The 71,569-nt window shown below is 45.8% G+C and overlaps 2 protein-coding genes across 2 annotated transcripts in view; both read left to right on the forward strand.

Annotated features, from left to right (window-relative positions):
* Nucleotides 1-214, forward strand: part of KBTBD8 (kelch repeat and BTB domain containing 8) — a 7,457-nt gene extending 7,243 nt beyond the window's left edge. The window contains exon 4 of the mRNA XM_082487662.1: nt 1-214. This exon is cut by the window's left edge and continues 361 nt beyond it. Coding sequence (XP_082343788.1) covers nt 1-103 — 103 coding nt within the window. The 3' untranslated portion in view covers nt 104-214.
* Nucleotides 215-26,981: 26,767 nt separating this feature from the next.
* On the forward strand, nt 26,982-53,313 carry LOC309675514 (monocarboxylate transporter 2-like; the record flags this gene model as incomplete). Its single annotated transcript, XM_082487845.1, has 4 exons — nt 26,982-27,198; nt 44,342-44,485; nt 49,303-50,178; nt 53,021-53,313. 4 exons carry the CDS (start codon nt 26,982-26,984, stop codon nt 53,311-53,313), a joined length of 1,530 nt encoding a protein of 509 aa, XP_082343971.1.
* Between the last annotated feature and the right edge of the window lie 18,256 nt (nt 53,314-71,569).

A 71,569-nucleotide genomic window follows, 5' to 3' on the forward strand; every position in this document is an offset into this window, starting at 1 on the left:
GCAAAAAGTATACGAGACTCCAGATAGGCTCTGGGATTTAGGCCGGCATTTTGAATGTGTTGTTGCTAAATTGTATCCGCAGTGTCTTCAGAAAGTTATTTAATTTTTATTTTCAGTAACAGGCCTTAGTGATTTCAGTGGTAATTTGATGCTAGAGAAAACATGTCTTAAAAGAAAACAAAGAAATTCTGTCAGTATTTATTGTAAGCTGAAACAGACAGTTTTTTGTATATGGGGATGGGTGCTCTTTAAAGGTTGCAGTCTAGGGAGGGAATTACTGGTTCAGTTTCATATTTACTGATATTTTCCTGGGAAATGAGAAGGAGGTTACAAAGTGCAATTATCAGCATTTTTTTTCTGGTAAACACTTAATCATGTCATACTAGAGGGGTGTTTCTGTGGTAAGAGCAAATTAAGTGGAAGAGCCAGGATAACTATGCACTACAGTGAAAGAAAATCTAGCATTAATAGCTAAGGATGTCCAAGATGTTTTGAAGTGACTTTACTTTTTTTCTCTTTTTTTTTTAAATACGGGTAAAATTTGAGGCAATATCACTAAGTGTGTTTTTTTTTTTTTTTATTTTGATTGAAAGTACATAGAGGAATGGTAGATCCTGATTCATGATGATCTTACGCTGTTTTTCAAGTATAAGATGTTTGTGATGTTGTTTGTGCACTACAATTTGGGAGAAAAACTCAAGTCAGAATTGGAACATGGAGTACCTTTGCCTCGGACGGAGGCCTGTTCAGATTACTGTACCACTTCCTGTCTGTGGATTTTTGTTAAAATTGAGCTTAATGATATGGGGAGGGAAAAAATCCCAACACCTGTTTTCTGCCACATAGATGTAGTGCTGTAAAAACATATGTTTTTTTAAACACTGCTTAAAACCTTTTTTTTTCATCCCATAAAGGGCTTTAATCCAAAAGTTGATGGTGCTAGTACGTTTTTAATACTTGTTTGTCTGAAATGGGCTAGCCTTATGCTACTGTTTAAGACAGCCTGTTATTTTTCATGGAGTGTGTGTCTGTCTTCAGGCCCTGTCCTGTCATCATATTGTCTTTTTTAACATAACATTTTTACTGCAGTGGTATTCTTGCACAGAATGGTGACAGGATATGGCCTTAATAATATTGATTTTATTTTTTTTCTTTTTCTGTGGAGAGTTCATTCTGTCTCCACTAAAGTACAGCGCTATGTGCAGAGTTGGCATGTGCTCCAGTAATTTGGAAAAGTGTGGCTTAACTTTACAAGTTGTTTTTCTTTTCTCCCCACATTTAAGCCCTCAAATACCTTCTATTTCATTCTGATCTATAATGTGAAAATTTGCACTACTGAGCTGTCTTCATTATCCAGTGTATTAAAGCAAAATTGACAATAAGTGTCCGTGGCTTAAATAATCTTAAATGCAAATATAGTATAGGGATCCAATATATTGCAACACTTTTCTCTATGTATTTAACATTTAGCTTATTTTTAAGAAGTAAGTAAGTTCAAAGTTCAGCCTCTACTTCAGTAGTGAAAACTGGATTTAAAAGGGAAAAAGATGAATCCTAAAACTCCTATCAGCTGTAATTTGCCAGATTTAATTTGTTACAGCTCTAATTTTTGCAGAGCTGCGAGTATGTCGTCTTACTCTTCCCTGTTTTCTCAAATTCACCTAAGTAAACTTGAAATGGCAGTGGCCATCACTGGCTGTAAGTGCTTACCATTATCTGGCTTAACAGCTGATATTTCAGTAAGCCAAATATTTAGCTCATTGTTTATCCCCCTGGCATGGCTGAGGATTTGGATAACGTTTGTTTACTATGTGGTCTTACTGTTCCCAAATGGAATCTTTCTAATACGTGAAAATACTTGCCTGGTTCTATTTCTTAATTCTTGCACAAAATGTTTAAAAGGCAAAAACAAACAAAAAACTGTGAAATTAAAAGGAAAAAAAAAATGCCTCTTTGCATTACATACCTCATCTTCCAGAGATTCACCAAACCGCTTCTTTCAAATGCGAGCGCCTGATTATTTTTTCTTTTTTCTGAAGTTGAAGTTGACAATTCTTGCTGAGACTGCATTTTCCAACGGTGTTGAGGTGTGTTGTTTCTTTGTTTAGTTTTCTTCTGGATACTGTTTTTTTTTTTATATATCCATAGCCAGGAATAAGGTTTTTTTAAAAGTACACCTAATATCATTTTAAAAATTATCCTTGGTCCTTGGCTAGCTCTTTTTGCGCTGTTGTAGGCCTCTAGCTGCAAGCTTTCTGAAGCACCCTCCCTAACAGTGTTGCATTTGTGTGTAAAACCATTTTTTTTTTTCAAAGTGTTATGTAACTTTTTTCTTGGTTTTTTTTTTTTGTTTCTGTTTGTTTTGGTTTTTTTTTAAGCTTGGTTGAATATTTACAAGACTTCTTGCTGCTTTTTGACAATCTTCTATATTTATTTAGTAGAACAAATTTCAATATATTACTTGAAACTATGAAATAGAATTGAGTTAGCAATTGACTGGTCATGTGATGTATAGAAGTACAATATGCTGTGGTTAATTCTGCAGTAGGTTTGTTAATTTTGTTTATCTGCACTAAAGTACGAAGATCTCCATTCTGTTTAACCATTCAAACTGAGGGTGTGATCCAAGTCTGTAACGTGTTTAAAAGCTAAATCCTGGAACTTGCCGTGGGAGTAGAATATACTAATTCTTGTGCATGAGGAGTTTGTTGAGACAGTAATGTAGCTGTGACATTTTGCCAATTCTTAAATGCTTCTACATTTTGCTGAAAGTCAGATTCCTGGTAAAGTTTTGCTTTAGAGTCAGGCTTAAGTAAACTTGCACAGCACAAAAAAAAAAAAAAAAAGCACCAAAGGTACTGGTAATATTTAAACAGTAATCTGTACATTTTCCCCACTTCGTATTTTTTCTGCATTCATTTGTTTCTCTTTATTAAATGAATTTCTAGCATTGTAAGGACTTACGTGAGTGTAAATCTCTTTTCCAAAATTATTAGTTACTTTAGAAGGAAATGTTTTGTAATTTCCACTTGATTCCATCAGTAAAATTTAGAATAACTAAAAGCAGTTTTGGTGCACCAAACATGCAGTGTGTGTATGTTCTACAAGAAATCGAAGAGCTCCCTGTTCGTAAGGCTGTTTAGAAATGGCATCCAACATTCAGTGCTCAGGTATGTTAGTAAGAAGTACTGTAGTCCTCTGAGGGCAAATGTGTGGATTTTTAAACATTTTGCCATAATTGCACAATTTTGCATTTTTACTTAATGTCATGTTATGTTTCTTAAAATAAACCTATCGTTGAAATACAGTGGAGTTCAACTGGTTTTGTGATGAATCTCTTGTGTGCATTTTAGTAAAGTAAATTTCTGAAAATTAACCCAATGATGTAACTTTTTGATGCTTGTTCAGTTTTTCTGGATCTGCACTTGTGTGTCTCAACTGTATGTGATGTCACATGTGTATGTTTATTTTTTAAGGCAGCACTACATTGTTGCTTGAGGTGGAAGGTGCTTTCTTCTGCTTTTTTTTGTCTCTCTTCAGGTCTAACTTCTCATTTGCTTACACACAGGTGACATTGTCTTTCCCCATCCCTTCCTCCCCGCTTTTGGCTGGAGCTGACATCCCAGCAGGAAAGTCAAGTAGGGCTTTCTAGTCTGATAATACTATATATTGGAAAACTATATATTGGAAAACCTTGAAAGGCTTCATACTGAATTTCCCAGCATCCTTACTTAGTAGGGAAGTTAGTTCCCAGGTGGTAAAAGGGATGGCGAGAGCACAGTGATGTTGGTTGCAAAGGAATCTGCTGCAGAGCTGAGAACGAGGCCTCCTCTCCCCTAGCTGTTTAAGCAAAACTCCAGCATTATGTGTGGCTTCTGATGTAGTGATGGTACTTAGTGCATCTGCTTGTAAATTATACTTCTTAGTCTGTGACATGGAACAAAGGTTCTCTAATGTCTACCAACTTTAGCAGTGATGCTAAGTCATCACAGCCGAGGAAAGCAACATGAAGTTCTCTTGTTTGGGAAGGCACTCCTATTGTCAGGTTCTCGCAGGCATTATTTCCACCCTCCCACCCCCTCAGCCCCTCACCCTCAGCCTGTAGACTTGCCTGGGTGTGATGTGAAGACTGTTCACCTGGCAGTTTGGTTACAGCAGAAACTGTTCAGGAGTCTGGGCTAGTGGTGGTTGTGTATGTTCATGTTATGTGTGCCACGTGTGATCAGTAAGGCAGACTGGGTTGGCTGCCTAGGCTGTCGGTGCAGCAGGCTGACGTGGCAGACTGCTTGTGAGCTGTGCAGTGTGGTACCCACCCCTCTGGAGACTGCTGCACGATGATACTAACCTTGGGTGAGTTTGTGCTGACTGATCCACGCTCCTGGTCACCAGTTCAGAATGGTACACTCCCTCCAGTCAGACTGAATAGCAGCCTGCAGCTGTCCAGTTACAGCGCCCCAGAGTCCTGGCTGCTTTGTATAATCACTGGTTTATTCTGCGTGATCACGGCATTGTTCCTCATATAGTTGAGCTCCGTTCCTCCAACTATGACAACACGTACTGGACAATCCTGGTATCTTTTCTGTTTGCAGCCTTCATGGGAAGACTTCTCCAGAGATACTAGCCAGCAGAGCAAAGGCACTGTGTGCCTTCCTGCGTTCCTGTCTGGATCTGCAGTTGCTCTGTTAAAAGCCAGGGACAAGTCTCTTGAAGACGTAGCAGAAAAAGTGATGAAGCCGGCACAGAGGAGGTAGGCTTGCTGTTTAACTTATTTTAGTGGACTGAATAAATCAACACCACACAGTAAACTATATGCAATTCTCTACTTGCTTCCACATCTGAGGACTCAGCTGGGGCCATGAAATGCTAATGGCAGCTGTTAGGCAGACAGGTCTAACTAGATTTGGCCGTATTTCACACTGTCTCTGCAGTTTCCTAAATAAAATAGTGACTGAGAGTCCAAATTGTCCATCCCCAGCATGGAGTTTGCAGTTGTAGTTACCAAATACTTGAATGGTAAAAGCATCCAAACCTGAGTTTCCCTGTCTGCTGTCTCCTTTGTTTGGAGCACCTTTGCTTTGTCCGAAGCTCTGAGAACTTATAAAGGAAGATCCTCTAGTGCCATGTTATGGTTTTGCAACATGCTAGTATGTAATGAACTGTTGGGGCTTAAAGAAATCAAGAAAGCTGACAAGAACAAAAGAGAGAGACCTCCCTCTGTGATCCCCAAGGGCAAAAAGTTATATCAAAGCAAAGTAGCAAGAGACTGCAAGAAAAAGATAACCAAATTGCATTGGCTTCCCGGGGACAAATCAAATTAATTCAGGATCCACGGTTTGGACAAAACTGAAGCTTCAGAAGCTAACTGGAATTATCTCCTCATAAGGGTTGGTTTGGTTTTGTTTTGTTTTTAACCAGAGGGGAAAAGAAACTGAACTGAGCAGTCGTAGCAGAAGCCTCAGTGAGTGCTTCACTCTTCAGATACATCTGAACGGTCCTTGTGCTTTGCTGCAGTGCTCGTGGCTCCTTCAAAAAGATACCGGTGTATCTGAGTTCAGTAGTAGCTGTTATCTGGTTTATAAAAGGTGTTTATGGAGATGTCTGCAGACTTCCTGCTAAGTCATCGAAGTCCCATCTGGAAGGCAGTCTGGGTTTGTAACGGCCTGGGAGAGGCACCGGAGCCGCGACTGGGGCAGCAGTAGTTCAACTGCATCCTTTGATTCTCTTTTGCTTTCATGGCAAAAAATAATTGGCCCCCACTTTCCTAGTAGTTCTGGAGAAATACTCTTAATGAAATCCTTGCATTATAATGTGAAATAATGCACAGCAACGGATGAGGTAACTTTGCATGGTCAAGTTACCCTGTTTGAGTAGGAGGAGGGCTAACAGCTAACTGAGGGAGCAATGTTGTCACAGTCTTGCAAATGATTATACCATCTAAGTGTCAGAGAGGATTTTCCTTCTTTGGATACTAAAGTAAATTTTGATGTATATTTTGATGAGAGAAATAGATGGGCACTTGAGAGACTGTTTCTCTCCTGGGGGCAGGGGTGGTGGAATTCTTTTCTGGCCATGTTGTTTTTCCTTTCAGATGTCCTTTTGGAAGCAAGGCATGTTATTTTGGAAGCATTTGCTGGAGGAACAGAACGTACCCACACACCCCCGTCCCTCCCACCCCCAAAACAAAGTAGCATTACTTAAATGAAATAATTCACTAGGTTTGTTCCATAGGAGTCCGCTTCCATGAGTCCCTGCTCTGGCTCATCGTAGCCCCAAAGCTACGAAGAAGTAGACTCACGTATGCTGCGTGTGGGGGAATATTGCACAGTTGGGCTCTTGTGCAGTCAATTGGTGGAGAAATAACCACCCAGCCATTGCTTTCTCCTTCTTTCTTTGCAACAAATACTCCCCTCTCTGCCTCTCGAAGGGGAAGAGTTAGAGCAACAAAGCTTGTACCTCTCCCCTTTCTTCACGTCTAGTTAAGGTCCCATGTGCCTCACTGCCGAGTTATGTGTTTCTGTACTTCACACAAACAATAGCACAAATATGCACTGTAAGAGAAGTATTAATCAACTTTAGCTAAGTTTACGTGACTGAGCTATGGTTTAACAAGCTATTTCAAAACTAACTGATTTCTAATGTATCTCTCCACAATGGATTTTGTGAAGCATGAGAAAGGTTGTATATGTCAGCGTTCCCTTACGGGAGGCAGCAGTGGGATCTCTGTCCTCTTTAGCCACCTAATTGCACACAAAACTTGTACAGACTCTTTACGTCTTTGAAAACTTTGGCCCTTCACAAAATGTAATTTAAACCAGACGCTATCTCAGAAGTTGAGGTGTGTGTGGTAGCAGACACTGATAGTGATCGAGCACCTCTACAAAACCCTAAATACTGCATTTCCTTATGAGAAATATGCTACAAGTCCCCACCTGGAGAACATTTGACTGAGTTTGGCTGTTTTTTAATGGCTGGGCAGCAGAAGCTTTGAGTAAAGAAGGCATAGGTCTGCCTGAAGAGGAACAAAAGGGAAATCGGTAAAGTATGATGTCCTACTCTTTAGAGTACCTGAGTGATGGTGAGGCTTTCCCAGCATGGAAAGACCATTACTGCACGCAATTCCATGAAAGCGGGTCACAGGTTTCTCCTATGCCCTACTGCTTTCTGCGGCTGTGGACCAGGACACCGCCTGGCCCCGCAGCAGGTTATGGGGACAGGAGGCTGTGTGCCGCAACAGCCTCAGTTATGTCTTTAAAGTGCGGAGTCTGACCTGTTAGAATACAGTATGTGCTTATTTAGATCTTTAAGTGTCACTGAGTACTAGCGATGATAACATACCTGTAAAACATCAACCAAAATAGTACCAAATAAATCCATTTAAAGGAATGCTCTCTGTGCCCCCGTGTCTCCTCAGACCTGCATGTGACCTCTGTTCTGCAGCTCCTACTGTCTCAGCAAGCTGGCAACGGCGACGTCCAGGCAAATGTAAGCAGTACGAGCCGTGTGCTTGGTTTGTGCCCACAGTTGATCGTCTTTTTATGATGCATATATGATTTTTGATTATCTGTAAACTCAATTTTAAATTTCATTAGACTAATTAATTTGAAGTCAAGATGGTATGTGATACAACAGCTGCAGGAAAATATTTGCAGATAAATTTGAATTACTTTATTAACTTCCAGTTTGATTCTGTTCACATTCCTTCAGTAACAGATTTCTTCAAACATTCTGAAAAATACTTACTGGGCAGGAATATTTGGTGAACATCAAATTCATCTTCTCCCACAGCCAACAAATGAAGTGAAGCACTTAAATTGTATTTACTCTGCAAATTTGCATTTTGCTTTCATTTAAACAAAAGAAATAAAAGATATACTACATTTTACATGAAAGCTAGTAAATAGAGAGCAAGCCTTAAGAAAAAAGAGCAATCTAATTCACCATTCAAATTTCAGTTTTTTGTAGGCCAGTGAAATAGTAAAGGAGAGTTTCTGCTGCTCTTGTCACTCTTAACCACCAACGGAGGTGACCAAGGCTTTCCAAACTGATTTTGAAAAGCAGTCTCAATAGTTTGAATTGCTATTGCATCTGCAGTGCATACAAATGGTCACAGCCCAATAGCTATCAGTGCAAAACCTTTATAATTTAGGCAATTGCTATTAACACAAAAGTGGAAGGAAGGACGGTATAACAAAGTCTAAAATGGCTCAGAGCCAAGGGAACTGTCAAGTGTCTGCAAGAAAAGGAGAAAGCACATTTTTGGAAGAAAAAGACCAGCAGTGTAGAAGCTACTTAATTCTAAAAGTCTAAAGGAATTTCACCTTTTGCAATGTCATTAAGTTTTTACAATAACGTTATTCCTAAAGGTGTAGTTTTGAAAGAAATGACCCCGTGAACTCTAGGTCTGGTGTGATTGCAGCCTCTTCAACAGGCGGCTTCTGATGACCTCCTATGGGACAGAGCGCAGAGGACCATGTGCATCTCGAAAAATCTGTAATGAATTCTCACAGCACCGATAACTGCATTTAAGGATTTCTTTCTTTTAGAAGACAGAAAAGCACCAGATACGCTTGTTATATTTCTCATTGTAAAACGTTTTTAGAAAGAATAACCAGTAGAAGCTATGACTGGTGATGTAGAAAGAGCCGGACCATAAGATTGATTGGACCGAGGTATGTCCAATTGGTATTCTCTTCCTGACAATGAATTAATGGTGGATACCTGGGGAGAGAAGAACGGAGCTAGCTGTCAATATTCCCCAGTTTCCAGCAACTTGCAACCTGCAATGCCAGAGCTGGCATCTTTGTATTTAATAGCCCTCGATGGATTTCTCCCAAGAATTTATCTTACTGTCTTTTGACCATCGGAGGCTTTTTATCATGCTGTAACTATTGGCTGGTGGAAAACCCTTTTAAACGGGAGGTGTGCATTGTGTGTCCTGTGTGTGTGAGAAAAACATCTGAGTTGGCTGTGATAGCACTGGCAGCAGCCTTTCTTGTTAATGTAGACTGGGAGCTAATGCACGGTTTTAAGCATTCGTCATCTCCTTGCGAGGAAGATATTTTTGCTGGGGCAGTATGAAATAGCGTGGATGACTGCATGTGAGTAAAAGGCAGGAAATATGGGCTACAGTAGGTGCGGACTTGCAAAGTTAGCTTGGATGAATCACTTTTCTCTCTGTTTACCTTTCTGCTGAGTTTTCTACTCAGATTGGATAAGAACATTACCCTGGTCTGCCTAGGGTCAGGCTTTTTTTTTTTTTTTTCTCCTGTTTTTTCTTGTGCTTAAGTAGTGCGTTGCAGCGTCTGGATTATAAACACGGCAGGGGAATGTTTTAAATCCCCCAAATGAGGATTTGCAACATAAGCCTTGTGGAAACATTCCTACTGAAATTGGGTTATATAAACCTCCGCAGGGCGCGGACTCGTGTTGTGGACATTGCTCACTCCCTGGTCCAAGTCAACCACTTGATTACTGGCAAGAAATTCAGGAACTTTTTGTACCCCCTCCCCTCACTCCCGGGTGAAATTTACCCCTTGATAAGTGTTACCGTGACCTGTGAATCCCTTCATTTGTTCTTGAGTGGTCAAAATAAGCGTGACGTGGGATTTTAGGTGACCCAGAGATCATGCAAGAGAACTTGAGCCAGAAGGTTAAAATTGCTATAGCAGGATGGACTGTAGCAGATCGGGGCTCTCCGTATGCAAATTCCCCCGTTGGAGAGCGGGAGCAGAGCCTGCAGAAATGTGTTGTGAAGAAAGAATAAGTTAATATGTACAGGGAAAAGAGGGAGGAAGGGAAGGGGATATCTGACAAATAATTTATTAACATCCAGAGAGACCTGAGAGAGGCCAGCGCTGCAAATGGGGAGTTTGCCCTGAATTTGTCCCTGGTGGGCGAAGGGCCATCCCTGTTCAGGAGAGGTTAGTTAATGCGGGATGTGGTTGTCTTTGGATGTAACTCGAGGGGTCGGGTGGCAGAGGGTGTTGCAAGTTACAGAAAGGTCCTGTATCTGAGGATACAGCCTCTGATTGCAACCTTTGATCTCAGCTGCATCTGGGGTGGGGGAAGAGTTCAGCAGATGGCTTTAAAAGCTGAGCAGGTCTCTGCCAGGGCAGCCAGCAACCGGAATGCCGCAGGGAGGGGAGTCCGAGTGGTAGCCACCTCTGCCGAAGAGAGAGCAGTCTCGCTGAATGGTGATTAGTGAGTTTGTGTGTCTGGTGCGTGGTGGTTTCCTTGGGTCGAGGGCAACTTGGCACCGGGGACTCCCTGGATCAGTAGGTGAAGCTGCATTAGACTTGGGTTTGATTTGTCACAGCGTTCTCGTTTACCAACAAAAACCCCTCCAACCAAATAAAACAGATGTTGTAGAAAATAATTGTATAGTCCAAGATTAGTCCCCAGTTGATTTGGCTTACGGAATGGAGGACTGTGATTGTATATGTTGGTTCCAAAAGATAAAAGTTCAATAAATTAAGGAAAGAAGATGGTAATATCAACTGGACTGAGATGTAATGGCCTTGGTTTGATTGTGCAAGAGGACTAGAATTTATTTTGAAGTTGTTGATAGTAGCTTCAGCCAGTTTCCTAAAAAGGAGGGAAGAATAGTGGATAAAGAAGATCCAGTTGTGACCAATGAATAACTAACTCTAAAAAAGTAACGGGAATAAGGTGGGAAGCCTGTAGGGAGTGGAGGATGGGGAAACAGGAAGTCCAGACATGTATAACTTTACAAAAAGGAAATAGGGGTAAAATGAGAGAGCCTACAAGTGAATTTGAGTCAGACCATGGCTGTACAAAGGCAACTCTCATGATTTTCCTCTGCTACAATGAAAGGGGAATACGGAGGTGGGGGTTTCAGTGCTCTCTGGGTAAAGCAAAGATGAAACCTTTGAAGGATGGGGTGATTTCAAAGAGCTGACAAATGAAATTCCACGCACAAGGCAAGTGGAGTTCAACAAATGAAATGTAATGTCTCCATTCGTTTAAATATGACCTGGAAAACTATACGTCAGTGGTGTGGCAGTGGTGTGGCAGTGAACGATACCGCGAGGAAAAAGCGAGAGTAGTCCTGGAGGTAAATGGGCATTGACATAAGAAAACAAGGGCTTCCCAGAGGACATAAAAAAGTCTAAAGGACAGTTATTAAAAAGGAAAATCAAAACATAGAAGATTTTCTTGAAGTGGATATTGGAGAAGGAGCTGCTATGGTGCCACATGGAAATTAGGAGCAAACCTGTAGAAGATGGGGGACTGGTACAGAGAAACTTGAAGGTGACAAAGACATGGCTGAGGGGCGGTAATGGAAGGGGTAATGCCCCATGAGAGAATGGTCCTGGGGGCCCTCCTGAGTGCTGATGTCCCCACAAACCATGGGGGGGGGGGGGGGGGGGGCACAGGAGAAATGAGGGGAGAATGTGAGTGTGTCACACTGCTGTCTGTTCTTTGCACAGGCTATTAAGCTCTGCTAAAACATCTCTGAAGTTTGGTTCCTCCAAGTTAGCCTCTAGAAGCCTTGTTTTACCGTCAGGAAAGTAAGAGTCAGCTGATGTGATTTTTATTTTTTAGTGTACACTACATTTTCATTTAACTTCAGTTCCTCTCGTTGATTTTCTGTAATATGAAGAATTAGCCTTGATATAGAAAAGCTGGACAATGAAGCTGATACCGTAACCTGATTTTATGCTAATGTCTTCTCAATAAATCTCCCATTAAACAGAAAATGAAATGAAATGAACAAATATATTCATAATGTGAGGCTTTTAAAGGTGGTGTACAATTAGTCCCAGTTTTACAAGCTGAATGAATTGGTGGTAATAAAAAATAACCTTTCTTGTTAATCCCTGAAAATATATTCAAAGTGCAGGCTCAACCTTTTTAAAGGACTGCCAAAAAATATTTTAATTTGTGGGGCCTCAGAATTTTGCATTTCCTAAACTTTGTTACATTGTGAATACCAACGTAAAGTAAGGAAAAGGGTCCTCACTATGCTCACCCCTTTATAAATTTTATTTTGTCTAATTTCAGAACCTCTAGGATATGTCAATATTTTTAGGAGCTTGGTATTCTCCAAAATATTTGAATGGCCTAAATTGGCCATAAATGGAAACAGTGCAATGAAACGCATATTCAATAAGTAGTAAAAGCTCTTAAACATCTTGCCAGTGGACAGTCATTCCAACATCACCACTATTACTCTTTAATTTGGGTTTTCTTTTAAAATCCCACCCTACAGTAATGAAGTATAGTTAATATAATAGAGTTAATATAACATAGACAATTCTTTTTTTCTATGGAAAAACGTAGATGGTTTGGGATAATTGATTCTGCATTGGAATAACCTATTCCATACATTCTGGATGCCTGTAATGAAAAAATACTGTTCCATAAATTTCTGTCAGATAATTAAATCAGAACAGGAGAAACTTTGCAAGTCTTGCTGATGAAAGTTCTTGCTGCTGAAATTATAATGTAGCATTCCTCATAGTGTGACAGGATCTTTTCTTTAATATTTGTGATTTTGTTGTTGTTGTAAAAGACTTCTTAGTTGGTCTTCTGTTGATATAGCAATTAAATCTTAGAAAAAACACCTTGCCACCCTGAATGCTATCCAGGTAAAAATTAGAGTTTTTCAACACTAGATTTATTAACTATGAGTGTTTTGGACAAATGTTTCCTCCAGTTACAATTGGGCTTTGCTCATCTGCTTTGGACAGAGGTCCAGAGCCATAGGGGTTCTCTTTTATGTTGAGTTGAGTAGTTCTTACGTGTGCATTTGCCAGGTGGCCCTCGGAGCAACTAAGTGAAGAGTGTAGCAGCTCTTGGCCCATTTAAAGAGTGTTTTCGAGTGAGGGTACAGATTGACATGGGTTTCTCTACCTCCCCATTTCCACGCACCACACACACCAGACTGGCTTGCTAGCCAGAGCACGGCTCGGCTCTCATGGCTGCACGGCTCCTGCCCCAGACTTGCACGCACATGGCCACCTCAAAACATGAGTAGTAGTCATGCCTTGGACTTGCCCGTGTGGACGTACCTGGGATAATCCCAGACAAGCAGTGGAATAAATTGACTTTAATTTGAAGGGCGGTTAGGCAAAAGGACTTCTTCCACCACAACTTCCTCTCATCTTCCAGTGAGGATCTTGGGCTATAACTGGTAATGCATCCTCAGGTGGGTGTCAGTGGAGCAAAGCTGGCAGCCACGTGTGCAATGCAATCGCTATCTGACCACAAGTCCTTCTTGCCCACAGTGGCTCGTAGTGGATGCCAAGGCAATGAGACTGGCGTGTGGTGATCTTTCTCCAGTGTAACCTTCAAGGGCCTCCAGAACCCGCGGTGATACCTTTGCAATACTGAGCATGGGCTTACATAAATTCCCTTACAAAAAACTTAAAAGGAGATGCAGAGCCTTGGTCTCTGATTTTTTTAAAAAAAAAAAAAAAAAAAGACAGTAAAGAAAGGTTACAATAGGAAAAAGCAACAGTTATCTTTGCGGGGGAACGGAAAAGTTGCAGCGGAGGTCTGATGAGTATTTTGCAAAGGGCTTCCTAAACTCATCCCTATTTTTCCTGATGTATCTGGAAAGCTTGTCCAAAAGCAATGTGGTATTCTCCTTGGCTGGGGCTGCTTTCCCTTTCACCACCTTTAGTTGCCACCAAAATGATGGGCAGTGTGGATGCAGGTAACCAGGGGAAGGCAGGTTCTCTCTTCCCAGGGTCCTTGTTAAGGAGAGGGGAAAAATACAGCTGCTTTACCCAGGGGAAGTAAAAGCTAAAAGGGATAACGCTACTCTCAGTAAAACCATCAGAAGATAACACCAGGGAAGAGGAGAAAGCCTTTGAGCCGTATAACGCCATCAGCACAAAAACATAAAATAGAAGTAGATAAACTCGAGTCAGGCGGCATGTTGTTAACAATGAGAAGTGGGAGGCTCGGGGACAACGTCTTCATGAGAGGAGTGGGGAATAAGTGCTTACGGCAGTTTGAGAGTTTACAAACCAGATCTCATTATATTCACTCAGTGTTCTTGAACTGGCTTTCGGCCCCTTGCCTGATGCTGCACGTTCGGTTCACAGCCTGGGGGTGAGCCAGCATGCCGCTGGGGCTGGAGAGGACATAACGTGTCTCTGTCTACTGCACGGGCAACAGTTGTCCGGTCGTAGGGGGAGCTTGAAGCCTGTAGTGTAGGGGCCCCATATTAATGTTATCACGTAACGGCTGTAAAAGTAGATGAAAGAAAGCGCAAATTCAGGAGTATATCTGTAGACACACCACTAGCTTAAAATAATAGTTTTTTCTATACTGTTCCAGTAGTGTCCTCCAACTTACAGTTTGAATCCAAACAGCATCTCTGAAGAGGCAGTGGACTCTCAAATAGATGTGAATTACTCTGTACTTTTCCTACGGTGGTTTTTTTTTGTTTTCTTTTCTTTCTTTTTTTTTTTTTTCCCAAGATAAACAAAGGGCCGTCTCTCCCTAATTAGCTAACCACTGCCTCTGGGGTTTAGGAAAATGGGTCCACTGATGCCTGGGCCTGCTCCTTCCCATTAGCTCTGATGATGCCGTTTCCTATCAGCTTCCCTTGCTTCCGAGTTTGCGATGTATAAAGGCAATAAACCACCTTTTATCCACAAAGGTGCAGGTGTACCTACCTGCCGCCCTTTGCTGTGAGACCTTCTCCTCTCCCCTCTGGTTTAATGCCTTGACCTTGAGAGGAGACTTGTGGATTAACTCCCGAGAGGCACGTAGGTTTTGCTTTTTTTTTTTTTTTTTTTCTTTTTACCCTCATTTTATTTTAATGGCCGGGGAAAATGGGAAGAATGCAAATGAGTGAACGCCCTCTTTGATCTGCGTTGCTTCTGAGCATAATCTGCTAACCTGGCAGGCGCCAGGCACAAGCGGAATTGCTGCCCCTAAGTAGGAAGAAACTTCAGCCTCTTTTTGCAAGTGCTTGCTCGCAGCTTGCTTGTTGGCTCGGGGGAAGCGAGAAGCCGAGAGAGCCTCGTCCCCCTGCAGAACAGGGCAGCTGGACGCACTGTGGGGCCGATCGCCCGCTGCTCACCTAATGGGAATTATTCTTTTAAGCAGGGATAACCTGAAATCATAAGGTTTTCCACCCACATCTGAAAAATACACAATGAAGCGTTTACCCTAAAAATGGTACAACTGTGGCATCTGCTGCTTTCCAGAGGGATGGGCTGAGCAACAGTGACGGGAGCAACCTACAGAAGCCATCTCCCGAGGTGAGACACTGAGCTACCGGCTGGACGTGGAAGAGAACATGGAGGCATTAACTTCTGAATGAGGTCCATCACTGAACATGGAAGCTGTGGGAGTGCTTTGAGGATGTGTATTCAAAATAGAGCTGGAAGGGCTGGACAGGGTTATTGGAGAAGGAAGGGTGATTGTGATTGTGTTAGAATTGGACAATAAAGCTGTTAAGAGCCAGCAAAAGATCAAGGCTTCGAAACTGAGTGATCCTCTGTACCTCTAAATTATTTTACTACACTTCAAAATGATGCCTGATTACACAATATGCATATTCTGTAAAACACACATATCCTTTGCTCTGCAGGACACCAGGAACTGGTTTTTGCTCTGAAATCTGGATTGACCATGTCTCCTCCAGTCCCTTCAGACCTGGGCTACGTACCCCCTGACGGCGGATGGGGGTGGGCAGTGGTGTTCGGAGCCTCCATCTCAGTTGGGTTTGCGTATACCTTTCCTAAAGCTTTCACAATCTACTTTAAAGAGCTCCAGGCTGTTTACAACGTCTCCTACAGCCAGATTGCCTGGATAACATCCATCATGTGTGCTACCACCTACGGAGGAGGTAAGTGAAGCAAGACCGTATCTTTCCTTGGAAAAGAGGAGGTTGAATGTCTACACCAAAAGGGGAGGGGAGAATGTATTTCTTTGAGAAAGTTCTTGGAAAGCTCTGACTGCAAGTTTGGCTCTCTGATTTCTGATGATGTGCACTGGCACAACAGAAAACCAGTACTGCTGAGTATTTTATTGACAACATATATGATATCACCAGTTCTTGTTATTTCATCAGAAATCTTGCTACGTTTGGGTGGAGGCTTGGCCAGGGTGGAATTTTTTGAGTCTTGGACAGTTATTTCTGCACATTTAGTATTGCATCTTTTGTTCTGTTCATATTGTTGGCTTTCTTTTTGAAACAAAAAAAATGTATTTCTTGCACTCAAGGTTATAGAGAAGATGCTGGAAACTCAAAACCTGAAGTTTTGCTGATGAACAGGCATGGCATACATGCATGTAAATCTTGAGATAGTATGTAAATATGTTTTAAAATATTCCCTAATTCTATTGCTAAAATCTTGCTGCGAGTCTTCTAATAAGGGATGGTGCTTTAGCTTTCTCTCTGCAGACTCTTTCCGAAAGGACAAATGTGACCACTGGTTACCTCAGTTAAAACGTTTGCTGACTACTTGCACCTCGGGTGCAAAAGTTGCTGTGGTGCAAAGGTGGAAGGTATTGCTTGTCCTCGTATTGAAATCACCAAGTGGATACTCTCAGAGGGATGTTTGCTTCAGATACGGATGCCAGGCATCAGCCTGCCGCTTTGATCCGAGTAGCTGGTGTGTATCTTGCGGTTAATGGTTAGGAGGACCATCTTGCTTTCAGGCTGCTGATGGCTGCGAGGTGCGGCTGCTGGAGGTTATTGCTGGGCTCTCGGCAGACTCTTGGTTCTTCTTAGCTTGTTTTGCAAGGGTGAAACGTAAAAGGATTAACACTTAAGAACACAGGGATAGCCACACTGACTCACATCTACCCAAAACTGTATTCTTCCTCAAAAAAAGTCAGTAACGCACACTTTGGGCAAGACTATGACAAAGAAGATGTAGATGGAGGGAATCTTCTCGGTACCCCCTCACCCTCAGGACGGTGCGGTTTGGAGGTTTCCTGGGTCACGCGCTACAGGGTACAGCCTGTGTAAAGGTCACGCGTACCCATCCCATGTACTTTAGGAACTGGTTTTACATGGCAATAAAAAAAGAGCTGTTTTGTCATCCAATATGGGATGGATTAAGGTGAAAGGAGAAAATTTCTGTAAGGCTGAGCTGGCACTCGGGACAGTGACACAGGTCATCCTGTCAGCGCCCTGAGCAATGCCTGTGATTCCGTGGACAACCTGTGTCTTTACACTTTTGGCAGCTCACGCCTCGCATTATTGGGCAGGTAATTCCCAAGATGACTGCGTGCCTTGGAAAGCCGGCGCAGGAGCAAGCGACTTTTCACTTACCCATCCAAATCCAGCCCTTGTTAGGGAGGCTGAAGGCTCCTGCTGCCACCGGGCAGGTACCGACGTCGCTAACCCACGGGGGCAGACTGGCACGCTCGGGGTTCGGGATGTGCGTGACCAGAGAGGTGTGAGGGATGAGTTGCTTCCCTGCTGGCAGAAAGAGTCTTTTCAGGTCTGGTTGGGCAGCGAGGAGGATTCGTTGGGCTCATTGGGTCTCTGCCGCAGAAAGGTTCGCTTCCAGGGTTATTAAATCAGCAGCTCTAGTGAGCACCTATTTCCCCTTCAAACAAGGAATGCGTACCCTGTGGCTGCTGTTTGGCTCTGGGGCTTTCACGTCAGGAGCTGAGAAGGGCCATCAGAGTCAGAGAGAGACTGAAAAGCGGCTCAGGCTGCGGGAGCTGTTAGAGGGCTCCTTTCCTCGGGGCGGCTGTTCGGGCCCTCTGGAAAGCGGATGTCTGAAACCGAGCACCGAACTGTTAGAGAAGTCTCAGGTCGGTTGAGATTTCTGGCTTTTTGTCTTCCGCATTCCCTGAGGGAGGGCTCTCCACGCCCGGGCGAGGATACAGAGGGGAGTGCAGCAAGGGGACGGCCGTCGCTGATCTTGACGGGAAGAAGCCATTACAGTATGAAACTTGTGGTTTTCATCATTGATCTTCCCATCTTTAAATACAGACTTTTATGAATTCTTATTGCTGCAGAACTGTCATTATCAGCTACAGCCACGTGTGCAAGCGCCCGACTATCCCAGAAGTCACATGTAACAACGGGAGGGTGTCCACATCAGGAGAAAAATATGAGATGCTGCGAAGCAAGATGACTTTTCCTTTCCAGCATTGCATTTACCTTTACGCAGCCTTTGGGCTAAGAACTCGCTGCTGGCAGGGGGGTCCTGCCTGTCCCACCTTTCCTGGAGTTTTCAAACACTTGTGTTTATTGCTGCATGAGCACCTTTCCTCTCTGGGGGTCCGTCCCATGCTGTGGGAGCCGTTGCTCTTCACCTCACTCAGTTTTTAAATCACTGTAGCATCTGGGTTAAAAAAAAAAAAAAAACAAAACTGTGAAAGAAATAGATCTTGGAAAAAAAAAAAAAAAGCCTTAGGAAGAATCCCTGCGTAACGATTATAGACTCTTCTAGAATTAAGGAAGATCAATTATCTCTTCTGTTCTTGCGAATGATTAATAATTCTAAACATTGCCCTGTCATGTTCTCATCTTTCAGTTGTTGTTTCCAGTAAATGGTGTTGACATCTCCATAGATCTGAACGCAGCAGCGTGCTAATAGTAATAGAAGAGGGAATGGCAATAAGAACAGATTTAGGAGTTTCGTCTTGGGGAATAAATATCTTTGAGTGCATAAGTAATTGACTGCTCCATTTGATCTTCCTTTCAGCTACACCAGCATAAATCTGGAGCAATTCTGTAGCATCCAGTGAAGCTGCATGCTGTGTTTGAGGGGGGAGGAAAGCACCCGGCAAAGCCTGCCCAGAGTGGCTGAGGGCATGCAGGGGGTCCCTTCAGGCAGAATTATATCTTTAAACCCCAACTTTAGCTTTACAATATCCAGTAATGTTACAGCTAACAGTATACAAAGGAGTCGTTTAGGACAGCAGGCGTTTCTTTGCACTAGAGTAATTAAAAAAAAAAAAAAAAGAAAAAGCTTCAACAAACATTGAATATTGTTTCTGGGTGAAACTTTGCACTGAAGTCAACAGGCACTTTGCCATCACCTTTAGTGGAGCCAGGATTTCATCCTTCAGCTTCAAAGCTTGATCTGCTGATCTATAGTGCAAGAAGCCTGGAAAATTTCAGCCCCGAGCGTGGCATTTGGGGAAGGGGACAGAGAACTGAAGGAAATTTTAGAAATTAATTCCGTGTCTGCAAACACTTGGTTTCACAAAGGTCTCCAGGGATGTTAAGTGATGGAGTGCGCTATCAACACGACCTAGATAATAGGTGCCTCTTTGAAGCCTGTCTTACGAGGAATCACTTCTGTAGCACTTAGAGGGCTCTTGGGAAGGTCAGTCTGTAAACCCAGGATTACAGCAACCTTGAGCAAATACTACACTTGGACCAAAAGTCTCCTCTTTTTGATCTTGTGGGGTAACATGGATGTACAGTGTCAAAAGTTCAACAAGCTCCTAAAGAACAATCTGTGTAAGACCTTGAAAGTTAATACTAAAGCATCATGCTTGATCTGCTGGACAACGGTCAGCCAGAAGGGCAAAGCAACGGGGAAAACACAGGCGCAGGAGCCTGGCTGAGTTTACCTACAGTAATATTGTGTATTGCATCACCCTGTGTTAAGGGCACAGAGGGCTGATCAGCCTCCAGGGATGCTATCCACAGCTCTCCACGCCGCGGGATGCATGAACTCGTCTCTTCCCATGTTTGATTCTGTTTCTTGTTGCCATATCCCAGCATTTAACTGAATTTGAAAGGTAACGAAGGAGCTTCCTGGGTTTCCTCCATGCCATGAAGAGAAGCTGGGTACGTGCAGAGGGGCGGAGGACTTTATCCCGCAGTCCTGCTTCCCACCCGCTCCCTTGCGGTGTCTGGCAGCCTCACTGGTGACAAGAGCCGCATTGGTATCAGCCGATACCGGTTTCTGCTCAGTGCATCTTTGTCCTCAAAGCAAATTCAAAGGTGCCCTACATGTATGCAGCAAGCAGCAGTGCCTGCTCCCAGAAGACTCCAGTCCCAGAGGAAGGTTTCTTGGGGGGGGAACCTCACACTAAGAGCAGAAGCCCTCATGCAGTTACGATCACTTCTCACAGCAGTTTTATTTGCTGGAAAAAAAGCCACAAAACCAACAGAGCTCCACCTGTAGCTTTAATTGACAGTCCTTCTGATAGCTTGGAAACTTGGGTGAGGTGGGGTTAATCTTTTTTTGAAAATACCTGCATTATGTAATGGCTCAGAGTACTATGATCTGCAAACAACGGTGTCCCAGAGACTACTTGCAAACTGGTGTGACGTCCCCCTGTCCCCAAGCTGAGTTGCTGCTGACCCTCAATTCTGACTCGGCCAACACTGTGCAGTGCCAGATTTCTGCTCTTCTGGAGTGGGACTTGTTCTTTATGGCACCCCTGTAACATCTCTCCTCTCTCAAACGTCAGGAGGGTTTAATGAGGTCTAAAGCCCTCCACCACCTTGTTGAAGCATTATTCAGGCAGCCCTGGGGTGATCCTCTTTCTGTCCTGTTGACAACTTGAGAGTTTATTTGTGGCAGGACAGCCTTGGAGATGGGCTGGAGGCAGCAGTGGTCTTCTGGACCCAGCTGTGCCACAGCTGCTTAGGGCCACATCTTGGAGAAGGTGCTCGGGGAGGGGCTGGATGTGTTTGGACCCTGCAGTCAGAATTCCTTTTGTAAGCTGCAGATCTTCACTAATCTGCTTCCTTTTCACTGAAATAAGTAAGAAAACCCTCACGAGAATATTTCCATCAGAAGCCACAGGGTACTTGGGCTGCAGCAGTACATGGGGCGTACATCCAATGCCCAGAAACTTTCCTCGTGTTCGCAAGCTGTGAGCTTGTGGAGACCGGCTAAATTCATTCAGGGTGAAAAATGTAGTAACGTAACACTGTAAGCAAACAGGTCTAAAATACCTAGCAGGCATCGCGTAGAATACGTGTTGGGGTAACTCAAGCCAGGGACAACCACTGCCCTTGGAGACAACGCCAAGGATTTAGGTGGTTGCTGCCTTTCTAGTACATTAATATCATTTCATGTCTTCCTAAGTGAAGGGATGCACAGGATCACATGAAAATTATTATTTTAGGTAAAATTGGGGTCATGCAGTGACTCTAAGCAAGTTGGCTGAACATGGCAGAAAACGCTCTGGAATGGAGGAAGATGCTGCCTCGGTCACTGGTGTAACCAGGTGTCCCTGGTGGGGTCAGCTACTCCGTGACAACATTGGGGATCCGCAGGGTGGTAGCTGTGTGACACAGCTCATGTTTAGCAGGACTTCCCATCTTAAACAGGCCAGAAATGTAGTTGCTTTGTTTTTTGGGTGCTTCTCCTTCAAAATAAGACCAAGCAGGCAAAGTAGGTAAGGCAAACTGGAATAAGACAGGATATAGTACTAATTTTACATTGACAACACTAAAGTGCTTTTCTTTGCTACGTGTTTACCTTGAGGAAAAGGGTATGAACTCATTATCCTGCGGTAAAACCTCACAGCGAGGAAAACGGGGCTGGAGCCCGGGAGTGGAGAACCGCTGGGTGGGAAGGCAGAGGTTCCCTCTGCACATGGTGTCCTCTGGTAAAGAGTCCCCATTTGGTACAAATGGAAGAGTGACCTGCTCTGCTCTGGCTAATGTGTAATTACACCTTCAACACAACCTTCTGTCCCAGCTCTTTGTTTGCCCGTGTTTGTGTGCACAATCTGAAACGCCACCAGACTCTGCGTTTAGCAGTGTTTGAAGAAAAACACAGTATTTGTCCTAATTTTCAATCATTCAGGGTTCGGCATAGCCAGACTTCCGCCGTAAATGTTAATAGCTAAATTCTTGATGCATCTTTGAGTATTTCAACCATGTTGTTTTTTCTTTTCTATACAGTCATTTTCCAAATATAACAGAGCAAGATCCTACTGGGATTAAAATGTAAATGAGATGAAGATGCAATAGCAAAGGAATGATTTGGTTTAATTCCCTGGTGAAAACATTCCAGTTATTAGATTTAGATTAATTGTAGCCATCTTTTTACCAACACAAATGTTTTGGTTGTGGCTGCTGATTAAACTCCTGCAACAGGGGAAAAAGAGAAGAAGTGATGTCACTGCTCGGTTTATTTTATCATCTCTGGGAAACCAGCACATCCAGCAGCGATGTTTCAGGCACCTGACTGGTTTGAGGGCGCGGATGCAGGGCTGGAGCCAACAAAGAGGTTTACTGGCTCTGGGGAGAGTTCTTTCATGTCGTATAAATCCTTCTGCCTGCACGGCCTCCGCGCTATTAATACTGGGGTTTAGCAAAAAGCAAGTTTGACATTTCATAACTTTCTGTTTTGACCTCTCCTTGACCCCCTTGTAAAACATTGCTTGGTGGAAAGCAGAGCCATGAGGTTCTACCAGTGTCCCAGGTGGTTCCAAGCAGCACCAGCACCAACGTCCCTTGGCTCCGCGTGGTGTCACCCCGCTGCCAGGCGCAGGCACGCGTGGGGCTGGTGGCTCTGACCGCAGCAGAGCATCTCACGCAGCGGCGAAGAGGCTGAGTGGTTAATTAAAGGTTCCCCCCAAAACAGCCATAAGGACGTCAAGGGATGCGGATTGACCCCCCGCTTGCCCCACGTGCCTCATTTGGAGTGTTGGTGGGGCGCTGCCCGCATCCCTCCCCCTGCTCAGCGCCCCAGGAGCTGCTGGGCAGAGGTAGGTTCCCTTTAATTAAAACCTCGAGCGTGAAAATATTAGTGGCAAATCCCTGCATGCTGGAGGTCTTGTGGCTAAACAGGGAGGAATGTGTCGTATCAGCGGTGAGGAGGGCGCGGGGGGATGAGGGTAGTTGCGCACTCTCCGGGCGGGGACCCACTGACCTGTCCCCAGGTTTGCATTTTGTGACTGCATCGCGTCAGGGTCCAGAGCCAAGAATTCTGCTGAATTCAAACCTTTTCCCAAGTAACAGTCTATATTAGTATGGATTGATCCCTCGGAAAAAGTTAAGAAGATTGTTAAGAATATTATTGCGAACCTAAACGCGTGTGCCTGTTTTCGGAGGACTGGGGTCTCTCTCTCTCCTTAGACGGGTTGCACTGAGGAAAGGAACGGTACCGCACCCTGGGCCGTGGGGACCAGCCCTGCGCTTCTGCGGACAATTGCTGCTTATAATCTCGTTCGTTAATTCCGGAGTTCCATTTTATCCGCGGTTATGGATTGGATTTCTCTGCTGATGCTTTTTATGGGCAAATGGACAATGACGATGGAATAGTTTTGAGAAATGTGGGTATGCCGTGGAAGCGAGAATCACAGACGCCTTAAAGAAGTGCAGTTATCTCTTTAGGTGCTCACTTACCTGGTACTGTCTTCATGCAGCAGAGCTAGAAGTATGGATTTTTAATTATTTTTTTTAATGTGGAAGCAATTTCTAAACCCTTTAACTGACTTTCAAAGACTCAATGAAGGAAAAACACTATTGCGGTTATAGAGTTGTAGCTCCTACCTTTGGCTGCAATAAAACGCCTTACGTAAACGGCTTCGAACAAAATTCTTTCCAAATACCAAAGCGGTCCACTGAGAATAAATAGAAATGCTTTCTGTTCCCAGGGGAGCTCATTTTTTTTTTTTTTTTCTTTCTTTTTTTTTTCCAGAGGAAAAGGAAAAACACTTAAGTTGTCAACTCCGGTCACTTGTTTTTGTGACCATATCTTTTAAACATTGTTCATCAAACTTTGGCTTTCAATAACTGAAGGACGTTAGTTCATTTTACTTAAAAATCATGACCTAAAATATCTATGGTGTTGCAAATACTGGAAAATGGGCCCTTTTGGGGAAGAGAGGAAGAGTTTCAGATTGTGCCTTGCTCCTGGCCCCTTCTCCTGCTTTGTCCCTTTTCTTTCAACAGCTGTGGAGTGGAGCACAGGGAATACAATCGCAGTCACTTATTTACATGGAGGACTGCGATAGGGAAATGAGTCATTTGAAAAGGTATTTTGCAATTTTAATCAATTTTGTTGCTGCTTGCCAGCAAATTAAAAAACCTGCCCTCCAGGAAGCGTCTGCTGTCTGTGGCTGGGTGAGCGGAGCGCGGCTCTGGGGGGGCTGTGCTCCCGAAATGGAGGGGGAGCTCTCCCGTCGGCAGCTATGTGAGATGAGCCCAAGTCTCCTCAGATTGCTAGGAAGTCCTTTTTGACCTAGCGAGCCCAGGATTTCTACTGTCAGACCCACCTCTGCCCTCAGGCTGCAGTGCTTTGCTTGTGAGCATCTCTTCAGAGCAGCAACAGGAGGGCAAAGACTAATTGTTTTCAGACATCTTTAGAAATCGTTTGTTTGCCCTGAGTATCTCCTGCTGCAATGGGTTTCCTGCTCCAGTTTCGAGTTTGCCACGAGTTTGTGTGAACGTTTACCCAGAAGGTGTCATGCCAGGGTTTGCTGCAGAGGACATTCTTTAGCACAACACCAAATTTAGTATTTCTGTAGAAGGAAACTCCCGTCTTCCAGCTGAGGTCATGGCTGGAGATGTACCTGCTTCTTCATCCCTCTGCTCCTGGGGGTTTCCATCTGCCCTCCCCGCCTTCCACACTGCTGCCAAGGATGTTCAATCCCAGGTGTGTTTATTTAGATTTGGTCCATTTATTTATTTATTTTATTTTTGGCAGAACACAAAAACTGGCTGCTGAAACAAACTTCATTCCTGTTTATTAGAAAAATCTCCACTAATCCAAACCCTCCCCCCTCTGTAAGAAAATACAGGAGAACAGCCCTGTCCCCTTCTTGGCCATCCCCTCCTCCAGCTGCAGACAGGGTTTTCATACTGGAGAGACTTTAATTGTCTCCTGCTCTGGCAGACTGCGCTGCACCCTGCGCCTCCGGGCACGCAGGACCACACAGGGTACAAGCCATGCAGGTATCATATACCAGCAGATACCAGCAGGTATCCTGACGGCCCATCAAGTGGGTCTGGGCTGTACCAAAACAAAACTCTCTGGGTCATCACGCTGTGACCCTGCACCTGAGAGTAAAGGTCTTCTGGTCATTTTCTCAGTTTTATAGGAAGAACGAAATAGTGGTAATAAAATGTCGTACAGAGGTGTTGTAAGGAGATCTTTAAAGTTCTAGATTAACCGTGCCAGGAAAATTACTGAGCGAGGCACTGATTTTCTCCCCCTCTCCATTATTGCTTATTTGCGTATGTAGAAAAATGGGATTTACAGTAACACAGGGTCTGTTTGGGGAGCATTGGAGGGAAGGTGGAAATAGGGAATCAGGGAGCTCCTTCTGATTTCATTAGAGATTGACATGTTTGTACCCGGACTGAAAGTGGTACCGCTGTTAAAATCTCATTCTTTTGAATTAGGGCAGAACCAGCAGCCCGGAGCAGCGAGCTTTGTCTCCCCATTCCTTGGGGAGGGAAGAGCTGTGTACAGGCCCAGAAGGGAGTGAGACGGGACAGTGGAAAGACCTTACAGACCCCCTCGCGAGCGCAGGGATCTGCTCTCTCCCGGACTATCTGGGAAGGGCTCTGGGAATCCCGGCGCAGAGGGTGTGGGCAGACAGGGACCTCCCGTCTCAGGCAGAGGGGGACAGGGAGAGCCCACCACCCCCTGCGACATCGCCAGGTGGGTGGCGTTAGGCTCAAAAAGAAGAGGGGGGAAGAAAAATGTGAACAGCAGCAATGTTTAAATGCAGATTTTAAAACCAGCCAATTTCCATACACACAGCTAGTGTGACTTTTTTTTTTTTTTTTTGGCATTAGGTTGTCTTTTTTGAAAACAGACTGAATAGAGCTTTATAGGAGATTCAGGAAGAGTTGGTCTGAGCTTTAACATGCACAGAAGCCAAGGGGGGATGGAGGCTTTGCTTAGGGGAACTGGGAAGAAAGGGCCATATTTGCCACGCAGGTAGTGGCACTGATTTGCAGGCAAAATGTCTTTTGCCAAACCGATTTGTAAAATCTGCCCAAACCGTACCCCCGTCTTTGTGGTCACACATGGAGGGAAGAAGGTCTACCTCTCCCGGAGGCTGGAGGCAGGGTGCTGACACCCACCAGCCACCTCCATAGGAATTTTCCCCAAAATTGGGGCCGGGAGAGTATGTGGCTGAATTCCTCCAAGACCCACGGGGCTGTTACTTATGGTAGGGGGGGGGCAAGGCTGAGCAAGGTGCACGCCTGGAAGCTGAAACGGCAACTCTCCAGCAAGAGCAAACATGGCTAACATTCCCCCAAATGTAAAAACTAGAATATAGAGCGAATGCGAATTGGTGAATGCAAACAGCAGGTGGACAATTGCACAAGTGGTAAGGGGACAGGAGAGCAGCGTGCAACTCCGTAAGGAGGAGGAAAGAGCCGGGATGCTGATGGAAACACAGAGGGGGGGAAAGTTATAATTTCAATTTAAATAACTGAGGATAGTTTAATTAATGCCCGCGGGGTGGCTGGGGGCTCGGCTTTTTTTTTTTTCCTGTGGTCGCCAGGGGGATATGCGAGGACAAACAAGGGGCGAAAAAGGAGAAAACCCGGCGGAGGTTCGGTCGGTGTCCCCGCCTGCCGGGGCGGGCCGGTCCCGCGTGGGGCGGTGCGGCGGCGCCCCCGTCCCGTCCCCTCCTGTCCCCTCCCGTTCCCTCCGGTCCCGTCCCCTCCGGTGCTGTCCCCTCCCGTCCCCGCGGGGGTGTCAGTGGCCGCGCCGCCGCCGCGCTCCCGCAGGTGGGTACTGTCCGGGGCGGGCGGGGAGGGGGGGGGGGAGCGCGGAGTCCCACGCGTGTTTCTAACCTTATCCACCTCCACGGGGCATTTCTGGCCGCGTCCCGCTCTCCCCTCAGCCCCAGCACGGATGTCAGGAGGCACCGTGACATATAGCTGTTATTCTTTGCGTTAAACGGCAGGGGAGGGGCACGACGTGAGAAATGAGTAACTGGACCGAAGGCGTGTTGGGGCGATGCTGTGGCTGCAGAGCGGGGATTTGGGGGGAGCAGCACCTCCGGCACTCACGCTGCGCCTTTGCGCTTTGTTTTTCAGGGTTTCCCAAGGAATGCCGGGCGGCCACTCGCGCAGCCCGGCCATGGCCCCCCCGGCTAACGCGGGGCGAGCCGCCGGCCCCCCGGATGGTGGCTGGGGCTGGGTGGTGGTCTTCGGCGCTTTCATTTCTATCGGCTTCGCGTACGCCTTCCCCAAAGGCCTAGCCATCTTCTTCAAAGAAATCCAGGATTTCTTTGGCACGTCCTATAGCGAGATCGCGTGGGTCTCCTCCATCATGTTGGCCACGACGTACGGTGCAGGTGAGTAAACCTGCACCAGCTCCTGCGGCGCGGTGTGTTGTAAAAGCAGAAACAAACCAGAAATCTCCACTCCGGGACAGTGTACGGGGAAAGCAGCAGTGTCCATCTGCACAGGCGTGATCAACAGGTTTATTTTCTGATTGTGTTTCCAATGTCGCTTAGGGAAACAAGTTGTATGCGGAGCCTAAAGGGGCTAAGGGGCAGTTTTTTGGAGGTAAATTGTTGTTGGCTGGGATTTTCAAACAGGTCTGGTGCCTTCCAAATTTGTCACTGGGTTCAGCAGGTGCAGGCGTATTTTGACCCCTCTGGGTACCTTTTGGGCCTGTCGGGGACTCCAAATGCCTTTGAAAAAGTGGTCTGTGACCAGTTTGGTGCTGACATCCCCTTTATTTCCAGCTGGGTTTGCGGCACCTTTGCTACCTTTCGAAATAGGGCTTATTTCAGTAATATGGGTGCGGGGTTATGCGGAAGCCTTTAAAAAGAAAGGGATGCAGTCGCCTCTGCACACCAGAGACTGAGCAGCATGGTGTGTCCCATTGCTTCATCCCCTTCCCCGGCCACGGGCTGCTGTGGGGGATTTCTCTGACACCACAAACAAAACGTGGCCTTGTCCCTGTCGCACAGCACCTCCGTTCTCCCAAAGGCAGGCAGCACCAGCCCTGCTCCTTGTATCCGAGTGGCGAGGGGACGGGTGAGCTGTTTCAAAGAGACGCTGGCCTCCTCCTGCCTTTCTTTCGCCCAAGTCAGTAACTTTGCACCCGAGAGGCTGTGAAGTGCAGTGGTGTGACCCAGACCTGGCGTCTTGCTGAGGGCAGCAGTGGTGGTCCGCTACCAGGAACCAGAAGATCAAAAGCTTCCCGTGGGCATCAGTGAAAAAGCCCTGAGAAGAGGCTGGTGTAAAATAGCTGGGTCTGGATTTCAGCCAAAGGTGAGCGTGGAGTAGAGCAATAAACAAAGTAACTGCTTGTTTATTGTGGCAGCTTATAATTACAGCAATGAAATCGCCAGAGTCAATCATTCTTATCAGTTGCAAAGCAGCACATATAACTTTGCTCTGGTTTTATGATTTTGATATCACTTTCATGGCTCACTGAAAAACTTGGGCTGCCTTTGATTAAATCTGCAATGGGAGGCATACAGGAACCACACTCTGTAATTGCAGGAAACTTCGATATTTATCCTGGCTATTAAAGCAATTCTGAAAATACTCTTTGTTTTTAAAAATTGATTTGTTTTTTATTCCTTAATAACGCACTGTAGAGAGCGCAGTTGGTAATGAAAGTAAAGATGCTTTGTAAAGGTTTATAAAGTGGCAGCGATGCTTGAATCGGAGCCTGTTGTAATCTACTCTATTGAAACCCACTGCAAAGGCTTGGTCCCACAGAGAGTAGCTCTGCAAGGGCTGCGTTCCTATTTGAGACCCCACAAATGGAACACTTCACAGGTAAAACCCAAGCAGCGATTTAGAAAGAGAAATCCTCCGCTTGAGCCAGTGCCATTGTCCCAGGCCACCTCCTTGGCCTCCCTGACGGGATGCTGAGCCCGAGCCCTGGAGAGCACTGCAGTTTTGGGACAGGTTTCCACTGGGACTTGTTATTAAATGCAGAGAAAAGCACTTTTCCCTCAGCCCCAGTGATATAAATAAGCAATCTGCAGTGAAAAGGAAACATCTGGGCTCTGTATAGGCAAGAGGGTTGAGGTGGGGCGGGGAAACTGCCGTGGGGAGACAGGCAGAAGGACCGCTTGTCATTTAGGTGCTACTTAAATGGTGTTTTAAAGGGCTGGGGTACATTATCGCAATGTCTCTGAAGCAGTCGGGTGGGAAAAAAAGGAAAAGCAGGCGGCCCATGCCTCTGGCGTGTTCAGTTGCCTACAGATGAGCATCTAGGAAGCTGCATGTTTTAGAAGTCAAAGAGGGACGGCTAATGTTTGTTACCGAAAGGATAGGAATGAGTGGAGGTTGCTGTAAATTTTGTGGTCTGGTACTAAAATTAGGACATTGCTTTTGGGGGAGGCTGTGGTTGGGATTTTAATTTAGGTGAGTGTGCTAAATGTGTCCTGTGGAGAGCAGGGACAGCTGCTCTCCCTGATGGCTGGCTGCCCTACACATTTCTCCCTGTCTTCCCAGGAGCGCAGGGCAGTGTGCAGTGCAAGCCTTCTTCCTGCGGAAATCATGGAATCGTAGAATTGTCTAGATTGGAAGGGACCTTTAAGATCATCGAGTCCAACCATCAACCTGACACTGCCAAAACCACCACTAAGCTGTGTCCCTCAAGACCATGTCTACCCATCTTTTAAATACCTCCAGGGATGGGGATTCTGCCACTTCCCTGGGCAGCCTGTTCCAAAATGCTGTTTCTTTCTGCTGCGCTCAGTCTTGGGTAGGTGTTAGCTGGGGCTCAAGGCACTGTGATGATGGTGTCATGATTTCAACCAGTTTGCAGAAGTCACATTTTAGTTTGGACACCATCATCCACAGTGAAGCTATGGGAAGCGCTGCTCTGCTGCAGGGAGGGGTGAGACCTTGATGGAGCGGCCGCAAAAAGCATGTCCCTTCCGCCTACTGCCACGTGCTGAAGTGCTATCCCATCACCTATCCAGTAATGCTGCAATAAATGCACCAAAGTAGTTATCTGTAGGTTGGGGGCTCCCTGGCTGCCTCTGTGGGTTGTTGCCCGCTCTTCTTTGTCTTCCAACAAAAACATGTCCCCCCATGCTCTGGTATGGCAGAGATCGTAGAATCACAGAATCATAGAATGGTTTAGGTTGGAAAGGACCTTGAAGATCATCGAGTTCCCACCCCCCTGCCATAGGCAGGGACACCTCCCACCAGCCCAGGTTGCCCAAGGCCACATCCAGCCTGGCCTTGAACACCTCCAGGGATGGGGCCTCAACAACCTCTCTGGGCAACCTGTGCCAGTGCCTCACCATCCTCACAGGGAAAAACTTCTTCCTAATGTTCACTCTGAACCTACCCTCTTCCAGTTTAAAGCCATTCCCCCTCGTCCTATCGCTACATGCCCCAGTAAAAAGCCCTTCCCCAGCCCTCCTGTAGCCCCTTTAGGGACTGGAAGGCCGCAATAAGATCTCCCCAGAGCCTTCTCTTCTCCAGCCTGAACAGCCCCACCTCTCTCAGCCTCTCCTCATAGGAGAGGTGCTCCAGCCCTCGGATCATCCTCATGGCTCTCCTCTGGACACGCTCCAGCAGGTGGATGTTTTGTGCCTCAGATGCTTTGTGCCTCACCGCAACTGAGTGAGGAACATGCTCTGCAGATTAACCCTGGACCTGTCAGTGCCTGAAGTTGCTCACAGGGCTGTAGCTGGGGGACTTGAGCCTCTTGGGGTGCAAGTCACGCTGACAAGCTGGCGCTGGAGCAGGTGAAATGCTGCTCTGATGGCCAACTCTTCAACTCGCTTCCTTCTCTTTCTCTCCAAGCGTTCAAGCCAGTGCTGTGTGCTCTGCCCCTGCGATGTTGTAGTGGACTTTTATCCCAATTAACTGAGCTCCTCCTGCCTTTTTGCAAGGAACTTTAACGTTACCCTCCCTTATGCTATTGTATGGTAATATGGGGGATGATACAACTGGGCACTGTTAGACTTAATTGTGGGTGATTATACCTTTGTACCTTCCCACTTGCCTTGCAGTTGCTCAGTTATGTCCATTTAACAGTCCTCCCCTCCTCTGCTCTGCTCTTCAATAAGATTTATGCTTGTTTGATCATCCCTCTCCCTACAGCCATCCGGGCTGAGATATCGAGTCGCTCAGTGGCTGCAGACGGGGCCGCGGTGGGAGTTTGCAGAACATGGAGCAAATGAAACGCACATGCCCAGGAGCGTATTTAACACATCTAATTTGATTGACTGGACATTTAACGCCAGAGCGGGTTTGACTTATGAACGGCCTCAGTGATTTGGAAATTCTCGCTAAAGGAATGGGGGGCGCTGGTTCCTGTGAGCTGCCAAAGTCTTGGTCTGCCGCGGTGCCGGTTAGAGCTGTTAGGACGCCCGTGCAGCAAAGCTTGATTTACTTTGCTGAAAAACTAGTAAATAGTTTAACACTGGATTTTTGGTAATCTTTTCTGAAAGAAAAGAAATTCTAAAAATGCCACAGTAAGTTTTCAACATAATGCTGAGTAACAAGTAGAGTTAGTAACCCCGGTAATTGTTGCCATGGCTTATCCATTCCCTCCCTTCCTTTCTCGCAGCAGCGTTGAGGCAGAACTGTCACAGCCCACGTGGAGGCGCAGGGGTGGGTGCAGTCTGCAGCTGCCTGGGAACTGCGCTGGGGGCACCGAGCATCTCCTACGTGAGGCATCAGCCCCGTGTCCTGGGGGGGCTGAAGGGGCCAAATGGTGCATTTGCTGGTGTCAGGTGTGGGCATCGCAGCCACGAGAGGAAAGCCCCAAACTTGCCTCGCCTCCGCCCCTTCCCCCTGCTCCAGCAGCAGTAAATGGCAGTGATTTGGAAGGCGGCCACGTAGATCAAAAGCTTTCCTCAAGAGCGTGCAGGCTCCGCTGTTTGCTCAGTTGGCTTCAGGGAAAGGCTGTGGTGTTGCTGTCCCCTCCCCGGTGTTGGACCACTGCGCCGTGGACTCAGGGCAGCGAGGCAGGGGCGGGAGGTTGGCTGCCAGTGAGGTGGCATCCCAGCACGGGGATGTCCCCCACAAGGGCTGACCCGGCCGCCCTGCTCAGCTCCCTCCGTCCCCGGGAGCTCGGGGCAGCCGTGCCCCCCCCGGCGCCTTGGCAGGGCGCGGGGGCTCTGATGCTCTCACTGACAACAGCTTTTGTTTGCAAACATCCTTGGGAAACAGTCCTGCGGTTCCTTGGCATGCTCGCTGGTGCGGGGACTTGTTTTTAGGCTGCGCTGCTTACTGTGTAAGAGAGCTTATGTTTGCATTTCGTAAGTGCAAATGAAGCGTATTTTCTCAAAATGCTCGCCTGAACTAACCCAAATCTCCACTGGAGTAGCTCTGTTGACTTTGACAGCATGGATGCAGATTTACAGGGACCACCTGAGGCTGTGGCTTGTAGCACCAGAGCAGTGCCAGTTTTTCAGACTGAGACTGAAAAACCAGCCCCCGAGACTGTTTCTGCCCTTCACGTTTTGCTTAATTCCCCATGGAAGCTGTTTTACAGCAGCCGAGGCTCTGGCAATATATATTGCAGAAGTTTTAATGTGTCTTATCCCCCAGTTTCTTAATCTGAACTAGGTTGCAGAAAACAATTCTGTGACTATAATACAAGTAGTAAAACAGATTAGTGTGCAGTAAAGTGGATAGCCTGGAGTTTATGACAGGGTTCTTGTAGTTCTCGCCGGTGCTCGTGTTCAGCAATTCCACGTTTCCAGTTGCAGAGGGCAAACCGGCAGGTTTGTGAGTGAGGAGCATGAGGGAACATTGCTTTTCTCTGACCAAATCTGCAGGGTGAAACCTTGTCAATCTGATTAAAAAAAAAAAAAAAAAGGATTTCTGTTTTGTGATGTTTCTTTTCTTTTTTTTTTTTTTTTTGTCATGGGCTCCTTCCTTCCTCCAAATAAGAAAAGTATTACGGAGCAGAGACTTTGCCAGATGTAAAGAAAAGGAAGCAGGATCTGTCCATAAGGGACCAGAGGAGATGCCATCATCCTTCCCTAGAGGCGCTTTCAGCTGCACCTCAGCTCCTGGGTGTCAGGCTCCGGGGGTGATGAGGACATGCCAACATTGGCAAAATGTGGAGCATCATAGGGCACCCGTCGTGCTGCTGCGCGCCCTTGGCAGCGTTTCCTTTTGCAAACTGCCTCCTCAGACTGTGCTATGCCAACCAAAGCTCCCGAGGTCTTGCCTCACGTGCAGGGATGAGTTTTGTGCAGGGAAACAATCTTAAATAATATCATTGCAAAACGTAAAGCCTTTGGGCTTCACGCCTCCTGACTTGGGCTGTGTCCCCACGTCGCGTTCACAATACCAAACTGAGCTGCCCTCTTCCCATTTTTAAGGGCGACACATTTCAAGCTGGGCCACAGGTGAGTCCCTGGAGATAGCCATTACCCTGGGGAAGCAGGAGGCAGTTGAGCTCCCAGGAAAGAAAAGATAAGCAATACTAATTTGCTAGTAATTTAGTTGCCCTATTGAGCATTTGGGGAAGCAGTCAAGCATTCTAAAAATAAGACATACTGATGCTACTAATTTAACAGCAGCAATGTTCTTGTAGCTGTTACGGTCTCCTCTAAGGCTATCAGATAGGTAAGGATCACGGGAAGAAGTAATGTCTTTTATTATGGCCAACTGTTACAGCTTGAACAATGAGCCGCCTTTCTGGCTTGTGTGCCAGAATAGAGAGAATAGATTATTATTGCAGATACCTAGGGCCGTATCTGCATTTTCAGTTCTGGGGTGGTTTTTTTGGTTTGTCTGGTGTTTTTTATGGTGACTGTGTGGTCCAAATGCTCCTTCCATTGCTGTAATGAAACCACAGAAGTCATCTGAGTGAAACTCAGAGACCAGATCCTGACACAGAGTCATTTCAGCTGATAAGCTTGGGTAGCGCGGGCTGCAGCAAGAGACATCTGACCTCTTTTTTTTCTCATTTTGAAGAATCTCACTCATTCTTTTGCAATTGCTGTGCAGCTAAGCCTTGTGCATGTTTGTATTCAGATTGTAGATGTAAATATGTGTCGCTTCTGTTGCCCCTTTAATACATAAAAAACTAAGTTGCATCAGGACCATACATTGTTTTTATTCAGTACGTAGTGCAGTAGAGTCTTGGTCTCAGTCTCGCTGTTTGCTGCTGTAATGCTCCCCCCAAATCCCCAGGGTGCTGTTCTTACACATCCAAATTTCTATTAAAAATTAGGGAATCACCTTCTATTTTCCAAGACAGGTGCAGAGAGCCACCTTTTGCAAACAGAAGAGAAATGAGAACGTTGCTCAAATAAAAGCTTTATCCTGAAGCCAGCTGCCAAGGTTTACTACTCTTGTTATTTATTATTTATGGTTTTGTAATTGGATGAAATGTCTGAAGATTTAATTCTGGGGGTACTCCACAACTGAGTCTTTTCTCCGAAGAAACTTTCTCCCAGAGCTTGTAGCTGCTTAATAGAGCATCTGCTAAAGCAGCAAGGAAGAGATTGGGAAGTTGAAAGTCGACCATTGACCTTGAACATTTAATCCAAAATTTTATAGCTGTATTTTATTACACTGCTAACATGATAAATTGCAGTGACAGGTTTAGAAAGCGCCTTACAACATGCAGTGGTGTAAAGCTGTATTAATAATGAGTTTGATTCTGCAGTTTTTAACTTAATCAAAACTGTCAATGTTCTCTTCTGGTCTGGTGCAAACTTCATCAAAACCTTCCCTGCCTCCAGAGCTCGCCCAGCGCTCTCCTCCCATCCCAAGTTGGGAAGTGCCACAGCACTAAAATGGGGAAACTGAGGCACGGGAAGGGAGGTGTGGGGTTTCTTTCAGCCAAGCAGCAGGTGGGTGACAGAGCCCAGGCCGGGCCCCGGGGGCTGCGAGCTCTGTGCCAGCCGGTTTTGGCTCCGGCATTGCCTGATGGACCGCAAGCGCCAGGGCAGGACGTGCCTTGACCGGCGGAGCCTTTACTGCGCTTGCTGCTAAAAGCTCGGCGATGGGGCTTCCTGGCAAAATTGTGTCTTGTGGGTTGCCCAGCGTTTTGCGGTGGATTTTCTGTGTGCGCGGGGTCCCAAATGGGCGAGCATCCCCTCGCTGCGGGGAGTAGGGCTGTGTGCGGGAGAGCAGGGGGCCTGCGTGGGGCAGCCTGCGGGGCTGCTGTCTGGTTTAAGCAATAATCCCTGCAAGCCACCAGTCCTTCAGCAGATACGGTGCTCACACGCTGTTGGTGCTGTTTTCATGTCCTGCTGGTGAACAATGAGCTGCCGCAGCGTGTGCTGGGGCTTTTGCTTGTTCTTTAAGAAACGCAGAGCCCCAAGCCTGGGAGCTCCCACACGAGTGGCTTCGCCCCTAAAAAGCAGAGGGGTTATCCTTGCGCGGTATGTTTGGGTGGTTGCACTACAGGTTTCCCAGCATTTTCTATGACACGGGCTTCGAGGAGAAATGGAAGAGTCATGCCAAACCTGGGCACGGTTTGCGTTCAGAGGTGCTCAGCCCGTAGGGATGCAGTGTGGATCCGCGGTGCCCGGCAGCTGCTCGCTGGTCTTTGCAGGAAAACCAACACCTGCATCCTCTGGGCCCTGTGTTGTGTCTGACCACCCCATGGGATGCCTCGGTTACCCGAGGCTGTCCAAAATGACATGAGCACCTCCTTCATCAGCCCGTAGTGCTGAGTGATGAAGGTTACGAGAGAGGAGAGGGAGAGGAGGGGAGGACAGGCGATATCTGCGGTGATGTATCACGTCAGCTCTCTCTACTTATGTGCTTACAGCGTTGGTTCAACAAATGTTCTCAAATAGGGCTTTCACTAGGGTTTCCCTAGGCATATGCTTTTCCACTCGCGTATTTTGTGTAGGCTGAAACAAAAGGAATATCTCCGTTTATCCACAGTGGATATTCAGTATCCTGCCGTCGTGGCCCAAGCCCAGGCAGGTGCTCCCCGTGTACCTGCGGCTCAGCTGCCCGGTGCTGGACTTCGTCCTTTTGCGTATTGCCACCACTTCTTGGAGTCCCACCAAGAGTCAATCAGCCTCCCCGTGTCATTGAAACAAGACGTCTTCCCACGTTGAGGCAATCCCTGGAGTAGCAGCACCATTATGATCTTGGATTGTGTTAAGAAAGCCAGATGAGGAATGATTTGATTTCTGTAATGGATGGCGCTGCAGATTCATATACTTCTCCTGACTCTCAGAGAGTGCTCAAGCCCTGCAAGGTCACCACGTATGTGCTTATATTTTTTATTTTTTTAAATAGCCCTGTTCTACTTAAGAGCGGTAATAGCACTATAGGTTCAGGTGAAATATTTCTGTGTTCGTGGACTTGGTCACAAAGCTTTATCATTCCGCCCTTCATTGGAGCTAGCAAGGTCATCAGGCAGCAGTAATAGAGATGTGATAGACTTAATAAAAACTGAGATTAATAAGAACTAGGAAGAAGAAAGCGAAGAGTTTTGGCTGGGGGGTTGTTAATGCTTTGCAGGCAGGTGTTAAGCCCAGAGTAAGTTATAATCCACTCCCACAAGCGAAATTCAAACATGTGAAATCTTCCCCCGGTCAGTACAGCGTGTGTTCTGTGTGCTGCCGTAGGAAGGAGCGCGAGAGCGTTGATGCCAACCTGTCCCACAGCACTGGAACTTTTCTGCCCCTGGATGGCTCTCAGTATAACTGGTCTCTTGGTCAAGTTATGTAGGGCTTCCAGGAGGTGGGCAAAGCCCTTTGGAGAGCATGGCTAGGTAGGGGCCAATTTGCTTGTAGAGCAGGTAAGGACTGGTAACGAAGGGCTGCTGGTCTCAGGGAATAGGTGTTCCAGCTGCGCAGGGGACTCATTCTGCAGCTGGGCTTCAAATGACGGGAGGGTTAATAGTTTGCGGTCCGGCCAAAGCAAAAGGTTAGCTAAAAAAATCACGGGAAAGAAATTCAAAAAACGTGCCGTCGTGACCTTCTGAAGGTCAGCGGCTGTGATCTGCTGTGTGGGTGAGATCCAAACCAGCAGCCCGGGGAAACCACCGAGCACGGGCAGCCGTGTGCTCGGCACCTGCGACGCCATCCCCTTGCAGGAGCGGTTATTTAATTGCCTAAATACGAAGTGACACGAAGGACCTTGGCTCCAGCCCCAATTTCAGAGCTGTTGGCCTGTGGCTCCTCCGTGCGCCGCAGGAGCAACGCGTGTCAGCTGTGTAATCTGGAAATTGAAATGCCGAAGCGCTGATCAGATAAGATTGCTGGATAAGGAAGAGGACACTTTGTCTTTCTGAAGCTTGGGCCTCATCTGCTTTGTTTTTCTTCTTTTTTTTTTTTTTTTTTTTTTTTTTTTTTACATTGGGATGCTGCTGTGGTAAACTCATGTATTTCTGATGGGAGGTGAGGGTCCCTGGCGTCCCAAGGACGTGCCTGGTGGGTGCGGGGCAGGGAGAGCTGCCGCGGTTTGGTTTCTGTGCCAGATCATTACACCCACCGCCTCCTCAGCTGGAGACGGTTGCCAATCCTGGGGAGACCCAGCACCACGCAGCCTGGACCGACCGGTTTGATGACCGAGTAGCGCATCGCACCGGGGTTGTGCAGAAACTGCAGCCGTTGGCCCCTTTAACGTACAGACCACCTGCGAGGAAGGAAGAGAGGCAGGTCCTGGTGGCTGGTTAGCTGTCGGAGCTGCTCTTGCACATGCTGGACTTTAGCCTCCTTATTTAACAATGACTATTTGCTGTGCAAAGTAATACTAACAGAAGGCATCAGGGCAGTTTAGGGATGGACGGGTCTTTGGAAGCTGCCCTGTGGGGTCTGGCAGAGGGGTGTTTGATACCGTGGCTGTCACCTGAGGCGTTTGCTCGCTGCCGCCCGTCCTCCGGTACGGGCGTGTGTGGCCATCCTGTCTCCAGCAGCGCTGCCTGAGGAAGAACCGGTTGTGTGGGGGCTCCTCAGGCATTGCGGGTGCAAAACAAACCGTCTGAACCCAACAGCTGAGACTGTTAATACACCTTATCATTACCGGGTACTATCAGTTCTTCTCTGGCGATCTGGACCAGGCACGTGCAGGGCGCAGTTACCGGGGGTCAGCTGGTGAGAAAGCGGTTCTGGTGACAAACACTTGAGAGCATGAGGCATCCAGGCCCGGGACCTTGGACTTCTCTTCTGGCAAGGCAAAAGCCTGAAAGGCTGCAGGTTTTAACCCTCTCATCCCTTTCCCCACCGCCTTTGTGAGCGTGCCCCGTGTTTTCTCAGGCCGCCTCCGTTTCGGGCCGTGCATCGTTACCGGTGCTGATCGCTGCCGCTGATCCCCTCCGCCCCGAGAGGTTGGTGGATTCTGGCAGCCTGTTAATAACGCGGGGGCACTTGCTTTCATTTGCGAGGTAATGAGGAGGTTGCTGCGTTACAATGGGCTGGTACCCTGTCGGATAAATTACGAGGCCAAAGGCAGTGTTGTTATTCCACTGAGGGAATTAGATTATTACTGAGGAAATTGCGGGCCTGCTCCTGCCGTTGTTTTCCTACTAGTGTAATAATAGACTTTGTTTTATTAGTATAAATGATTTCCCCCCTTTCCTCCCAGCTGAGTACACTCCGCTCCATCTTACGTCCCCAGTGACTCCACACAGTCAACGCCAGTCATGTTGTGCTGAGTTCCTTAGTATTATCTGTGTTTTCACAGCAGTTTGGAAAATATTAACTACCCGGGCAGTTCTTTTGGTGCTGACCAATGTCCCTGTGCAGTAACAGCTCTTTAGAGCCACTTGTCACTGTGGAAAAGTGGGAAAAGCTGAGCCGCACGTGGCAGCCCCAGTGATGGGGGCACTGGTGGTCCCAAATGTGCCAGCACCGGGGTCCGTGAAGTGGACTATTTTAAAGTGTTGCTATTTTATCATCTGCACGGCCATCAAATGGTCTTACCAGCAGACATATGATGTTTGCAATGGCTCTGAGCCACTTTACACTGTCAGAAGGTCAGTCTTGTGAAACCTGGGAAAAACCCACGTTGCATGGAAGCTTCTGGGTTACGGGGTCTGTCCTTCAGGGTTCCAGCTCTTAGCTGCTTCCCTGAGAGCCCCGAACAGAAATATTTCAGCAGAAATTCATCCAAGCCAGGTTCCACCAGAAAAGGTGAAAACTCTTTCTCTTAGAATTAAGTCAAATAATAAAAAAAAAAGACAATCCAAGCTTTACAAATAAGGGAGATATATATATGTGTATATATGGGAGACAAAAATGTTTTAGTCCTTGTTAAAAATACATTGGTGTTTTGCACCAACACTGGAAGTTTTGCAGCTCATAAAAAATTCATAAGGCATATTGAGGAAAACAGAAAGGCAATTCAGGTGTCTATTTTTTGAGCGCTGTCGTACTTGCAAGAGTTTAAGCCAGTCTGGATTGATATTTCTCGTTAAATGCCAACTCTGCGTTATGATCCTCTCTGGATCAGAGTTCAGCGGCTCAAAAAGAATAAATGACAGGATGGCCTGGCTTTGTGGAAGAGAAGAGAGGAGAGTCCAGCGTATTTTGCTATTTTGCATTTTCTTTATGGTTTTACAGTCTCCTCTTCAGGGTCCTTTTCACTTCTGCAAACACAAAACTCAAGGTGAAAAGTAATTGGACAAGCTAACAAATGAGTTAGGGCTTGCTTTATTTCCCACCGGCGAGTTCCTGTGTTTTGCTTGCCACCAAGATCAGCTTCTTTGACATGGCCTTTCATGTACCGGCTAACAACGAATGGAAATCTGCCACAGGTATGAGAAAAGAGAGGCTTTATACAGGACAGGCACTAAACCAGCATGATTTATATGGGCTGAGGACGGTGCTTTACATTACATCAGTCTTCCAGGAGTGCCGTGATCTCAGCAGCATCTTTAGGGGATATTTGGTGCGAACTGTCGCTCTCCAGACTGCAGAGTTTTACTGCAGGCAGAACCCCCTTTATATGCACCCTGCTCTGCAAGGGTTTGGGGTGTAAAACAAGGTGTTTCTGAGCTGGCTTTCCTTGCTTTTACCCAGGGGATGATGGTAGCTCCACTGGAGACCATGTGCCCGATCACTGAGCCAGGGGAGGTGCAGAGCCACAGGCACGGTTCTGAGCGAAGCCAGCAGCAGGATGAGGCTCAGCATCCCCCCTGTGTCCTCCGCTGTCTCGTGTTATCCCCTCGTGATGGATGATAAATGATCGTGCAGCTGGAATTTCTTCAGGAGGGAGGAAGCCACGTGCTGGGTTGTGGAAGGGGGCTGCCTGGTGTCCTAGGGCTGGCTGGGTGGGAATGCCATCCCTTCCCGCAGCGAAGCGCCGGCACTCCTGTGTCATCAGCCTTGTCCTTCTAACGTGTTGGGGTGCAAGGAAGTGATTAAATTTTGCTCCTAATTTCGTCCTTAGAATTGCAATGCCACCATGGTGGTGGGGTTGTGGGGCCAGTGTTGGCTGGGTGACAGCCGCCCTGGCTGCTTCGCTCCCTGAGAAGCCATGCACCAGGGACACGCTCAGCAGCTGAGATGGCTCTTACTCCTTGACGTGACTTTCCAGGGACTCTGACAGCATTCGTGTGGCTGCTTCTGCAAGGTCAAACCAGGTACCTGGCGGCTTTCTGAGAGCTTTGACAGCTGTTTCTCTTGCCCTGTCCTCACCTGACTCTGTAAATTAAGAGGCAAAAATCACCCCAGCTCCTGTTAGCCTCTGCCGTTGGCTCGCAGGAAGGAAGGAGGGTTTAGTTGGGATGCCAGGACAGGGAGCCTGTGGTTCCTGCACGTTTGACCAGGCAGGTATCAGCAAGTAAAGGTGCCTTGGGATCTAAGCTGCACACGGGGGTACCATAATTGGTTTCTGTGTGGTAATCTACAGCATCTTTATTCTTTTCATGCAGGCTGAATAACTGGTAAATGACAGATCCCACTTTTCAATTCCACCTCGTTTCCAGGGGCTGTCACACTTTTTAATTTTTGCAATAGCTGCGAGCAAAGGAGTGATCGTGTTTCCTGTTCCCCACAACTGCGGTGCCGGCTTTGTTGTTCCCTCTTCTTAATTCCTCTGCCTTGACTTGAGCTATTTGATGCTTTCCGAAGCTCCCCAGAGCACTGCTCTTAAAGTTATCTAATGCTTGATGGCTGATCAGCCCCCTGTGAGAAATACTTTAGGGGTGGCATGTGGCAGAGCTGGGCAGGAGAGGGGCGTTTAGGTCTGTTGGGTGTGATGCTGATCCCTGAAGACGTCTGGGCAGGGTGAAGGTGTGTCTGTGCTTCGTACGCCTGCCCGAGTTGGCAGGGTTTGCGTGCTGAAGTGTGCACAGCTATGTGACATGTTGCGTGCGCCGGTTTCTGCCGAGAGATGGGGCAGCATTTGAAAGGCTGCTCCATTAAAGCCTACGGACGTTTCCGTAGGTCCAAATGACTTAAGTGGAAGTAATTTTGGGGATGTGATTTTGCATTTGCTTCAGCGCATTTGAAAGGTCTGCTCAGGACTGTTACAAAACCTTCGTCCTATGAGCAGCATCTCAGGGAAGTTTGGTTTTTCAGCTCTTTGAGACCTTGGTTTGGATTCTCTGATGTCTCGTAAAGCATAAGTCTCGCTGATGCTTTCCCTGCAGGTTGAGTGCTCGTCATGGCCTCTGCTGTGGATTCTCCAGTGGCTGGAAAGGTTTATTCCAGATGCTCTGCTCCTGTTTTCTCCTGTAACTGTCTGCACTTAGTATCTTAGAGGTCTCTGACCGTCAGTGCTATGTGGGTGAGGCTGGTTAGGGAGATCAAATGCTGTTGCTCACACGTGTGCTGCGATCCTCTACACCATTCTTCTTCAGCAAAGCAGGGTCACAGGGCCTGGACTTACGGTTTCAAGCTGCAAAGGAGAAAGGCTTACGTTGCTTCTGACGTTCATCACAGTTCCCTGTGAGCTCGGCCCAGCCCATGCGGGTAACACCTTTGAGACCACAGCTCTCCCACCCGGACTGGCAAACAAGTTGGACTGATTATGTCCCCGTAAAACCAATAATGCTGGTTACAGCAGATGCAGGCTGTTCGCTGAAGGTCACACAGATCTGCTGTAAAGCATTGCTGAGAGATCACACAGGACAAGAACAGGGAGCAATTGGGGTCTCATGGCTTAATAAGTGATTGCTGGCAAGTTGGGATGTTGTGGAGGACACCGCACGTTCATGGAGGATGCCCCAGGGGCACAGGAAGGGTGCACTCATTTGTAATGCCAGTGATTGTGACACAAATGTTTGCTTTTATCTGCTCCAGCCTCTACCACGGGTTGTCTCTGTAGCCGGGAAGCAGAGCAGAATGTGTCCCACCCTCAGCTCATTCCAGTTCAACATCTACTGTCATGGTCCAAACCCATCCCATGCTGATGGTTGAAGCCAACAGGACAGCTTATGGACTGGAGAGAGAGGGACGTGGATCCATATTCCCCTTCTCCTGAGGTGGATGCTGCAAGAGTGGGACATAAGTGAGCATTTTGTTTTACTTCTCATAGCAGGGGCTTCTCTCCCCAGGAGCTGCCCCGAAGCAGAGCAGAAGGACCTTAGCAGAAATCTTGTGGGCTTTAAATGCTCTGCTCCATGGTACAACATCCTGTAGTTTTAGGGCTAATGTGAAAGCCCTCTTCCAGCGGGAGGGGTAATTGAAACCACATTTTCTTAGTTGAGTAATTAGATTGATTCTGGAGAGACGCGGACATGTGGAAAATTGAAAAATGGAAGAGATTTGTGCCCTTAGGCTGCAGAGGAATGTGTTGGTGCCTTTCCGAGGAACGCAGGCTCAATCTGTTGCTTTACAGGACACACTGAGACCAGCTCAGGCATGATGCAAGTCCTGGTCCTGACCAGGGAAAACTCAGTGAGAAAGGGGTCCCTTTCCTGCTGTGCTGATCTGACATACGTATGTCTTTCCCCAGAACTTCTCATTGAATTCTTTAGTGCTCTGTGCAGCAGAAGGACATATGCCTGTAAGCCCAGTTACAGGATTGGGAGAAAAAACTCTTCACCTAATCATATACTCCCAGAAATGTTAATTGAAGGGTGCATTCGATGGGGCCAGCTCACAGATCACGCAGTGACTGGGATGCTGTTAAGACTGCGCTTGTGTGTATTTCATTTACGAGTGGTTTGACCTTAGACATCTAGTGGAAAGTATTTTACATGTTACAGCTGTAACAATGGGCTTCATTCCCCAGATTAAACCAGTCATACCTACTGGGTTTTTTTCTTGCACGTTACAACAGCTGAAAACTTACTCGGATGCTGTCAGCCATGTTGAGGGGATATTGGGGTTTTTGGGTCCGGCTCCTGTGCTCAAGCGTGCAGTGCTTTGCAGGGTCTGGAAAGAGCTCTGGTGCTATTTCTGGTTGAGATTATTTAAGCAAAGGTAAATATCCCACCGAATGGCTCTGCGGTGAGGTAGATCCCACAGTCAAACTCTTCAGAGATGCCTGTAAGCTTAAAATACCTGTATGTGGACAGTGCGGGCTGTTCATAACGGCAGGAACGAAGGCAAACAGGCACACTGGGCTCCGAAACACCGTCACCAGTGCTGTGTGCTGAGTAGCGCCAGAAATAGCCGGGCAAGATAACACAGTAAATGCTGCCTGTATCCCCCCGCCTCATTTCCAGCATCATTTTTGCAGCATTTTGGTTCAGGGTTTTTGAGTAATACAGAATCTTGTCCTTACATCTCATAGCTTGACTTCTGGACCACTCTTTCCTGCTCAGTTTGCTTTCCCTAGTTCTGACTGCTCAGTCTGATCGAACTTCTGAGTTGGCTTTGCTTTGGGAAAGAGGCTGGTCCTGACACCTTCAAAGTCCCTCCAACATACATTAATCTGTGATTCTGATTTTTACCGGTCATCCAGCTAGTTGAGACTATTAAACACAAGGCCTCCCTTCTTTCCTCCTCCACCCAAAGCCGCTGGCATGTTCCACTTCCTCAGATTTCAGTGCTTCCTTTCAGTGTGCACGGTCTTTGTTAATCCATTTCCCTCTTTCATAATTTTGCACTTTCCTGAACCACCTCTTTACATAAATGCAAGACCAAACTGGTTCTTTTGAGCTCCGGCTAATCCATCATCCCAACCTATTTCTACCTACATAGACTGCTATTAAGATTTAATTAACAGTTCTGCTGAAGCTTCAGTCCTGGTCAGCAGTATCAGAATTGCATTAAAGAGAGGCATTAAAAATGCAACGGCATTCATGATATCAGCCTCGTAATATGAACCAGTGCTTTGTGTGTACGGTTCAGCATCACAATAAATCAAGAAGCTCCTGCGTTGGGATCATGTGTTCACCTGATTTGTTACTGCCGTCTGCCTGCTCTGATGACACTTAAAAGTCCTGGGGGCAGGAGCTGTCACCGACTACACAGCCACTGTGTGGCACGGGACATACTGCCATCTCCACACGGCGGATCATCTTTCTCCCTTTTTCCATTTTCTTCCTGAAGTCCCTCTAGAAGCTGTCAGCAGCAGCGCAGGGGCACTAATATTGCAGAGTTTTACCTGCTTTGTGTCAAACATGCCCTTCTGTCAGAAGATACCAACCTCAGGGAACATTTTGCACTCTTTCCGCAGGTCCCATTAGCAGTATTTTAGTAAACCGCTATGGCAGCCGACCCGTGGTTATATTTGGAGGCCTGCTGTGTGGCATTGGGATGGTCTCAGCTGCCTTCTGCACCAGCATCCTGCAGCTCTACATCTGCGTGGGCTTCATTACAGGTAAGAAGAAAGCACCTCCTTCCCACTCGTGCTGGAGGTTCGCTTCTGATGGCTTGGGGCACCCACACCTGGGTGCCTCAGCCAAGTGCAATGGGAAGCTGGTGAGATAAAAAGCTGGTGGGACAAGGGCCCTCACTTATTAACTGCTCCAGAACAACTTTAGCAAAGAGCGTATCCCCCGCTAAGCGCTGTGCTCCTGGCTGAAGATGGCGTGTGAGGTCTTAGCAGGGGATGTGCTCTTTGCAGATGAGTGCTCTTGGCCAGAGGCAATGGTGAGGGTGGCCATCAGTGCCCTCAGTGCTGATGCGAATGCAGGTTGACTGCGCTCTGCCCTGGGCAAGGCAAGCCCTTCGAGATACAAGAGCAACTATGAAGAAAGCACCTGTGTTCCTATATAACTGTGCATTATATTTCCTCTATGAGATATATGAAATGAGATTTCAGGAATTACTTTGGATTACTTGCCCTTTCCTTGCTTGTGAGGTTAGGAGGTCCTTCATCTGAAAATAATAACCACTAGAGTTGATTGAAAATGTGCAATATTCTCCATATTGAGAAAAAAAAATTCTACATTTCCTTATTGAAATTATCATTTGAATTTTCTGTATTGAAATATGGATTTCCATATTAGAAACTCAAACGGGAGAAGGCACAGGCTCAGTCCAGCATTTTTAAAGCCTGCAGGTGCAGGGTTATTGCTTTTAAAGGTAGATGGCTTAGAGTTCTCCACCTGTGTGAGTCTAGATGCTTAATTTTAAGCATTTTTGTTTGATTATTTTGGCTAAGGTTTCTTCCAGTGCAGCTAGGACATCTGCCTGAAAACATGACGCAATGAGTTCAAAATTGGCTTTTGAGGTTGCAAGGTGTATGTTTTAATGAATGTTCCCTATCTCTCTGCAGCCACATTAAGTGTTGCTGCTTTCTGAGCGTGAAAAGTGCGAGCTCAACATTTAAAATCAATAAAACCAGCCACTAGCAAAGTAAATTGGGACAGAAAGTTTGCCACCCTATTCTCCTACACCAATATTGCTTTATTAGATCTGTACAGGAGTGAATAAATCCCCATGTAGGATTCCCTCTCTTAAACCTTTCTCTTTCTAAGGAGAGTCACTGTAGTCAGATGAAACTGTGTTATTAATGAGTGCATAAATCTTGCAGATTCCTTGAAAGAGATTCTAGAAACAAAGCAATGAGAAATAAAAATAACCAATGTCTCCTGTGGATAAATTCAATATTTATCGATGCATGAGCTTGCATCATTCCCTGCTAAACAAATGTCCTCTAGCAACTTGACTAACGCTGGATTAGCACAAGAAACACGTAAATCCTTTGCTAAAAATATATGCATTTTGGTGAGCAGAAGGGCTCAGGCAAGGAACAGTGCTGTAGGAGGGCACTGACTCCTGTTTTCAAAGGTACTTATCTAAAAACGTGCCAGGAGGCAATTTTGTGCCTAAGGCCAATGGGCCTGGGGCTTATGAAGACGCCCCTCTTTTTTTGGTCCAAATCTGATTCGTTGCCCAGCCCAGAGAGGTGATAGTGCGAGCTGTGCTCCATGCGCGCACGTAACCCTCGTGCCAGTGACAGGGTACAGGTCCCCGTGTCTTCCTCGTCTTTCATGCCGTGATGTTTCCTCGGAGCAAAGCACGTGTGGTGTTGTGTACATCCTTCCCTCCTGCTTGCTGAATGGGGGCAGCTGTGTGGATGAGGTCTTAGCTAATAACCCATCATTTCCAGGCACGGTGCGTATGTGCTGGGGAAGGAATATTAATTTGACAGAGAAGGGAAGATGCTTGTAATCCTGCTAACGTGCTCGATGCCTCTAATTGCGCTTGAAGTGCTTTCGCTGGTCAGGCCTAACATGGAAGCATTCAAGGGCAATTATGAAGCTGCCTGCTCCTCCCGTGGCTGAGACAGCATTACTGCACGAGAGGGACTTCTGTAAAGGTGATTTGCAATGACTGTAGAGCAACCTGTAAACACCACACTCTTTCTAGTCCCCTTCCTGCTGGCCTGAAAGGAAACAGACTGACGCAAAAGACCGTGTTCATGTAATTCGCAGGGATGGAGATCAAAACAAGATAGCTGGTACTAGGAGGTTCCTGCTACAGTCCTGTGCTTTTGGCATATTAATAGAAATCTCTTCAGAGGAGCAGAGCAGGAAGTATCTGTTTACGGTGGAGGGATTAGACACGGCAATCTCAGCTGCTTTCTTGATTATGTCTTCTTCCATTTGCATGCAGAGCAGGGAGCTCCGCTGTCGGAAGCAGCTCCAAAGCAGCTCTGTCCTTGATGGCACCGAGCTGTGGGCTGCACGAGGCACTCTGCGTACGCTGTAAAACCCGTGGTCTCTTCCTCACTTGTTTCCCTGTAGCCCTCAGAAAAAGAAAGGGGGTTTGCAAGCTGTCAACCTGGGTGGATGCCAGCCTGGGTGCATTAAATAGGCGTTTAGGCATGCAACCTCTTCTCCAAGTCTGAGGTAGTAACAGCAAATTTCAAAGCTAAATACAAGGCAATAATGACTGGTCAGAGATTAGTTCAATCTGTACCAATTAGACCGCCATGAAATAAAATGGGATCTGGGGTGAAGCGTGTTGACTAATGAGACTAGAGTCTTTGCCTCAGCTGTAAATGTTGAGCACTGAGATACCTGGTAGGATCTTCCTTGCTAACAAGTGTGAACAAGATCAATAGCTACACAGCTCGCTCCTATAGCACCACTTATTTCCTTCTAATATGAGGGAGATGGGAAGGATGCTCCTTCTGGCACGAGCTTGCTTCTGCTCATGCGACACCACCAACAGGCCTCTCTGTCATATCCCTGGGGAGAAAATGTGGGGTTTTGGGTAACAGTTTCAGCCATGGAAAAGCTGCTGTAGTTTCTGAAAACTGGAATAAAATGGATATAAATATTTCCAACTAAAGTCAGCCAAAAACTTAAAGTAGATTGAAATTCCAGTCAGTCAATTTGAAACTCTCCAAATTTAATTAATGGGAAGAGCATGAGGTAATATTAAATTAGATTTGTCTGACTGGCGAATTAATGTTCACATAATAAAAAAATTGAGTTGATTATTGGTTAAGTGGGTAGTTGGCATCCAGTCTGATTTTCCTTCTCTGCACAACATGTGGTAGTTCCCTACCAAAAATGATTCTGTGGAAACGATGGTTTAATTTCTGTGCTTACCTACCAGCCCGGGAAATACGGAGTTAAAGCAAACTCTAATCCACTGTGTTGCACCTTCTCAGGTGAAAGAAGGTGCATTCCTCTATCGGAGCACCATGGAGCGTGTTCTCTAACCAAGGCTGTGTTTTGCCTCCATAGTTCTCAGGTCAGCCCTCTCACAGGCATGAATTTGGCCCCTTATGCATTAGGAGCAGGCTGTACTTCCCAAAGACATGCCCTACCAAATATATGGACTAGCTAGAAAGGTTCGTGCTGAGAATGTTTTTCGTATCAAGGCTAATTTTAATACATTGCCATTTAAATTTATTTTTAATGTTGTAATCTTCCAAGTAATTAAAAAAAAAAAAAAAGAATCTTAGGCTTGGCAAAAATCATAATTTTGTAAAACCATTCAAACTGAAGCTATCCAACATCAGTGGAATTCTGCTGCATCAGTTGGATTCTACTCTATCAGCGACTAATGATAGTGTTCCTTAATTAATTTTGAGGACCTTGACCTTTCTAAATTCTCTTCTGTAAAGCAATATGCCTAATTATGTACTGCACAGTTAAACAAACTAATTATATAGACTAATGAACAAGAAAAAATCTGCATGACCCTATTTTCAGGATTCGTGTTCTCTGGTATAATCACTTCAAGGATTACATTTCTGCTTTGTTCTAATGTGGCTCATTCTTTCCTGGATGATAGGGTGGAAAATATGCGGCATGATTTTTAAATGTCATTTTGATGGAGTTCTGAAAATTTGACTTTTTAAGGAAATACTGCACATCTTAGAGATGTTTGAAAAGAAGACATTATTATACGCCAGTGCTCTCAAACAGAACCACAGGAAGTTGAGACCATCACAGCATTTGGTATCTGCGCCTTTAGATTTCACCTGTGCACGAGAAGCTGGCTAACTGAATTAGCAAGGCAGATTTATAATACCATTTATATACCTAAATGCAATAAAAATTTTTAATTAAAAGAAACACTCTAGGGTCCTGTTTAATTAGCATCCCGAGTAGCTGTTTTGCTGTGTACTTGCAGACCTTTTCATCATTTGCATCAAACCTGAGTTGCTCACACCACCAAATTAGTAGTGGCTGAGAAAGGTGATGTTATTTTCTGTGGAGGACTGTCAGCCCGGCAGCAGCGTTGGGTGCCCACCGCCCACAGAAGGGGCTGCCAGCCCCAGCTGCATGTGAGGAGGATGCGCTTTGGCAGTTAGCACTGTTCAAGCCAGAACAACCTTCCTCAAACTGGGAGTTGTCATTTTTTTTTTTGATAAATCCATCCTCTCCTCCAACAAGGCTGCTGTGTCTGGACAAAACCAGCCAGCGTTCATTGAGGGTATAGTTCCAATTGAGTCTGAAGTAAACTCTTTGTGCTAGGTTTAGCACCCAAGAGATTTGCAGTGCAAAAGGAAGGGGCATTCTCCGACCGAAAGTGTCTTTCTGGGGTCTGGTTACACAAATGCGGTAGCCAGAAGCTTAGCGATATCTTGAGCAAAGTTTGCATCCAGGCTACCATGTTGAAGAGCCGCCAATGGACCAATTGTCCATGAATTTGCCTTAAACAATGAGCTGAGGATAAATGGGTCTCAAACCTTCTTTTGTGTATCTAAACTATTTTTCTGTGTTCCAGGGTTCGGCCTTGCTCTCAACCTCCAGCCATCAGTGATAATCATAGGGAAATACTTTGTGAAGAGAAGACCCATCGCGAATGGCCTTGCTATGGCGGGGAGCCCCGTGATGCTTTGCACCCTGGCTCCTCTCAACCAGTTCCTTTTTGACAATTTTGGGTGGAGGGGCAGCTTTTTAATTCTTGGGGCAATTTTATTAAACTGCTGTGTGGCTGGAGCTCTCTTCAGACCCATTGGGGCAGCCACGGCATCAGTCAAAACCCAGGCAACTGAGGAAGGGAAGGCTGCTCTGAAAGAAGAGGTCACTAAGGATGCCGTGGAAATGAGTAGTCCCATGAACGTCCCAACGGAGACCAAAAGAGAAGAGGAAGGAGGAAAGGACTGTTGTGAAAAAATCAATCAGTACCTCGATTTTTCCCTCTTTAAGCACAGGGGGTTCTTGATTTACCTGATCGGAAACGTGCTCATGTTCCTGGGATTTTTTGCCCCCATTGTTTTTCTGGCACCCTATGCAAAGCACATCGGCATTGATGAATATTCGGCTGCTTTCCTCCTTTCAATCCTTGCTATCGTGGATATGATTGCTCGACCTACCACTGGCATCATAGCGAACAGCAAGTGGGTGCGGCCGCGGATTCAATACTTTTTCAGCTTCTCCATTGCTTTCAATGGCACCTGCCACCTTCTGTGCCCGCTGGCTTCTGGCTACACGGGGCTTGTCGTCTACTCCATCTTTTTCGGCTTGGCCTTCGGCATGGTTTGTGCCATGCTCTTTGAAACGCTCATGGACCTCGTGGGAGCTGCCCGGTTCACAAGTGCTGTTGGCCTGGTCACCATTGCAGAGTGCTGCACGATATTGCTGGGACCACCAATTGGAGGTGAGTGTATTTTCTTCCTCTGGTTCCACTGGGTTGTCGCTTATATTTAGCCTCTTGCAAGCACACTTTGTAAGGAGTAGTTCTAAATGTCTTTTCTCTGCTTCTCACCCACTGTTTTTCCACTAGTATTTGGACAGGGAAGGCACGTCCCAGGTACCTCCTCCAGCATTTCCCCTTTACTCCTTTCTGTGTAGTCCTCCAGTTGAAGTCAACAGTTTGGAGAGTGATCTTTTAGTCCCTGTTCCCTTCAGACACTTGAACTGAACTTGCAGGGTGGGACTTCCTGCAACACCAAGAACCTTGTACTTCAGACGACTCCTCCTGGAGACTCCTCCTGTTGCAAAAGGCTGGAGTCCACAACTTAAGCACAGTGAAACACAACAGTTCTATGAAATCTTCTTGTTGACTCAAACCTAAGCCCTGCTATTTGTCTCTAAGGCTCTGAGTACTTCAACTTGTGAATTTCAGTCATCTTAGAGCATTGGATAGATTTAAGGCTGTTCCTAAAATTAAAAAAAAAGTTTATTTTGGATGGCATGGTTTGATATATCAGAAGGCAGAGACCCTCAGAGGTCCATGTTGAGAATATTGAACTTCCAGCAGGGCTTACAGTCCTCTGAAGATACGTAGGAGCAGTGACCTCCTGTGATTTTTAACAGCCTCCGCTTCTTTCCCTCTATAGCATGTGCTCGCTTCTTTTTCGACAAGGAACACACCGTGTCTGGAAGACACTGTATTTGAATCTGGCATTTGGCTCAAATGTAGTCCTTATCAAATCTGAGTTGGCTCTGAATTAAATGACTTTATAGGTGACATCCTCTCAGTGTATAGATACCATCCCATCTATGTGCCCTGTCCTGCAATTTGCATTTCACCTGTATGCAGGCTTGAATACCTGGTTTGGAAACTAGTCACCTTTAAGTATGCGAAAATGTTTAATTAGGTTGTGTGTGCTGTCTGTATTTGGATGTATACAAGTTAAACTCTGCTAATTCTTTTGATATGGCAGTATCACAATAACTTTAAAGAATGTACAGAAAGAAGGCAGTTTAAACCCATTTTCTGGGTGCAAAACTGAGATCTGGCTAATACTCTGTACGGCACATCTTGCAGAGCCATTTAATTCTTCATAGTACCATGTAGTTCATACGGTGTGACAGAAGCAGCTGTATCCTCTCGCTGTCTTACAGATTCATTATTTAATTAATGACAAACAAAAGAAAATACAATTTTAAAATGACCGTTTTCTGAATTATATAATTTTCTGTGTGGAAGATTAAGTTAATGACCAGAGCCTGCTAATGAGGCTAAAACAATTCTATGTAATAATCAGTAATATTAGTTTTGTAGGGTTTTCCCCACCATTTTAATAAGCAGCAAATTTATTGGTTCTTTGGCATTTTAATAACCTACTGCAGGGTTCTGCTTTAATGAACTAAGTAAATTGTTCCCAGTGTGTTTTATGGCTTTATCTTATTCTCAAAGGAAAAGAGGCAAGACTATCCTACTGTTGAATTTTCCAATACTCTACTCATTAAAACTCTCATTGAAACCTATTTAGGAGACCTCTAGGTCATCCTGATTAGCAGAAAAGGAAAAATTGTTGCAATTAGCATTTGGCTGATGTTTCACCAGTAACATGAAAAACACAGTGCATTGAAAATGGTGTACCAAGGCATCTAGGAATGATTCAGGAAGAACTGTTGACCAAACCCAGTTAAAATTATTATTTTTGCGATCAAGAAATCTATTTGGTGGCCATAAAATCCCTTGTTAGTGTAATGCAGTGGGATAATTAATCATCAGCTTTTCAACGTTAGGGGTCAGTCAGGAAGTAATTAAAGGTCCTTCTTTTCAAGGAGGAGAACATATTCCAAAAAGTCAGAGAGCTAATGGATGATGGGCCAGTTTCAAGGAGGACTAGCTGTACTGTGAAGGCCAGGTTAGGAGTGGGTCTTACTTTAATTAGGGTTTGGGATATTAAGAATGGCCTGTGTTGTGCCAGTAAATGGGAATTAATGCTTAGGATCATAATCCCAATAAGATTTGCATTACATTTTGACATAATGGAGAACACTGACATTTCAATTAAGCCGTCTCCCTTCAATTACTCTGTGACTCCATAGCAGAGGCATTAACCTTTGAGAGGAACCTGTCACATTTCTCTTGGCATTGAAATTATCTGACATTGACAGCATCATCTTCGCTTTCCCTGGAACTAATGTTTTCCAGTTCCACGCAGTGCCCTTTCATCTTTAGATCACGAGTATAAACGCAAAACGGGCAGCTGTGCCAAAAGCTGAGTCCCCTCTAATGCTGGGAATGACCCGTGGTGGAATAAATTGGAAGGTCTTTGTCAAGAGTCTGTGACGAGACCCAGTGGCCAAATGCCATCTCATGAAGGTCTTCCCAAACGCTGCCGCTGTTGTTGGCAGCCTGAGGTCTACCAAGTCAAACGGGCATCCTTGTAGGTGGTCACTGGAGTCGATGGAAAGATTCTCTGCAGGCTCTGTCATCAGAGGACTTTTAGTTTCCGCATGGAAAAAATAGCTGTACTTGACAAGTCCAGACTTTGCAACGTAGGTTCTCTGTCCCCTTCTATTTAACTGTACAAATTATTGGTAGTATTACCTATGTCAATGTTAATTACCCACAGACTATATTGTGGAACACTTGTGAAGTATTTGCAGGATCAGAGTATTTGTGGAAGAGATCAGAAGTCCAGAAAATGTCTTATTTTATCCTAAAGCCACAAGGGTGTTCCTTTATATTTAGGATCTGAAAACACAATATTCTTGCCTTCGTCTCTAAGTTTCTTTTTTTTAAAAAACGTGTTTTACAGGAACTCTTATCGATACTTTTGGGGACTATAAATATATGTTCATTAAATGTGGAGCTGTGATGGTCCTGGCAGGAACCTTCCTGTTCATCATGAATTATTATAATTATCGGATGCTTGCCAAGGAGGAGAAGGAAAGGAAGGCAAAAGAAGAGGATCCCAAATCTGTAAGGACAGAAAAAGAAGGCAGAAATAACTGGAGCAAAGAAACCACACAGGACGGGCCTGAGCTGGAACCTTTGAGAGAGGAACTAGAAGGACTAAAGAAGGACATGAATGGCACAAATGAAGTATAAACCCTTTCCCATGGGCTGAATGGAAAATTACTTCTGGGTTGCTTAAGTGCACATCAGCTGTGAAATCACACTAGGTTTTTAACTTTTGCTCTACGCTCTGCCATGTACGTCCTCTTCTTTGTTGTCGAAGACTAGAACAGAAACAAGTCTAGTTTCTTATAAAGTGCTGGGACACAGTGCAGTATCCATTTGCATACCAAAGGTCCTGCAACATTTTTCTTTATATTTCCCCCCATTTCCAAGAGGGGCTGAGTAAGGGTGTAACTGACACCCCACTTCTATTCCCTGTACTACAGCTCTACTCAGTGAAAAGGCCAATGGCCATCAGAGTCAATGCAGAGCCCCTCCAGCTGCCTGAACGGGCTTTGCATTGAGTACTGGTGGTGGCTGGGTCTTCTCACCACGCAGTCAAAACTCTTTGACTGTCTTTGACTGCAGTGTCAGAATTATCCCAGGGATTTGGTGCTGCCTTCCGCTGGCAGCTGCACCGTGACTTGTACCTCTGTCTCATGGAAATATAAAATAGACCTTACACTCATCTTAAATACAACATGAGAGAGCTGCTTGAACAGAACAAGGGCAGTACGAGCCTGTGCGTGAAGTGGCGGTAGGGCAGCCTGTCTGTGTGCCTGGAGCGTGCTAGGATGGAACTCGCTTGGGTGGGGTGACTCATCCTGGCTTGACCAGGGACTTTCTTAGGGACCTCGAAATTGAGGAAAATGCCTTGAGAAAGGTGACGTTATGCAGAGGAGCAGCACAAGGCTGACATGGTACAAGAGTCTTTCTTCCAGGTCCTTTGTCTGTGTGGTGCAGAAATTTAATCTTAAAGGGCATAAACCTACATTTGTTCTACATTTGAACAGTGCAGGTTCTTTAACATTTTCCCTAGAAGGTTGTTATCCAATATCTGAGTGCCTTACTGTTTTTAGCATCCTTTTTCTTTACAACACCCCGGTGAGGCAGTAAGTGTCATTACTATTAATTAATTGTACAAATGAAGAACTGAAGCACAGAGGAGCTACGGGCATCATTGCATAAAGCTCAGGCATGCCGGAGCTGAAAGGGGATCCACTGCCCTGAGTTGGGTGCCTTGGCCACCTACTTGAAAGAAAACATTGGCAGCTGCGGAGAGGAGCTGCAAGCCCGCCCGCTGAGCACAGGTATGCCCCGCTAGAAATTAGGAAACACCACGGATGGTCGCGCATTAAACCACAGCCCTCTCTGCAGTGCAGCCTGCTTACTTCGTGCTTCATACTACTCAGGATTAATGATTTTAAATGCTGTCTTAGAGCTGCGACCTTGTGCCATATTTTTTTTTTTAACCTGCTTAAGTTGCATCCATCCTGGAGGGGATCCAAACACAGCCGTCCCCACCTTGTTTGGGCCGGGTTAGGCACCTCCTGGTTGCTTGCACTGCGATACCCGCTGGCCTCATTCCATCCTGTTGCATGAAATAAAGTTTCCCCAGGTCAGTGATGCAGAGTTGGAGCTGAGGCCACGTAGCACCCTCTTATCCAGCGGTGATAATTTTGAGCCAGGAAGATCTGGACTCTGACAGCAAGCACTGATGTATTTCAGAGTAAGCAGCTGTTGCCCAAGAGCAAGGATGCTGAACGTGACGTCATGTACTCAAATCATCAGCCTTTTGTAGATTTAACTCCAAGTGACCGGATAAAAAAAAAAGGGCTTTTGAGGCAGATCACCCAAATCCAAAGCTAACACCAGTCCATAGCCTAGGTCTCCCCTTTCTTTGCTTCAGTGGCACCCTGATGTGATCAGATAAAGTTTTTTTCAGTACTTTGTGACCGAAGAACTGTATTTAATTATCACTTGTACACACACTGTGAAGAATGGCTTGGAGAAAATACTTCCATGAATACACTATACTCTTAAATTTAGATCACCCATATCTTCTTGTACAAAATCTCAAAACCTTTTCTGTGAAATCTTTTGTTCCACTAAAGAATAATGATCTTTGGCCATTGACTTTGGTAGGACTCAAATTTAATCCTTAAGTAGTATCTTGCATTTTCTCTGAAAAACAAAATCTAGACAATATACTTAGGCTTTTGTTGCTGTATTTTTAATATTCTTTATTTCTGTCAAATGTATCTATGGTATTTCAGGAAAAAAGGCGTTGACAGAAGGTCCTGAACAGTTTCCAATATGCCTTCTGGATGCTTTAATATAGTTAATAAAACTCTTTTAAAAATAATGAAATGAGTTTACATTTGCCCGTTGAGATCTATCGGGTAATGCTGCCTTTCTATTCGGTAAGGAATTTATCCTCATAGGATTTCTAGTCCTGGCTCCATGTACGTGGTAACAGAGCTCTACCAACGGGACCACTACCAACGGGAGCTCCTTGACACACAGTTTCTTCAACATTTTCAGTGATGTGGCTCAGCCTGACTCACACCTCCAGCAGCCTGGGCCCATAACGCGTCTGAAAGCAGCTGAGAATGACCTGGCAAGGATCTGACAAGATGATTTTCATACCTTCCCACCAGGTCGTTTCAATTAATTCTGGGAACAATGACCCAGATCTTCAGCTGTCCTTACTGCAGGACCTGATGCTAAAGCTCTTTGTCTAGCAGAAACCCAACGCAAGCTTTTTAGATCATAAAACTTTGTTAATACAGATAACATTTTCAATAAAAAGGCTTTCTGTTCAGCTGTCTGTGAAAATCCTCTGGAAAAGCTACACCTTTGTTAACCTGTCCCTCAGGGCAAAAAATGCTACATTGGATAAGTAGTTCTTTATGGCTTCAGAAGTCATCTTACATTAAGCAGCTACTTCATTTAACCTACTCAAGCCTCCTGCCGTAGAAAGAGATACCTTAAGACTATGGCACTATTTCTATCACGTAGGAAGCCAGACCTTTTTAACACAATTTTGGCGATTGTGGCTGGTTGTCGGTGGTGAATGGCCTGCCTCTTCCCTGTTACCCGGCCTCTTGCCCCCACTGTGGGTTCCAACCGCAACATCTCACTAATCAGCACGGCAAAGCCATGCCAAATAACTCTGTACTTTTAAGCATGTGAATAACCCCAGAAATGCTTCGCTGAATCAAATCCCGTGAATTCAAAAACCTGCAGGCTCAAGATGTAGTCCAGGCTTGGAAAACTCTAAAACTTTCCTAAGAACATTTTCAGTTATTAAAAATGACTCCTGCAATATGAAATAACCATTAGAAAAAGCTCTTGGGAAGGAGTAGAAGCTGCCTGTGCATGTAAATTTAGTGATTTGTGTGGCAAATTGAACACAATATTCTTATTTACATGCAGGCTAAAGTCTGGAAAGCACCTTTGTAGGAAAGTCGAGAGTGTGAGTGTTGCACCATATACATACTAGGCACACGGGGCATATTTGGGATATCAGACGGGCAAGGATGATTGCTAACACTTTCATTGCAGTGCAATTATTAGACATCATTTATATTTCATTAGCTCGTGGCCTTATTAGAAGCAACCGCCCATTGTTTCCAGGGTTGCTTGAACTTCTACAAGAGCCTGATTTTGATGCTGAACCATCATTCCCAACAACCTCAAAAGAAGCCAACGGACCAACGGCAGCACAGCACTCCCCGCGGCCGTGTTCTGCTGGTGAGGCACGAGTGGTGCTTGATGGGGACGTGTGACAAGTACCATGGATCGGATTGAGATTTATCTCATGTATCCCATCATTTCTTATTTATAGTTCCCCTCCCTTTTTCCCTCTGTGTATTTAGCTTCCCAAATGTTAAGGCTTCCTACCCTCCTTTTTAACAGAACCGTAAAGCAGTGACTGTGCCACGTGGTGGAGTGTCACGCTACTGGACGGGGACACTTTCTGCCATCACACATTGTGCCAGACGCTGCTTTGCCACATGTGGCGTTGTCGTGTCCTGGGAAAGGAGCGACACAGCCTGCCTGAGAGCGGGGCTGACGGGCAAAGCTGGGGGGGGACAGCTCTGCAAAGCCAGCTGGAGATCTGAGCTCATCACAAAGAAAAGCTTTAGCGCTTTTTATTTTATACCGTTCATGAAAAACATCTTCAATGGGGTGATAGCCAAGAGGATGTCAAAACCCAGCTCTTAAGGAAGAGAGCGTAAAACCGGGCTGTCCTCTTAAGTGAGCGCGGGAGGCCGCAGTTTTGGGGTTTGTAACCATCACCGGTGTGTATTTATGCTGCTCTGGGTAGTCCTCCACATTCAGCACACAGAGGAGCTCATGGCCACGAAGGGGAAGGGTGCTCACTGAGTATGTGCAGCAATAGAGCAAAATATAATTGTCCTCCTTTTAATAAAAAGAATGAACTGTATCCAGAAAGCGCAAAACACGTGAGGAAACCAGAGAAGTCTGGAACCGTGATGGAGTAGAGGTAAGTTGGTAGTAACTCTGCTAAAAACAAGCAAGCAAGCAAACAAACGAACAAAAAAATGAAGTGCCGACCTGTATATTTGAAATATGCAATCATTTTAAACAACATAAGAGATTATTCAGGAGGACAGTTCCTGTGGCAGCTAACACCAAATTTATTTGGTTGCGTTCAGAAAACGCCTAGTAGACGATACAGGTGCATTCAGATTACATTGAGAAATGAATTTAAAAGACGACTTTCATGCCCTCTGCGGTGACAGTGACATTGACTATAAAATAGTACTATTTAGACTTATCAGAACCATGTGAAGGTGTTTTGATGAGTGACATTCATAACTGTCAGCAAAGCTTCCCATAATGACGGTGCAGCTCAGAAATGAAGACTCGATTTGCCGTCTGCTTTGGCACTCCCTAAAGTATTGCTATGCTTCTGTTTGTATTTGAAGAGAGGCTCATTTACATTCTGACACCAAAAAAATGAACACGTAGAGGTAAATGGGATCTTCTATGTCACCACGGTCAAGACCCTGCTATCGCAGGTAATGGCATCATATAATTCATTTTAAAAATGTACAACTTGTTGTCCTGCAGAGCCAAGGTGTGACAAGGCGTGACCCTGCTATGACATTTCTGCCTACAACTTCCATGTGTCTGCAGAGGGTGAATCTCCACATGCCCGAGAGCGCGGGTGCCTAGATGCTTAGACAAACACAGCCCTACATGGCTTGAGATGCTCAAGAGCTTAGACCGTGGGTCAAAAAGTTAGAGAGGATATTTATGCAAGGGAAAATTATATGTCCCCTCTCTCCAAAAAGGCATAAATTTGGACAGTATTTTAAAATAATCTTTTTTATAGTATTTGTTTATATGTTTGTATGTTACTAATTCCTGAAACGTGCTCTACCTTTCTTCAACTTTAGTATTATTGATGAATTTGGACTGAAGATGCTTCCTTGAATGACTTCCCTTTCTTTTCTCTTTTCAAACTCCTTTATTCAGACACGCTAACTTTACGCTGAACTTGGCCGTCACAACGTGCTGGTTTTAAAATTTATAAAAGCATGTTTTCCCCTATTTCAACATATTTGAAACACTACAAAGTCATTTAAGAGTCGTAGAACCTATTTTAGTCAGAAATTCAAGATGCAGTTTTGCTGGACAGCCTCAGAAACCTGTCGCAGTGCCAGCCAGCCAGGGAATATCGAGGTGCTGGAGCGAGTGCAGAGGAGGGCAACCAAGCTGGTGAAGGGCCTCGCAGACAAATCCTATGAAGAGCGGTTGAAGGAGCTGGGACTGTTTAGTTTGAGGAGGAGGAGGCTGAGGGGAGACCTCATCACTCTCTACAACTATTTGAAAGGACACTGTAGAGAGGTTGGTGTTGGTCTCTTCTCACAGGTAATTAACGACAGAACAAGAGGGAATGGCTTCAAGCTCCAACAGGGTAGATTTAGACTGAACATTAGGAAAGAATTTTTCACAGAAAGAGTAGTCGGGCATTGGAATAGACTGCCTGGGGAGGTGGTTGAGTCACCATCCCTGGATGTGTTTAAGAGACGTTTAGATGTGGTGTTGGGGGATATGGTGTAGGGGAGATCTTTGTAGAGTAGGGTAGATGGTTGGACTCGATGATCCCAAGGGTCTCTTCCAACCTAGACAGTTCTATGATTCTATGATTCTATGAAAGCTTCAGAGGAGCAAGAGCGTGCCTCTTGCAGCAGGGACCGGGCAATCCACGGGGTGTCTGGCTCTGAAGATTGTATGCTCTAAATATAACAGTCTCTCCCAGTGTTCAAAAGATGCATTTACATTTTAATTTCTCTGAATCCACAGGTAACTCAGTGACAGGTATTTGGCCGTAAGCGTCCAAGGCTGTCCCCATCAGATGTCTTTTGTAAACTGAACACTGCAAAGGACCCTCTCTTCAGCGACTGCATGTCCAGCACTGCAGAAACTGTTTCTCTGCAAAGGCTTATTAAAATCACACCCAAAGCTTGCATTTGGCTGAATTAGCGTTTCCCAGCCAAGGCTGTGGGAAAGGCTAGAGGCAGTGCCAGCAGGCCGGCGCATACTTTAAAGCCTTTTGGTGAATACAGCTCTGTTTTACATCTTACCTATTAAGGCATAGGTGCCCGGCAGATTTTAGGAGGGGTAAGAAGGAAATATATACTAAGAAGTACCTTACGCTGGAAAGGATGGGGGTGCCCCTCAGTGCACACACAGGACAGAGTCCTGCACTTTGCCCATAGGAGCCAAAGCCTGGATGTACTTCAAACTAACTGTCTGATAGCCCTAATGGTGCAAACACCTCAGCTGGTGCTGCCCATCATCATACCACGAGCATTGCTGAATGGTCCGTTTTTCACTACCAACTCCCCAGCCAATGAATTTGTCATTTTTCCCACCAGACTAAATCCATGGGAGGAGAAACGCAGAGACACATGGGCTTCCCGTAGGCTCTCCAGAGTTTTTTACAATTCTGCCTGCTCAGTGCAAAGGTGTCCCACCAAAATGTGGGCCACGAAGAAATTCCCACCTTCTGCAGGCGCACTGCTGTTTCGGGTAGGCACCAAAGGAGAACGTGCTTCCATGCTTTCTTGGTCAAAGCCATCAGCTTCTGAGGAGGGGAAAATATCCATTCGCCAAAGACATCAGTTTCAAGGTCTAATTCCGACTAAACTCAGACACACCGGATTCCTTATGTATCCCGAATTCCCTTTGATGTGCAAAGCAGAGTCGCTCACTGCCTGCTGCTCGCGACAGATGAACTGGTACAACTGAAATGAAATAGGGACGAGCGCTTCCCTCGTACTGCAGGGTTTGGCATTCCCTTCCTGGACAGATGAGATTCTTAAGTAGTTTTTAATCAGTACGTAATCAGCCCTGGCCATTAGTTATGCCATCTGATCACAAAACACAACTCCAAAGAGAGATCCTTAGGATATCTGGGAGGATCCGTGCATTATTAAGTGAAACAACCACAGACTCTACCTATCACCCATTAATACTTTGTATAATAAGTGCTTGTTGAGCAAACTTGCCAGGTCTAATTATTCTCCCAGCAGACTACAGGGTTTTTTTTGGCACTTCTACAAGTCTGATGGAAACCACAGCAAGCCTGCTCCTGCAGAGGCAGTGTGGGGAAGGAAATCTCTCTGATGTGCTTCAGACTTCCGAGATAGTCCCTACCTTGCGTGCACATGCATGCACCCACACCCCAGCCTCGCTCCAAGAAGTTGGAAGGAAAATCCACAAGGTAAAGCCCTGCATGCAGGGACTGCATTCCCCGGTGTGTCAGGATTGATGTGTTAAGGCTGCGAGTCCCTCGAATCTGGTGGCAAGAAGGACCCTCAAAGCATCGTTGATGGTGTGGGGTGGGTCCTAGCCAGGTGCCAGTCACGATGTGAAGCGAGATGGGGGCTCCTTTCACTGCTGACTCCCAACCCCAAACCTCAGCCGGGGACTGAGGAGGCAGCACAACTTGCCCTCCATGGCTGGGCTTTCCGTTCTGCTCTTTCAACCAGGAAAATCCCTGTAGTAAAGTTTGTTCCCAGGTCATGACCTGGGACATGATATAGGATGGTTCATATTTCTTATTCCTTTGGACCTATTTTTCTGAGATCTTTGAGCATTACTCCCAAAAGTCAATTTAACACTGAGATTGTAAATATTTACGTGGAAAGATTTTTGAGCACATGTGCTCCTTCATGAGACGTTGTGCTCTCCAGAAAGTCTGTTGAGAGTCTGTCGGACAACGGTGCTAGTGGGTTGATCCGGGGAAGATGAATGAGTCCTCATATCTCACCCAAGAAGTTAATAAAGATGACTCTACTGATTAATTAGTACAGAAGCAAAACCTCCCTGCTGCTTAAAGGGTGGGCTACAGCCATGGGGGGCTTCTCCTGCATGGAGTGCAACCATGTCACCTGTGTAATGATATTTAAACCTGGGCCTGCCGGGAGGAACAATCACGTCTCCAAAGACAAGCCTCCATTTGGAGACCTCCGTCAGTGGATTGGCTCAGAAAATCTCAAACATGCAGAAGGCTGGTGTCCTTCTCTCTAAGCTCAACGTTTTGGAAAACAGCCTGACTGTTTGGGTTTATCTGTGTCTCTTTTCCTTTTTGTTAGCAAACCATTGCCAAACTCTATTTATTATTTTTTTTTTAAGCAAAAAAATATTGTGAGGACAGTGGCTAGAAATATATTGACTTCATTTACCCAATCAGTGTTTGTCCTCTGACTTACCTGTTACAGATATCTTTCAAAACACAGTATTGTGTAATACATTCTAGTATGAAACATGAGGGAGAATTATATCATGGTTTCAGCTTTCAGCCAGAGAAGATAGTAATTACACACTATATAAACCGAAGTGCAGTGAAGTAGCTGTGTAATTACAGTGTAACTAAGCTGTAGCTAATTTACTTGTATTCTGAAGTGTATCTGAAGTCAGTAATTAGGGCCAGTACATGATGAAACACTAGCAATCTACTTACTTTCACACAGTGTATTATTTTTCACTCGTATCTATCATGAACTTAGATATTTTCCAGGGATTAATGGTAGGCTGTGAAAAGTTGATAGCCTGAAGTTGAGCAGAGAGCCATTAAACTGGCCTGGTCATTAATCCCTAGAAAATACCCTGCACCAAGGTTGTTATAAGGTGAATATGGAAAATAACTTTCCACGCGTGTTGACTTTTTTCTTGGCTGTTTTGTCTTTGACCGTGTGCAGAAACAACACCCCAAATGCAAGTGACTCCCTCTCCCTTGTATTTGGGTGCGCTTAATGTTAAAGAGGATGAATCCTCCCTAAGCTGACCTCTGCACATCGCTGAGGGACGCCAGCAGGAGACCCTGAATAGGCAGCTTGTGTTCCAGCAAGTCTGTCTTAGCCACACTTGTCTGGCAATGTTTGGAAGTTAATTTTAGACTGAACCTCCATTTTCTGAAACGTGCAATTCCAGCTTCTCTGAGCTGAGAAACAACACCGGCGGCCAAGTAAAAATATCCATTACCGGGGGAATATGTAAAAACACTGTTTCATCAGTCATCCTGCTCACTTGATTCCCTCCCAGAACTGAGGGTGGTAATGAAAGTAATTTAGCATACATCTATAATTAATTTACTACATTCTTTCTGCTGGTGGCAATCATCCTACCTAGGAAAGCTCATGAAATTGATCTTAATGCGTAAAAATAGAGATGGAAAAGCACTAAAGGCAGCTAAATGTGGTTTACTCCTAAGCATGTAAGCAGTTAAGCACTGTTTGGAGAAATGTTTTGGGGCTCATTTAGCAGGAGCCATTACCTGTGAGAAATGATGGCGAGCGCACAAGCTGAGCAGGGCTTTCTCCTCGACACAGGCAGTTTACGAGCACCGGTGAGAGCAGCGGGTCTTTGCTCCTGGAGGCGCTCCTGTTTTGCATAATGTGAAGAGAGACGTGAGAGCAGGTTCAAAGGGGCTTTGGGGAAGGGGACAAAGCTGCCGGGCAGCTAAGGTAGCACCAGGTACATAAACTGCACCAGTTTGGTGCAGTGCCATTCTAAGCCATGAGCCCAGGCCCCCGGCATCCACTTGGAAGGACAACTCTGGGCAATGTGCGTAAAATCCAGATGTGCAGATGTGCACCACACACACACTTATCTGTGCACACATTGCACACAGAGAACAGATACCATGTGCATGTGATGGAGAGTCCTATGTCCACGTGTGCAGGTTGTGTCTAGGGCTTCCTAGTGGCTTAAAAGCACCCTGGGGTTGCTCAGATATCACCGGGTACTTGTCTATTAGCCATTATCATTTACACCAGACGTGGCTTTTCTGCACATCCATGAGCCTCTTTGCTGGGCTGGCGGCTCCTACCCTCCCAGTGTTTCTGCTCTCCTAGAGCAGCAGAGCACCACTGGAGACCGTCAGGCCAGTAGGAACTCATACACTTCTCTGCGGACCATGATCTGCCCTTCCCAGAGACCCTACTTTAAAATAGAGGTCATGACATTATGACTTTAATATGAGCTGGAAACTATAGAAAAGCAGAAGCCCATAACAAAGAATACTTCAACGCTCTTGTAGCAGCTATATAAATATGTATATAAATAAGTAAGAAGGCTTTTAAGCGTGTCTTCCATCACTGTGAGCTCCAAATGAGGGAGTACAGTAGCCTTACATGGATGGGGGTGAGAGGAGGAAGAGCCACCACTCCTGTTGGTGCCCCCTTCAAGGTGGACCGCAGCCTGTCCTGCCGCCACTGCAAGGGGGGGAAGGGAACCCTGCATGGGACACATCAATCCTCCTATGGAAAAGACCTAAACAGCATGGATGTAGGGCAATTCCTTCATTCCCTTACGCTTGCCTGTGCAGGAGAGCCCACCGAATGGACGCTTGGCCTCTGTATCCCTCCAGGGGCTGCTCGTTGCAAGCGTGGCCGAAGGAGGAGGATTCCTGAGCAAGGCTCAGCGAGAGGAGTTTTCTACAGACTGCTTCCTCCAAGCGCAAAGCTGCTGTCTGGCTTCTCCTTAACACCGGAAAGAGCGGGATGTGGCAGGCCTGGGCTGCCGGAGAGCGAGCCGTGAATCAGCCGAAGGATCGGTGCAGGCAGCAGCGGGTTGTTGCAGGACGTTTGTTGCCTGTTGGCTGTCACGCAGCTCCTCATCACAGGGCAACAAACGCTTTCAGTGCTGGCCGCCGGAGCTGTGAGAGGCACCGCCAGCGGCAAAATGTAAAAACCGGCTCTGAAGCCAGCAGAAAGCAGTCAGGGTTGCTTTGAAATGCTGTGGTGTGAGCCCCGAATACCTTTTTTTTTCACAGCGCCCCCATGGCAGGAGCCTGGGAAAGCTCCTGCCCCACCAAAACCCTCACCACTCCCCAAGGAGCTACAGGAAAGGTGCCAAAATTGGGGAGCTTCCTCTGCACAGGTTTGCCCTCCCAGTTGATTTGCTGTTCCCTCCCACGAGAGCCTCCAGGGGCCCCTGCCCAGCTCAGCCCTGACCAACTCATGGCATGAACCACTACGGTGTGCAAGACCTGCCCACCTTCCTCCCTTTAACACCAAAGTGTCACCAAAGCGACATCAAAACCAAAAAAGCCCTGTAGTAAATCCTGTCATTATAGACGCTGAAGAAATTTCCAGACACAGGGATCGCATGGAAAGGCTGAGACCTGCCCTGGCTTGGGGACAGACGAGACTTGCCACCCCTCTCTTGAGGAGTAAGGTCTCTTTCTTCCCAGAGGCACTTGTCGCTAGTGAGGCATGGCTGCAGGGGACAGTCCTGCTTTTGCCGAAAAGGAAAGATTTCAGCAAGAGGCCAAAAAAAAGAGAAAGATACCCTAGGCTGAAAGCACAATTTGAAGAGAATAGCTCTTTCTCCAGCCAAAATATGGACATTGACTATGGCAGCACAGAGGTCAGTGAGGAGCGCAGGGCAAGCTGCTATCCCTGGCTGAGCTCCAGTACTGACTGAGAGATGCCCTAAGACATGCTAATTACCAAGGTTTTCAAATCTTGGATTGGGATTGTACTTACCTAAGAGAGGGGATCTTAGTGGTGTGGTCAGTGGGACAGGAATTAGACCAGTGTTGGACACTTAAAGACAAGAACAAACTCACCCTTTCTATAAATTCCCATATAACTCAGCTTGGCTCCTTCCCACTACGTTACGGTTATGTGCTGATTAGGTGTTTCTGTCTTTCCCTGAAGTGGTTGTGGTTTTGGTGATAAATTATTAGCTGTTCTCATGAGATGCCCAGCCAGGGAACAGATCATGGGGTGTTGGCTGCTGTATGGGCAGAATGAAAACCGCTCGGGGTGGGAAGGATGTGACAGGCAAAGCACCCTTGAACAAACTGTGCTAGATCAATTTGAAGTATCCTTAATCGTATCTTCTTTAATTAAGGAAAGGTAATATTTCATCTGGAAAAAAATGGCCTGTTTCAAAGGATAGCAGCGGATGAAATGATTTTCTGAAGTTTGTAGGCTTTTCTCTCTAGACTTATGCAATGTTCATCAGCAAATGTTATTAAGCTATGATTGCTAATGGAACATACAGAAATATACAGCAGTACCGTGTTTTTTATCAGCTAATAAAAGCAAGTCCTCTGATAAAGGATGTGTGAGCATATATAATCGCATAAGTGATGCTCTAAACGTGTGGTTTCTGTTTCAGTGACTTTTGTTCAGCATTATGCAGAACACAGTGACTGAAAAGGTAATAGTATCGTCACTATGAGCCTTGCAGCTTGAGAACAAATTAGTGGTCTTAGGTGGTACAGCACAACCCAGATGGACATGACTTGCCTGGCAAATCCAATATTATATAGCCCTTCAAAGTACATAGTGCTCATCATTTTTGTCTATTTTGGATTCCTTCTTTCCTCCTGGTTGCTATGAGTGGTGGCTAAAAGATGCCTGATTTTCCCAATTGCCCTTTCAGAGGCTTGGACTGAGAAACCAGAAAATGCGGATCAGGGACTAATCAACTGTTGCACATTTGAGCAAGAACAGCTTTGCTGTCTGGCTGATGGCACTTTGCTTAGTGAGGAGCTGCGTTTTCCTATTGGAGAGGAACCATCCTTTTTTCTTCCAAAGAAATGTCTTTTATTTTCCTTCTTGTTAATATCACTGCAAGTATTATCCACGAAAGACCATCACTTTTTTTTTTTTTTTTTGTTAGAACTAGAAAGAAAACTATTGCAAAAAAATGAAAAATACTTAATGTCTGGCATTACCTCTCCCTTTTCCACCTTTTCTCCTTCCAACTATCATAGGAAGAACAAATTTGGACACCACAGAAAAAGTAAAAAGAAACTAAGTATTCAACAAAGAATAATAATAAAAAAACCCCAACCTATAGATTTCAACCAGAATCTTAAAAATTCTAGAAACATCTAAAATCAATGTTTTCCTTTTTTATCCAAACAATTCTTGTCAAGAAGCCCAGTACAGGACCAAGATCTCTGCTCCAAGAAACACATGGTAATGCTGCTCCAGAAACAGCTTCTTAGTGAGGGAAAACACATTCTGGCATTCTGGTAAAAAAAAAAAAAAAATAAAAAAAATAAAATCTGGGCAAATTTTCACCCTGCTCTGGGTCACAGTGCTAGGAGTGACACCACCCCCCCACACACCCCCCCCAACCCCCCCCTCCTCCAGCAAGAGACCCCCTCCCCTCCAAAAAGCAGCGGTGCGGGAGCGTTCCGAGAGCAGCGGCGTTGCCCGCAGCCGCTAGAGATCAGCCTTGTCCTGCTCTTGGGCGCCGCACGGAAACCCTCCGGTCGCCTTTGCCTTGCTCAGTCCCCGCCCGACCTTTGCCTTTTCACACCCCACTTTTTTCCTTTTTCTTTTGAATGTGTATGCTTTTTCCAGCGCACTTTCAACTTGGGTGTCATTAATTAGCCGACAGCATGATAGATGCGTTTTCTTGCAGAGAAATTTGGTGCGTTTCTCTGCAGCAGAAATGCAGAACTCTCTCTATTTCCCCGGGCTGTTTGCTTTGGTTTAGCTGGGTTTTTATACTACGCTCTGTTACAAACTTTTAGAGTTTTGTCCCCCACTTTTCTCCCCCCAACTCCTATCTGCTGTCAGATGAGTGTGTTAGTGCTACGCCTGACATTTTCCTTTCTTAGATACATGCAAATCTGGGAGAGAGGATAAAAACAGAGAAAGGAAAAGGATATTTTGCTTTTCTACAAGAGTACTCCTGTCCCAACCCGCTGCCTGCTCTCTGAGACTGGAGGCAGCGGGCAGCATGACAAGCCCAGCACCACCCTGTATGCTTGGGGCAGGGCTGGTGGGCATCCGTTCTCCGTCCTGCCCTGTGCCCACAGCACTACACTTATACACTGGGGATACTGGGGGCAGTGATACCTCACTGCTTGATAACCAAAGTGGCAAAGCAGTGTGCAGTGGCCCTCCATAAGGAGCAACTCGGCAGATGCTTCCCCTGGAGCAGAGCTCTTCCAGCTCCCGCTTAGTGCCGTGCTCGGGCTTAACGCTGCAATTAAGCTCATAGTTTCCCTGTTTCAGATATTTCAGAACTTCTCTGATCATTTCTCATTTTGCACCTCAGAAATATATTGAACATGACGTGCCAATGTAACCAGCCGTGACAAATTGTTGCGTATATGTGGGAAGCAGGTGGAATACAAAAGGATGCAAAATGTCAGGAACTGGGCTTCAACTTCATTTGTGTTATAGGACCTCAGTTATAAGTTTGTCTCAGGCAGAACTGTGTTCACCCTCAGGATTTCTCCCAGTGCCTTCCCAAATAGCTGGGCTCATCTTCCTAAATGAAGAGCACCAGAGTTAATGTGCGTGCCTCTGTGAGCACATGTTTATATTCATATATGCATATGTTTTGGGTGCATGCCTCACTACTAGAGTGAAATTGTTAGTCTGCAATAAATATTTTTAGTTAAGTACAGTTTATTCTGGAAAAACATAGAGCAGTCCTCATCACACCACATTGCGAAAATCTACCTATGGGTTGGCTTAAACTGACAAGGCTGCTCTCCTGATTCTGCAGCCAAAATGAACAAACTCAAAATGAAAGCTAAAATGAACAATGTGACTGTATGGTATGCTGAGGACAGAGGTGGACTCAGCCTCCTCCTGCTCTGAGCTGCCCAGATGTGGCAGCCCCGGAGGAACGTGCCCGCCTGAGGTCGCTGCTCCTCTGGAACGATGTTGTGCAACTACCTGAATGGGTGAATTTGAAAGCCACTCTCTTCAGTTGTTGGGAACTTTCATCCTCCTGCACATCTCTGGGACACAAATTCTGAAAACACAGGAAGATGGACAAAATTAATTTGTGAATTCTGCAGAGATTTTAGTGCTCACAGTTTTGTGGAGCTGGCAGGTAGTGTACACAGTATCAAATGTCTCTTTTCGTACTAGAAGGACAGTTACTGGCCAGCAAGAAATTCAGATTCTGACACCTGTATCTCAATCTTGAAAGCCTAAAGTGCTGATATCCACACGTGAGCCTTGCGATGAGCTGGAGGGCTCCTTGAAAAGCCAAAAGTGAGAGCACATCTGCTGGGTGATGGAAACCAGACCAAAAGAGGACCCAGCCATTCTGCAGGAACTACAAGCCGCTAGCCCAAAGTGATCCCTGCAAACTGGGACGGGAGCTTGAGAGTCAGAGACAGAGTGGGAGGAAAGAAAGCTGAGAGAAGAGGGAACAGCGCAAAAGTGTCAGTCCAAAATAACCTTCATGGCTACCAGGCTGAGAGCTTTTTTCTACTTTCACACATGGTACGTGGGCACATGTTACTCTTACGCATTCATTTAGTGTCACCAAACCCCTTATGTCTGCAGGGGACAAGAATGGGCCCAGCATTTCAATATCTATGCGCAGAGTAGAGAGGATTTTACAAGAAACATGGCAATATCTGAGAACCTCATCTGTTTCAAAGAGAGAAAATAACCAAGGAAGACTGGATTGGGTCCCAAAAGAGATGTCACTGCATTTAATGTGTATTTATGCAGCTATTCAGAGGCAAACGAGAAGCAGTGATTATGTATAGAATAAAATGGAACAACAAATTGAGATTGTTTTAGCTTCCGCTCTATCTGATTAGCCAGGAAGAACAACAGACTGATATGCTCTGAACAAACAAAAATACGCTAAGCCTAAATGCTCTGGTCCTTGGGGGATTCATTTTTATTTACTGCATGAAACAAAGAAGGAGAACAAAAGAGATTTGTTCGGAATCAGCTGGGAGGCTTGGCAGCCGAGGCTGAGCCGGTCCTTCTGTGCACCTACGTGCTGCTGAAGTTAACGGGACTTCTCGGTGCCACTTCTCTGCTCCTTGGCTGAGAAGAAGTCCTCGGTTCATTGTAGCACCAAAAACGGCAGCTTTGCAAGTCAGCCCTGGCGATCGGTGGGAATCATGTTACGGCACAGGGCTGCAGCACAAGGTATTCCTCTCCTAAACACGTTTAACAGCAGAAGATTAGGTTGAATAGCTGAACCCGATGCCTCGGGGTCCCCCGACTCAGATGTCTGCTCAATGCTGTGAGGCGGGAGCCAGATGCTGAGAGAATGAAACCCCATTATGCATATAGCCAGACAGAATGGGAAGCGGTGATTTATGGGGACAGCCAGCGATGTTTCCAAACCCTGCGCACAGCTACTGGGAGCGGTGAATCCTGAGATGGCTGGCATGATCACGACACAAGATATAACTGAGGAGACTTCCAGGAGCCAGGTTTTAAAGAAGGAAGCAAATTGTAATGGGGCTTGAGCTCCTCGCTAGGTCTATAACACGACATCTCAGAAAGACTGAAGTCACCAACCCGTAGCTTTGCTCTTGTAGACCCCTGAGAGGCGCACAAAAGGGATGCGCTTGGGTTGAACAGGAGATGCTGGATGAGCTCTTTGGAATTGCACTATTATTTCCTTCATCTACTTTTAGCACGTACCATGGAATCACAAATCACTAATGAGCGTCATTGCTCGGTGCCCCAGGTGATGTTATACATTACCAAGGCTTAGGTACCGCATTGCGAGGGTATATATCGGATAAGTAACAGAGTGGCTGGAATGACTAGTTTAGTGGTAAAGGTGAATGTTTAGTAGCTTTTCCATGCAGCAAATAAAATCCTACACAAACAAAGACCTCATGGCCTAATAAGTAACACTACCAGAGCAGGCAATAAGGCTGCATGGAACAAGTATTTTGTGTACATGCAGCCATCGAACAAACCTTTATACAACTGGGGATGTCAAAGCTAAATCTTGTTTACCTCCTGTTCTCTAGTAGGGCTGTGCTGGTGTGGGTACCCGTCAGGGCGCAATGCAATACAGCAGCAAAACATTCAATTCATTCATCACCGCCGGCCGTCGGAGCTCTGCTCCCTCCCCGCTCTGTGGGGAGACGGTGGTGCTGTGCACGAGAGAGGAAGGCTAAGTATACCCCCAAAGCTGCAAAACAACTGAAATATGACTTAATAAATGATAGATTTTGTTCTCTTTTATCAAAATATAGGAGTACAAGTGCTTCACTCTATTAACCTGTGCCTGTCTCCTGAAACGTTTTAATAATATTCTTTCACTTTCTCAATTATGTTTTGTGTGGAATGAGAAAGTGAGGTTTCTCCACAAAACACATTGTGCTACAAATACCACTACAGATGTACTTAAGAAATGGTTGAATAAACACACTGACGCAGAATAGGAAGAACTGTTCCTACTTAGAGTCAATGGTGTGATTTTCAACTTGCAAAAAAATCCTGTTAAATATAAAGAAAGGTCAGCAGCATAATTCTTTGTTCCTTTCCCCAAAAAGGGACGATTCATCAGAAAAAAAAAAAATCTATGGTTTCTGCAAACACACTTTAGCAAATTTCTAAATGAAGAATGGCAATAGTTTTACAAAGCCTGGCATGGAAAAGGTCATTCGTGGAAAGGAGAGCCAGTAATGCAAAACCTGAGTGAAACAGAAGCGACTTAATAGAATATGTCAGAAAGGACTGTTCAGCTGTGATAATAACAAGGCTTCTGCATTTTATTATTTTTAGCCTATTTTCCCAAGCAAGTGAGGTTCACACAATCATACTCCATGTACCTCTATGTGTCTATGTCTGTTCTCCCTGAGTAATTTTTGAATACTTGGGACTGTCTGCACCAAATATGAAAAGGAACAGCAGTTTTAAAGACAACCGAGATCCTCTGGCTGTCATGAAAACAGGCGCTGCTATCCCCGCTGGTGGAGAGGCTGCAACCAGACCTCATCCTCACTCAGCCATGGAAGAGTCCACATGGGGAAAGATGTTACCAGACCCCAAACCCAGGAAAAAGTTCAGCTGGAGTCTGCCCCTTCCTGACTACCAGAAAGTCAAACTACAGAGTACAAAACTGTGAAAAATCAGCTTTTATTAGTCCCACTGCTGAA

The sequence above is a fragment of the Vanellus vanellus genome (assembly GCF_965231255.1).
Source record: "Vanellus vanellus genome assembly, chromosome: 9".
Taxonomy (NCBI): Eukaryota; Metazoa; Chordata; class Aves; order Charadriiformes; family Charadriidae; genus Vanellus; species Vanellus vanellus.